Source organism: Hyalella azteca, unplaced genomic scaffold (assembly GCF_000764305.2).
Source record: "Hyalella azteca isolate HAZT.00-mixed unplaced genomic scaffold, Hazt_2.0.2 contig1316, whole genome shotgun sequence".
NCBI classification, from domain to species: domain Eukaryota; kingdom Metazoa; phylum Arthropoda; class Malacostraca; order Amphipoda; family Hyalellidae; genus Hyalella; species Hyalella azteca.
In genome coordinates, this window is record NW_025931637.1 from 144842 (window position 1) to 205971 (window position 61130).

The window sequence follows — 61130 nt, forward strand, 5'->3', positions numbered from 1 at the left end:
AAAATCGTTCTGAAATAGAAAAATGCTTGCGTCATGTATGACTGAATTTATGCGGTTCCGAATCGTAGCAAGCGCGCGTGTTTGATCACATTTTAAAAACAACACAATTTATGCTTAATTTACAGACACACTTTGTAAGCTCAAACGAATATATACATGCCGTGTGATTCTAATATTTTAATAACATATTTTTGGCTTATAACCTTCTTATTAATGAGCCCCATGTAGTACTACACAGATAGATGATTGAGTTAAATAACTAAAGGTTGTTTGCATGGATTCAGTTCAAACGTACATAAATGAAAGCAAAAGCAGGTACAAAATGCGCCTTATCATAACTTAATAAAATCCATGTTAATTCACACAGAAACCATCCAACAGCTTTCGTGTTTTAGCTAAGATCAATATATAGTAAAATAGTAGGTAAATTATTTACGTTAAATGTCGTAAACGAATGACTTATTCAATAATTACGGTGAATAATCATAAACTACATTTTTTATGTTTTGAGCATTTTTTAGCATCAAATTACGAATAAATTTTATTATCTCTGTGTCTCTCTGAAATAATTGCTTCAAATCATTGATTAGTTCCTATAATCTTGTTCCCCTGGAAATTCATAATTATTTGTAATTTAAAGAATGATTCCATATGCATATTCATGGCAAATTCGCAGAACAATTATCTCATTGATAGCCTAACATGACCCATTTAAACGATCGACAAGTTAAATATATCAATTCAGGTTAGTCTCTATGCACAAATTCCAAATAATGACTTGTAAATCACAAGGGAAAATGCCTCTTAACCCGGAATGGAATTAATAAATGCATATTTACACATTTTTGTCACGAGAACTGTGAGTAATTTACATTGAGTTAGGTTTTGCATTCGAGCGCGCAGGCCACTTCGCAGCCGAGTTCGCTGAAGTGTCTTACCAGTCAATTTACCGTGGACCCTCATGCTATATGCAAAGCACGAGTTTCTCAAGGCCAAGCTGCAGGTGTGTAATAGGTTACTCGTGATCAGCAGCGGCTAATTTCGATGCCTTGCATCATTAATAACGCTTAAACGGGTTATTTAATGTTATAATAAAATCTGCGTTTTTCAAAATGGCTATTACTTTTATTAAGTCCAATTAAAGTAGCGTTCTCGAGGTTAATGTAGGTAAATTTTTTTTCATTCAAAGAAGAATAACTCAAGAACCGCAAATAAAAGAAAATATTTCTTGTAATTTTCATCAGTTTAATCGGAAATCTGCAAACAATAATAAAAATTAGGTAACAATAAAAGGCTAGAAAAATTTAAAGAAAATGTATTGAATCACTGCATTGCAAAAATTCTTTTAGGCTGGAGTACAATTAACCCTGTATTCATCAATATTGACGCGAACTTCTACATATTATGAAAATGCGAGCTCCCAGGGGTTGTTAGATAACCCGTAGCGTACCCGTACTCAAGTAACACCGGCCAACCAGTTCCTGAAATTCGAAGAAACAAATAAATTTTTGCTGTGATTCATTTGCTTATTCGGCAGCTGATTTCAGGTATGCAGCGTTATACATTTTACCATGCTCATTATCCATCAAACTGCACAAACTTATAACATCAATCCATTAAAGCAGTGAATTCCCACCTATTTTGTGGTCATATTATCACTTCTTGATTCAGTCCAGTGACTGCACCTCACCACACTCGTCGCTTACCTACAAACATACATTAAAAAGCCGTGTGTGTTTTTTAATGCACTTTATTATGCCTAGAAAGCTAATAATGAGCAACTTGTGACTACCAGTTAAAAATTGTTGATTGTTATGCGTTTGGTAGTAAACTTTTCAACACCCGTAAGTATTGAAGGATACACCTCGAGAAACCCCTGTATACCGTTAGTGGCATGCGTGCAAAACTGTAACAGGTTAGGAAACACATGCCATATAAACCGGTTTCGTTGCGTGTAGCAGGCTAGCAGCTCCTTCCAGCTTCCCTTACAACAGTGGTTCCCAAACTTTTTCAGGCTGGCGCCCCCTTTGGTTCCCTAGTGAATTTCTAGCGCCCCCCACATACACATATAAAAACATACGCCTCTATCTTGAAATCTAGTACGCTGCAATTTTAAAAGATAAAGGTTCAACACAAATGTGTATTTCACAATTAGAACCCATTTAGAGAACCAATATGTTTTTCATTTGTTTTAACTGTTTCAGCACTAGAAACCAAGGACGTCACGGGCGAATTTACGGCCGTACTCGTGGCCGGTCTCACGACCAATCTCCAAATTCAATTATCAAGTAATATCTCCCAAACTAATGAACGCAGCTCTATGAAACTTGGAACACGTATTCATCAGGACCTAACGGTGTTGTTTAGCTGGTAATTTTTTTAGTTTTCACCTTCATTCGTGAGTTACGCGTATATTGCGAAACAGGCCAAAATTCGCAGTGATAAATTCGCCAAAAAAATTTCGAAACTATTGCACAGATTTGAACGAAATTTTGAATATACATTCCTAACTACCAAACGGTGACTTTTTAGCTTATAAATTTTTTTTCGAATTTACCTTCGTTTACGAGTTTTTTTGTTCATTTCACCGTCATTCTTGATTTAACACTTCCTAATATTCGGCTCGTATCGCCGGTTAATTTGTCACTTAAATTCGCTGCGATCAAGAAATTTCTTCTAAACTACAGAACAGATTTCAACGAAACTTTGTATATAAATACCTAACCTCCCAACGGTGATGTTTAGCTCGCGACAATTTTTTCTATTTTGCTTTCGTTCGCGAGTTATACAGATATAGGAGGAACGACCGGCTTTTCTATCGGCCGGTTTAACCAAGAGCCTCATACGTATAGCCGTATAACTCGCAAACGAAGGCAAAACGAAAAATTGTAAATATCACCGTTGCTGAGGTTAGGTATTTAAATACTAAGTTTCGTTCAAATCTGTTCAGTAGTTTGGAAAAATTTATTGATTATTGCGAATTTAAGCACGCATTGCTGTTTAAATCACGAATGAAGGTGAAATAAAAAAAAAACTTGAAAAAACGAAGGCACAATTGAACAAATTTTCACGAGCTAAACATTACCGTTCGGTAGTTAGGACAGTAAATTCAAATTTTCGTTCTAATCTGTTCGGTAGTTTGAAAGAAATTACTTGATCGCTGTGAATTTCGGCCCGTATTGCCACATAACTATAGCTAAAACAAACGATAGTAAAATTAACACTTTTTCACAAGCAAAACAATATCGTTAGGTCCTAATGAATACATGTACCAAGTTTCATCGAATTAAGTTCATTAGTTTGAGCGATATTCCTTGATCATGAATTTGAGAAATTGGCCCTGAGACCGGCCGCGAGTCCGGCCGTTAATTTGTCAGAGACGTAAACCCAGGAGAGGTTAAAAAAACAGATCTGGGTGAAAAAACCATCGCTGGGAGTCGTGTGCTGCACGTGTTGTGTACAAATCGTAAAAAAACGTTCGAACTTCTAACATTGACTTCGGACTACCGCCCCCCTTCAGCTCTCTTCTTCCTTACCTCCCCCCAAAATCTTTCCACCGTCCCTAGGGGGGCGATATCGCCCACTTTGGGAACCACTGCCTTACAAGAAGTCTGTGCCGAGGATACAAGACACAGGATACAGACTCATAGGTGTCAAGGTTACGATTTTTTGCAAGGATAATCTCCAAGATTAGTTGAATATAAACTGGTTCCATTCAAGCTATAAAGTGGAACAGCAAGATGGAGTTAAAATTTTAGAAACAATGTTTCAATATATTAATTTAAACTATAATTAATAATGTCAAATTGGCGGATTTAATTACTTCTTTCATTATAGACTAATGCGACCGGTTATAATTACTTCTATTGGTATTATGGACTAATCTCAGCCAATTTCGTCGAGACAAGAAGTATACTTAAAGCTTTAATAATTAATCAGCTTAGATGGAATATAGATTCATTTGAAAAACTGATTAAATTGAAAAATACATTGATGCCCAACATGGTTGAACTATATACTACTACTTCATCCATGGATGCCCAAAACCATCGACGACGTCAGACTCGGACTCGGGTCTCGGACTGTAGTCGGACTCGGACAACAGTTTCAGTTGAGTTAGCGCCTTCATACAGAGAGGTTAGGCTCGTGTTAGTCCCTCTCATTAGTCATTCCTGGTAGTATGTTAGGGGCACAGAAACGATCGAAGGTGCATCGTGCATGAAATGCTAATATCCCTTTATCGTCTATCGTGAAAGATACCACGGACTATTCCGTCTACATTCATTTTTACCCTAAAAATGATAAGCATGTTTATATTTTAAATGCAAGGTTATGCGTTTCTCTACTGTGATGAGTCCTGCTTCGAGGCAACGATATTTTTGGGAAGGATGTGCCGTGTTGCTGATCATTGCGACTATTGGCGTAGCTGCTCAAGGTGAGACTACGGTCTACGAGTAGGTACAATTCAGTGGAAGATCGCTGCACTCTGCATAAATTTCTTCCTTGTCGATAATATTATTTCTTCTTTACTTGTTTTAGTTGTTTGGAAGAATCTACTCTATCAAAATTCTTCACAAAATTAAATGTACGGAAAATCTATAAATATCATAGGCATATTATGGCGTTTCGTATTAGGCATATGAATACTGAGTAGGTAGTTATACTTCAAAATATTTCACCATGTTAAGTTTGCTTCATAACATTCCACCTTTAACCCAAATTTAGTCCCCATGTTGATGCGTTGATGATTATAAGCAGTAATAAATAAGTAGATCGAGCTTGACAATCTAGCATTCGAGTAGCGTCCACAACTCCAGTCTCCAGCAATAATCGAACTGAATCGATCACTTACCTTGCTTGCAAGTTGTTTTTCACGGCAAACAATAATCAAATTTATTGTCGTTGTTCTTTGCGTCACTGGGATGAAACATTATGACGTGAATTTAAGTTTAATTATTAAACTCCAGACACAAGACAGTAACCTAGATTTTGACATTCCATAGCTGAATTAATTTGTGGACTGCGAAACCCACTGAAACTTCTATACATCCAACAGTGAAGTGAATAGTTATATTAATTTCATAACTCAGAACCGGTAACGACCTAATGGAGTGGAGCACACAAAGTCCGCAGTGACGATTGTTAGAATATCCAATTCATACGTGATAATGATATAACTTTGATAGGGGAGGAAGTGATGATATAACAGCACTTCCTGATGATATAAAATCACTTCCTATAACATCACGAGGAAGTGATGATATAACATCACTTCCTCTCCAGTTCTCAAGGTCCACTTCTCAAATCGTCACACGACGATCTTGAGTTTATGTAAATCGTCTTTGATTTGTTTGAAGTGAATGTTGAATTTCCGTGCTAAGCATCATTGCCCTTTTGTATGGGGATGCCAAGTTCTCGACCATCGTAAATTATTTTCCCAAATCTGCTGTGGTTGGCTGACATGTTCTTGAGCTACCGCGTTGACATTTGACTGCTCGTCTCAGGTTCGTGCAGGATGGACGACGGCGGGCCGGGCGAGTGCATCGAGCTGCTGCAGTGCCAGCAACACGTTAGCGTCATCACTGTGAGACCCTTTATTAATTTGCAGCAATCTCATGGAAATGAAGACCATACTATCGCAAAGAAAATTATTACTTATTAATATTGTTAACTCATTAGCGACCTCAAAATTATTAAAGTTCTTTCGAATTTCATCATAACGAATAAATTGTAATAGATAAAGCTAATAATACAATTTGTTTACATTGATGTATCACTGTCTCAAATACTTTTTTTTTCTTTTCTTGTACTAGTATTATTCGTGTTATCAAAGAGCTCACTGTAAATGTGCTTCGAAATTCGGAAAACAAATGGGTGACTATGAAAAAACTTTCACATTATTTGAAAACTGTTGAATATAAAAAACCTTTCACTTTATTGGAAAACAAATGGTTGAACATAAAAAAACCTTTCACATTATTGTAAAACAAATGGTTGAATATAAAAAACCTTTCACATTATTGGAAAACAAATGGTTGAATATAAAAAACCTTTGAAATAATTGTAACATTTGGGTATGATACGGGCAGGCAATCAGGTCCGGCCGTGCCCCGACGTCAGAGTACGCGCGACTACGACGTCTGGTGTGCGCCATCAGAGCAGGCAATGTACTGCTGCTCTGCTGCCCTGCTGGTGGGTGGCCGCTCCTGCGCTCTCATGTGTTGTTTGTTTTGTCGGGGTTTCTTGCCTGTTTGCTGTGTGTTTGTTGTGTCTGATTGCATTTTCTGCATTTAGTAACTTTTTTAGCGTCCGTCCGTGACTTTACGCTTTCGTTGACGAGAAAATGCGCTCTCTGTCACTCACTGCAGTGAGTACTGAGTTATATTTTTTTTTATGTCTGTCGTGTGTTACGTCGAAAATGTATTACATTTTTAGCGCATTTCATTGAAAAAATATAACTAAGTACTCACTGCAGTGAGTGACAGAGAGCGCATTTTCTCGTCGACGAATAAGTGGTCACGGACGGACAGACGGATGGACATGACGAGCACAATAGCGCCTTTTTTCCAAAAATGAGAAAATGCGCTATTGTGCTCATGTCTGTCCGTGACTTCACGTCACGAACGGACGGGAAAATGCGCTCTCTCTCACTCACTGCAGTGAGTACTGGAGTTACATTTTTGTGTTCGTTAGTCGTGTTACATGAGGTCTATTGTACATTTTTGTACAATGGACAGGGATTTTTTGTCCCTGTTTTTCGCACTTGAGTAGTGTGTTAGTTTTCCGTGATTATGTTTTAAGTTGCTTTTTAATAAGTTAACTCCTTCAGTCATGTCTGCCGCTCCTGCTTCGTCTCTTGAATGTTTGATCTCGTCTCTGTGTTCGCCGTTACGTGGAATAACGGACATATGATTATTCACTCATCAACGCTCTTTTAAACGATTAATAATTTTGCAGTTCTTATAAATATCTGTTTCTTGACATTACTAATACAGGGTTTTAAAATGTATTTAAGTTTGCTTGGAATTTTCACGTGATTGAAGTGCAAGTTTGTACCACATCCCACACAAGGGTGACCCTTTTTAGATTAACGGTGTTTGTTGAAAACAAGAATAATGAATTAATGATGGACGGATTTCTATGGACTTTATATATGACATTAATTGATGAGTTTTCAACAAACTTTGATGATATTTCACTCCTTGTTTCTTCGTGTAGAGACCTTCACGAGTTCGGTGGGCGCCTCTATTTTTCAACCACCCACACTCGTGTTAGGGCGACAGCCGACATCCGCAGGTTAGCGTCTAAATATTCGTTCATTATTGAATAATATTATATAATATTATTCGTTCACTTCATTATATTATTATAAATATGTTCTTTCATCCAATATTGCTTTTTTCAGTACAAGTTGAACGCGTTGAGTATGGAAAAGTTAATGATCTTTAATAATAATAAAATTGTATGAAATGTATCATTGATAATAACATAATTGAAGACATGTAATCATAGTTAATTAAAAAATAAATTTCTCTAGTGTAGGGTTTGATTAGTATATAAAAATTAATAAATGTAATGTGTGAATATAACACAATATAATTTCAATGCCACCAGGGCATTATCTTAGACATTTGTGCATGCACTTTACAAATGAAGCTAAAACGTCTTGTTGATTTTAATCATTGGCGAAAGGGCTTATAATATACCCTACAGCTTCAACTATGCCCCATAGCATATTCCTTCTCTCAGACTCTCAGTCTTAACTTTGAAACCACTTGATGAAACCAACCTATGCTGCCGACGGTTAAAATTTTCGAAATTGCGCCAATAATATTTAATATTAAATAATAATATACAAAGATCAATATGTATTAATATTCAAAGATCAGCACGAGAAATAATTATTGCTACAGAATCTTTGCTGCCCAGCGACTGTGGGCTGACGGCGCAGCCTGACAGGATCGTGGGGGGCGAAGACGCCTACGTGGGTGGCTGGCCGTGGATTGCCATGCTCTACGGCAGCCCGAGTAAGTCAGTCAATCAGTCAGTCAAGTCAGTCAATCAGTCAAAAGTAAGTCAATCAGTGAAAAGTTAGTCAGAAGTCAGTTATTCAGTCAAAAGTCAGTCAATCAGTCAAAAGTCAGTCAGTTAGTCTCGCCTCTACACGGACGGTTGGCCGTGGATTGCGATGCTGTACGGCAGTCCCAGTCAGTCTCTACCGCCCAGTGAGCTCGCTAGTCTGGCCCTAGCAAAAAACTCCAACCTTGCATGATGCTAATTAAGAAAAGCTGCACCTTCATTCAGATTGTGAGCATTATAAAGAATCATCAAGAGAGCATTATAAAGATCATGAACATGGCACATACCTTAAACTTTTAGATTAAGAATAATCGTTGCATGGATCTCATAGCTTTGGCTTTGAGGCAGCCTAATTTTTAATTAGTCGGTGCAATGCGATTCCTATGGCTAAATTGCAGGCATTCATTTTCCCCTGGTTTCTATAAGACTGAACATTTTGTAGGCGTGCAAAGAATAATGATATGAACACGTACGAGAGAAAGTTTCAATGAGTCAAGTTTCTGCTTTAAATTTTTAATATTACTCGGTATGATTAAAAATTAACGATTCCACGACCTAAAAAAACGAGAATTACTCATATAAATACTTATAATTTGAGTACATTTGATTTAATAATAATGTTTTTTATTGCAAACGTGCAGCTCCATCGTCCGATAAATTGTTCTTCTGCGGCGGCTCCCTGATCACCAGCCGCTATGTGCTCACCGCCGCGCACTGCATCTACAGAGGCGACGTCTCGACCATGTGAGAGGCAGGCGATGTTATGTGAGTCATTATGACATACGCATACAATTGTGCGTGCATAATGACGCTAATATGCGAGCAGGTGGATGGAGTATAAGAAATAGTTCACGCTCCTGCGTGTAAATGCTAACCACCGTGTTATACATAAGCAGAAGAGATGCCGAGTCCGATCGAAGGGATGTAAACCAGTGTTTCATTAAGGAATAACTATAGTTCGTGAAATTATAATTATCGAACACTGGTTCGGTTGCATCGATTCTAACGTTCTCATTACGTACGGAAGTTTATTTTAATTTTCTTCTTATTTAACTCTATTGCAGTTAAAACTTGATTGGACTCCTTGACAGTCGAGTTCATATTTACCTTATATGTCAAGTATGAGTTAAGTGCATTTCAAATTAATAAATTCGTGTTCCTATTGAAAGTTTAGCACATCTAATTCAGAGTTTGACCATGATTTATTGATGACACAGAGACCTAGTCCGGCTGGGAGAGCACACGGTGTCGCGCGACATCGACTGTGAGAACAACGACTTCGGCCAGCAGCGGTGCGCTCCGCACCCACAAGACATCCGCCCTGAGAGCGCCGTGCTGCATCCTAACTACGACCGTCCTGGCTGCCTGCGCTGCAATGACATCGCCCTCATCAGGCTCTCGGCCAACGCTCGTCTCAACGGTCTGTCTTAATTGTCACCAGTAACTGTCACATGAGTTATTCAGGGTGAATTGCATAGAAATCCTTCTGAAGGATAATAAAATTCGATGAAATAGTCAAGGTTTGCATTTATGTCTTAATATGAACGCGTCTCTTTCTTATGCATGGAAACAAGCATCTAGTTTCTTGACATTGAACCAAAAGCCTACGGCTCTCGATTCGTTAGGGGACAGCAGAGGCGCTTAAAATTATGAATTACAAGCCATTCATGGATATTCTAAATTATTCACGTAAAGCTTTAAAATTTTTAACACAAGCTACTGATTTTGTTAAATGTCATTGAAGAATTGCTTACTTATTAAAATTCTTTCACTTTTCAATAGGATTAAAATTCTCAAGAATGTGGAAATTTTAGGTGTAAATACCCATGGACATCCACTGATTGGCTATAATTTCATTAACTAATTCTTGACATAAATTTCTCTCGCTGAGGCGAAGATGAAAAGTCTGTATTTTGCTCAGAGTTTGTGCGGCCAGTTTGTCTGCCTATCAACCCAGTGCAGCAGATGGGGTTCGCAGCGAGCGAGTTCATCGGCAAGTTTGGATGGGCAGCAGGCTGGGGAAGTGTCGGCAGATGTGAGTAATTTCAGAGACCGTTTTATGACTTACAAGAGTGAATGTTACGCTAATCTGTTAGTACTGAAACGTTACGTAAACTTTGTAAGAAAGATCATATATTTTAAGCTTGAGTGATAAATATGCCATAGTTTGTTTAATGTCACATACGGTAGCTAGCATAGAGCATAGCGCAGCATAATAGATTTTTGTTAGAAATTGATTTGAATCTAGAGTTGAAATGTGAGAAAAACGATAACTGGAGTATACCAACTATTTGATCTGAATTTTAATATGAATTTAGTAAAAAATATACTGAAATCATCAACCGAAATGGGCAGCCCTATTCGACACGCGCCAACCCGACGTGCTGCAGCAGGTGCAGCTTCAGGTGCTATCCTGCAGTAGCCCTGGCGTGCTGTGTGCGCTGGGGCCTGGCAAGGACACCTGCAGGGGAGATTCTGGGGGGCCCTTCGTCCTCTCCGACAGTCGGGGTCTGCGGGTTAGTGCTCTCTGATTATGCGTTCGAACAATTTCAGACGAACATTGTGTCGGTAAATTTGCTTAGTCCAGCAATTGAATTTTCCTGAATTTTCTTCCCGTTATTTTCAGTTCTTCCTGGTGGGGGTGACGTCGAGCGGGAACGTCGTGTGTGCTACGGAGGGCGTGAGCACGCGCTACACGGCCGTACACGAGCACATCCCTTGGATCACGCAGACCTTGCGACCGTAGCACAAGTCCTGCGAGACGACCGCGATACTACCGTGTTGAATCGATGAACTTTAGAAAAAATATATCTCAGTACTCACTGCAGTGAGTGACAGAGAGCGCATTTTCTCGTCGACGAAAACGTGAAGTCACGGACGGACAGACAGACGGACATGGCGAGCACAGTAGGTAATTTTTTTTTTATAAATGAGAAAATGCGCTAAAAAGGAGGTTAATTTATGGGAATCAAGTTTGAAACACTTTTCACAACTTTTGAATAGTGTTGATTGCTATTTCGGATGAAACTGAAAAAACATCATTACTTTAACATCGTTTCGATGTTACGAATCAAAATTGAATTGTTGTTCTTTTTGATGTCATTTCAACGTTCAAATAATTACTGTAAATTCTTGCTGATATGAAAGTTAGCACTGAAAATGGAAGCAATGTCACAACTTGCTGATGTTGCTGTGCGATGACTTTTCGATGTTTTGCTTATTCCTATGAAACAGCGTTAATTCCGTAGCTAAGAATGGTAATAAATTAATTCTCTGTTCGCTCTTAAGATTACGGCCGGTATGACTTGTTCTTCGTAATTATGCAGCATTGAAAAAACATCGGAAGTACGGTACGCCATTGTAAGAAGCAAATAAATTCACCCACATATAACCGCGGGAGTAAGGTCTCTTCTCCATACAGAGATTTTAATCATCGATCCGAAGTTCACAAATATGTTATCGTTCCTAACAATTGAGGAATAAGGCTGCATAATTTCTTAGACTCTCTCACGCTATGTGTTTCTCGACATTGATGCTCAATATTACTGTCTAAAACTCAAAGCAACGAGTATAAATAGTGCTCAATTTTGATGATTATGTGACCGACGTTGTAAAGGGTGATAACTTCAGTGCAACGTTCGACGTTGATGTTATTACGTTTGGTCCAGGATGTTTGATCAATGACGTTTGGTTAATGCGTGGGAGCAGGTGTTGATATACGATTTTTCGTTGCTCAAAAACACCGCTCCTCTCATTACAAGGATTTTTAATTTCGTTTTGATGCTGTCAGGCAACAGTTAGATTAAAAGAAAGTGAATAAAATCAACTTCCGATGAAATAAAACTGAAAATCGTTGAGACCTATTTTAATCACTAGTTCAACAATATCAAGCTTTTTGTGACGTTTCAATTATTCCGTGTCTTCCTATGCCAAACCGTTGGGACAGTCGAGTGCCAAAGTCTAACAGAAAATCAACACTTTAACACTTTCTCACTAAAGTGAATAACAGTGAGACTCGCGAAGCAAAGGTCGAAACTATTCGGAGATTTTCGATTTATCATATATTTAAATTTATTCTGATTAGTTAGTTTTTCCTACGAGGCTTCCCTGCTAGTTTAGAATATTAACTGTTTCCACTATACTGGACGCAACACGTTACTTCGACCTGAAAGAGCTATATTCATTTATTGACTATCCCACAACGGAAAAATAAATAGTTTCCTATTTTTCAAGCTCGCTTGAAGCACTGGCATTTACTATTACTTAAGAAGATTGATCACCTCAATTATTTTGTTCGAACCAGAGTGATTTTTGAACATCACATCATTTTGGCACTGATTAAACTGAGGCAACTATAGCATTACTGTAGATATTATTAAAAGGTTACGAAAAATCACTCAGAGGTTTGGCAAAATTACACAAGATGTTGCACGGAAGTGGCATAGATGGAACGTAGAACAGAGCCTTGCAGCAGTGAATATAGAACTTTATTTTCCCTGGCATTTTTGGTACATTTTATTAGTAACCTCAAGTACGATGTATTGTGGACTAAATATCACCTTCCGAAACCACTAGTATAAAGTGATGTTAGCATTGTTCAGGAGACTGGCTCAATATTCAGCTCTGTCCAGAACGTGAACGAACAATCGAGCTGAGCTACGTACTCTCTCTTTAGAAGTAAAGCTCAATCTGAAAAAGTTTAGTCGTAGTTGGGATGAAAGGCCATAGGACATAAATACTAAGGAAGAACAACAAATCTTTTACTAAATTTCTATGAGAAGCACGAAAATAGAATATCACAACATCAACAAAATAAACTCGATGGAGTACAATATCATTCAAGAGATTCACGTATAGAAAACAAGTCTGGTCTTCTATCAAGTCCCTGGTCTCACAGCTGACTCAGTGAACACCATCAATGAACAGCCGATAATGAACTGTTGGCACTGAAATGCCGCTTACAGCATTCAAAATGCAAGATTTCCATTCATTATTATCGACATTTAAACAAATTAAACGTAGTTGAGATTTCAGAAGTGAGGCTCTGTCATAAATAAAGTTTTTTTCTAATCTATAGCAGACACACGAAAGTCTATTTGACGAGACAAAATTCATTACGGTCTCCCAGGAAAATGCGTAATAGATATATTATATTCATTTGAAACTATTACTAATTCATGTTGGACTAGTTGAACACTGTGAATTGTGACATTGATTGTAAAGGTGTAAATCAGGATTGGCGAAGAGATAGGGAGTTTCAGCGATGTAGTTAACTATGGTAGGGTCTGGAGCCAGAACACAATTCAAACCCATGATGTTATTTCACTACCAAACGACAACACATTCCCCTCTTAAACAGCCATGCAAAAATTGCTTAGTTTTGCACTAAGTGTGCAATAAAGTTGGCACCATTCGTCGAGAATCTCATCAGAATACACGCGCATATTTCCCAACAATCTTGGTCCATTTCGCATGCGGATTGGACTGCTAAAAGCAAGCAAGATGGCCTCGAGCTCAATAGAAATGTTCTCATCGTCTTTAAATTTCTAATTTTTAAAAAATTTGACACATTTTGGCAAACATTTTATATTTTTGGTAGACTTTCATATTGCTCTCGAGCAACTTTTTTTCTCCGCGCACACAAATCACAGCTGCTAAAAATCTTAACTTTCACATCTCGCCTACAAAACTTTGTCTAAACTGTACGGAGCATGGGCGTAGTACAGCGATTCATCGAATTTCCGACTTCCAACAACCGAACAAACGCGCATTCCCAACTTAAACAAATACAAAGCAAATTAATTAAAAGATAGCTCTAGCTTGGCACAAACTGAAGGCATCACTAACACAGGATAAGCTTGTCACTCAAACGAACAATCAACACATTCAAGAAAAAGCGGGTTGGAATAAGCGTAATGCGTCTCAAGGACGAAATCATTCTTAAAAAAGATTATCAATCAAACACGCAGTCGTGATACGCACGATAGAGAGCATAATCGGACGCAATATTTATTTATGAGAACAAAAATTGTACAATGGCTACTGGTCACGTACCTACGCTAAATAATTAACTACACAATGGTCGGAGAAACGTCGTTTAGAAGCACGATAATCGCGCCCCACTAACACTCGTATGAGATTGTAAGACAACAAAGCTTTCGCATTCTTCAATCTATTACCTAATAACCGTTAAACTTAAGGTGAAAAAATCCTGCCGAGCGACACAATTGTAGAGCTGGATCAAAGCTTGATTTTTAATAATAAATTCAGACCATCTTATATGTTCAGAGGCAAGTGGGTCAACACTAGGCAAACAAAATGAAGAATGAATCTTATCCAAATCTCATTACCGTAACCAAAGCTTAAAATGTGGACTGACGCACACGTTGACCTGACATGAGAACACATGTCAGGAGGGCAAGGAGGAAAACATGAGCGTAATGTGTCGGAGCAACTCAATGCAAGCTGAGACGACTAAAGATCATAGAATAAAGATAGAAGAAACGACATAAAAACGCTGAAAATAGTCTAAGGAAGTTACATAGTATCATAGATCACTGAAAAATTCACCTCCCGAGTGATTCAGATGCGCTATAAGCAGAGTTGTGTGGTGGGTTGACTGTATGTTGACAGAGATTTATTGTCTGCCAAGATACAATAGGAACAAACAGAATATAAGAAACGGACGCTGTTGTCTGAAGAATCAAACGGTCATCTACAAAGTCAGTAACCCAGGGCCACCACGAAAATATCTTTGTGAATTTACATATTTATGGCTATGGGAAAATTTCTGGCATCGCTTGCTGCGTAATACTACACTATATTACTTGGCTGTTTTTTACAAACGTAAAAAACATCCCAGCAATTAAATAACAGCCTGGCGAGTAGGAAAAAACTATAGCAACGTGACGCTAAGAGCCATCAGGACTTGAGAGGCTCCACGTAGATCCACGTGAAGAGCCTGCGCAGCTGCACGTCCAGCACGCGATACTTAACAGAGTTGAGGCCGTCTGAGGAGAAGCGCTTCTTGCCCGAGTACAGCGCCTGGTACCTGCAGGATTCATCATGTTTATATTATTGCAGGTCTTGCAATAAAACTTTAGGCGGAGCTCAGTGTCTCGATGCCTTAATATTAAGTACGTAGCACACATTGAAAAGCGCGAAATAATTCAAGTTACAAATGTCAAGTTGACGTATCATATAATTTCTACCGAAGGCTCGAAATGAAGTTTGTGAAGCTATAAATTAATTGTTTGCGTACATGAACGTGATATTACCAGCAGTAATTAAAGTACTTTTCGATTCAACTAATTTTCGTCCTATTAAAACTTTGATTTTTAAACCTCGTGGAGACTTCACTTCAGAGAACAATAACGCCATTTGCAACCCTCACCTCTGAGGGTTGGGGTCCTGCTTCTTATGACTGAGCATCGTGTAGCGCGCGATGTTGGCGGGGTAGCGCGAGATGTAAAGCCCGTGGAACTTGATGCGGTTGGACATGTCATCGTCTTCTCCACCCCAGCCCCAGAATTTATTGCTGAAGCCGTTAACTTTACGCAAGTGTTCCACCGATAGCGCGCTCACGCCACCAAAGATGTCGTTATACGGCAGCCTTGAGCAAATGCAGGTTTAGGGGAAACTTCAAGAAAAAACGAGTTGTAGAACTTGTAGCAATCTAGGCTTTACTTTCTTATCCTAAGCGGACAATCGCGTAACGAAGAAAGGAACAAGTCCCATTTAGAAAGAAATAAGAGAAAAGATCAATTAAATTGTATTGATGGCATGGTAACGGGCTTTCGGTCATGAAACTAGTTAATAGAAAAGTCACCTGTATTGCATGGTGTCTATAGCGACGCTCATGTGGCGTGGCTGCTGGGGGCAGGTGTAAAGGTTGCGGGCGTCTTCAGGCAGCAGGTCGATGTCATGGAAGATGAAGCACTCGTAGGGGTACAGCTTCACACTCTCCAGCGCCCCGATGTTCAGGAGCATTGCACGGTTGAACTTTCCGTTACCTGCAGAAAAGATTTACATTTGGTGATGTGACAACTGAGTATATTGTCATGTGGCTAGTTTACGTTCAAGATGGCACCGTGAGTGCATGGAAAGTGTTTGTTCTGTCATAAAGCCGTTGAGTTCATTTCACAGCTCTGATGTACTAAAAAGAGATGTTACAATATTGCAGCTGCCACCAAATTTCTCAAAATCTCTAGACTAACGGGAATCCACGTCGAGTAGTTGGAATAGCTTTTGGTATCGAGCCGATATTGCTAGCTTCTCGTATTGCTTTTAGACACTAATTCTTACGAGAGACGCGCTGTTTGTTGTCTATCAGTACGCTCTACAGAATTCGTCCATTGTCTGCACATCTGAGAGACATTGTAAAGGCACTAAATAATCATCTTCATTAAAAAATGATATCTCACGGCTTTCATATATATATATATATATATCAAACGGACAGATAATCATATTGATTATGCGCACCCTCTGCCATCACAAGCCGGTGAAAAGTTATCAGGATAGAATCCTATACTACACCACTAATGTGACTCCATTTAGGCACTGCGCGACACGAGAAAGTAGAAACATTCACAGACTCCATCAAATTTGTTGTTGTTATCCGTTTTCAAATTCTATTGCCATCAATCTATTGACCAGCAGGGGCCAGGTTATATATTCCTGAAGAGAAAACTTGGAAAAAAACCGACAACGAAATAAAAGTTAACAAAACTGACGAAATTTCGTCTTACATCAAGAGTGAGCACTATGATACTGACTATGTCATACAGGATGTCGAGGGCTCAAAAGAGATCTCAAAAAATGCTGGACAATCTTGTTGAGGAGAATATTGAAAGTTCATTCGAAAGTTTATTTGTCGTAGTAAATTCTGTTGATGTCCAAAACGAGCCACGTACCTGCTTGCTCCACCACGAAGATGCTGTAGTCGAGCTGTTGTTTCTGCAAGAAGGGGTGCAGATGACGCAGGAGTATTGCAAGGTGCGCAGCCCGAGACCTGAAAATGATCTTCTGATAATTAATCCAGTTCTTGAAAGCAGGTTTAATTATGAGATAAAATTACTGTAATAGAAACCCTAAGGGTTTTGAAAACTACAAGAAAACAAGAACTGGACATTTAATTTCGATTTTATTTTTTATTTTTGCGAAATGTATTTTGATAACAAATGACACAAGAATTGCATAATTTCAGGTTGAAAGAATAATGAAGAAAGGGTGTACAATGCATTCAATTAACGCAATCCGTAGTAGCAAGTGATAGCTCTTGATGGCATTCAGTATTAGTAGGGCCAGAGTTCGAGCGTTTTTCGATTTATAAATTTGAAAGTAGAGTGCAAATAATGGTTTGTCTCACTACACTGTCGAGGGTTGAGGAGCGTTAATAACTTATTGAACAAGGGTTATATATTATAAGGGAGCTGAGCATTTCCCGCACCCACCTATACGGGATGATGATGGCCACTTTGTGCCGCGACTGGCATTCCAGCGGCCGCCACTTGCCCCCCAACAGGAGCTCGGGGTGTCGTCGCTCCTCCGTCAGCAGGTCCGCTGTAGAAGCATCCACAGCGACGGGTCCTCCTGGCAAGCAGTCCAGTTTTAATTCCCATCATAAACAAATTTTATCTCTTTTTTAACCTTATCAACAATATTTACATCTATTTCTTTTCCAAGCTATCTCTGGTTCTTTTCTGGACGTTATCATCAACAATATCAACATCTATTTCTTTTCCAAGCTATCTCTGGTTCTTTTCTGAACGTTATCATGAACAATATTTATATCTATTTTTTTCCAAGCTATGTCATCAATAATACCATACGACCAAGATATTAAAGGCATTTAAGGTACTACAATTAGTAAAAGAAACGTTAATAAGTTTTGTGATCATCTGAAGAGCAGCAGCAAGACTCACCAAGGAGCGGCGGTACGGGAGGACAAGCGGGCAGCTCGTCGCTCAGAAGGCTCATGTGTGGCACCTTGCCTGTCAAGTTATTCACGCCAGTCAAGTTATTCCCTTTCTTGTTTCTTAAATCGTTTTTGTCACGTCCATCTCCACGAACCGTACTGTGGTTGAGGCTGTGATCAATTACTTGGCTATCCATGTGGACGAGTTGGGCGGGAGGGCCATCGTCAACGCTGTTGTTGACGCCACCGAGACCGAGTAATTTGACATCGCGAAGATCGTTATGGTCGCTTGGTAGCGAGGGAGAAGTCTTCTCACTGCCACGCTCACCTTGTTGGCCCTGAGCACAAAATTGGTACATTTCAGAGATGGTAATTAATGATCCAAACAAACTATGGATTGACTAGCTATAATAGTTAACAAGTTTCATCGTTCCCTCGTATAGAGGAATTCGATTGGAGTGATGGCCCGAAATTTACCAATGCGCGAGTATTTGAGACTCATTCATCATCCACAAGGGAGAGAACTGTCTTAAATGACTGGACCTCAACTAAAGCTTACAAAAGCAGCATACCAGGACGGCAGAGAATACCAAGTATTCTGCAACTTAAACTGAAACCTTAAACTTGACCTTAACCTATAGACCTTAAACATGATCTTAACATAGAGACCTTAAACTTGATCTTAAAACTGAGACCAGCAGTCAGACGGCACGAGTTTTATATTGCGGCGTTCAGGTACAAAGGGAATAATATCACAAAATGCAATAGGAATCATACCTTGAAATGAGGAAGTCCTTCGGGATCCCAGACGACTGCAGGGGAGGAGAGGTTGACAGTAAAGAGCGGTGATGAGCGCCTGCTGGACGCGACGCTCGTGTAGAGCTGCACTCCCGTCAACACCAACAGCAACAACACCAGCACCTTCCACGGCTGTCTGCCACCTACGCTGCCTAAACACCTGAAATACAGAAAATATTCTATTTACACAGCTATAACTTTTTAGCGCATTTTCTCATTTATGGAAAAAATGCACTATTGTGCTCGCCATGTCCGTCCGTCCGTCCGTCCGTGACCTCAAGTTTTCGTCGACGAGCAAATGCGCTCTCTGTCACTCACTGCAGTGAGTACTGAGTTATATTTTTCCTGAATACGTGCGTAGAACAACAGCTAGATACTTGAGTTGTGTGCGAGCTAACTAGATCATTTAATGAAAACGAATAAGTTGAATAATATTGTTGACGAATGAGATATTTATGCACAAGAGTTGGACGCTGTCACTGCCGCAAAACGCGGGTGAAACGCTATTAGGATACATGCATCGCACTTACCATCCCAGATGTGCTCAGTGAACATAAATGTTGTTTGCATCTTAGTTGACCACAACACACTTGATACATTGTTAGTTATTGCATTGAACAATTTCTCACATAGTAAGACGAACATTGAGCATTTGATGAAGGAATACAATTATTTATATGTAAATTCAATACATAGTAAGATGAAGCAGAGGTGCAAGTGAGGACTTGACCATGTTTAATATACAGGGCTTGGAGACTGGCGGGCAAGCCGCTTATGCATCGCCTGGGATTCTTCATTATACTGTACATAACAGTCCAACAGTCTTAGCGGGGGAATTCCCTTTAATTTTTCTTTTGAATACTGCTCATTTATTACATGTCTATACATGTTTACTCATTTATTACATGTTTATTACACGAATAATTGACAGAAGAATCTATTAGTACAGTTTGATGGTGGTTAACAGAGTAAATACGAAGCATGGCAACGAGACCGCAAGTTATGCGAGACCTGCAGCAGGCGAAGGGCAGGGAGTAGCAGGCGGGGGAGCAGCAGGCGGGCGAGCAGCAGCCACAGAGCACAGCGCTGCACTCAGACCAGCCATATGACTGCACTTGCTGGTACGGGTCGTCTGTAACACATCAACACGAGTCGTCTGTAACACAGCAACATGAGTCGTCTGTAACACATCAACATGAGTCATCTGGAACACATCAACATGAGTCGTCTGGAACACATCAACATGGATCGTCTGTAACACTTTGATGTAACATTTCACTCGACTGTAGCAGTCGATGATTTTCAACTATCCTAGAATTATCGAGCATTAATCAAGATATACCTACAATTCAAGATGGAATGTTCAATTCCTGATAAAATGATGTAAATTCTCGTCTAGAAAAAGAATTAGAACAAATGTGCAGACAAAACTGAGGTAAGGCGGATTTTAGGGCACAGGATGAGTGGGTGATGGCAGAGTGCCCCACCTGCACCACAAGAGTGGGTGATGGCAGAGTGCCCCACCTGCACCACAAGAGTGGGTGATGGCAGAGTGCCCCACCTGCACCACAAGAGTGGGTGATGGCAGAGTGCCCCACCTGCACCACAAGAGTGGGTGATGGCAGAGTGCCCCACCTGCACCACAAGAGTGGGTGATGGCAGAGTGCCCCACCTGCACCACAAGAGTGGGTGATGGCAGAGTGCCCCACCTGCACCACAAGAGTGGGTGATGGCAGAGTGCCCCACCTGCACCACAAGAGTGGGTGATGGCAGAGTGCCCCACCTGCACCACAAGAGTGGGTGATGGCAGAGTGCCCCACCTGCACCACAAGAGTGGGTGATGGCAGAGTGCCCCACCTGCACCACAAGAGTGGGTGATGGCAGAGTGCCCCACCTGCACCACAAGAGTGGGTGATGGCAGAGTGCCCCACCTGCACCACAAGAGTGGGTGATGGCAGAGTGCCCCACCTGCACCACAAGAGTGGGTGATGGCAGAGTGCCCCACCTGCACCACAAGAGGGTGATGGCAGAGTGCCCCACCTGCACCACAAGAGTGGGTGATGGCAGAGGGCCCCACCTGCACCACAAGAGTGGGTGATGGCAGAGGGCAGCTGGCGGTGCAGGATGCGGTGGGGCTTGTCTGGTCCCCCAGTCCCCCGGCCCACAGACCGGTACGTATGTGTGCCCCGGGAGTACGAGGCGGGACCGTACATCACTGGGGGAATTAATGCCGGGTCGTTAGAAGCTCATAATTCAATTTTCCATCTAGATTCTAGGTCGTCTAGGTCAATTTCCCATCATACAGTCATCCTAAGCGCTCAATATCCAAGACCAAGAGGATCTTAAAGGTACCAAGTTGAACTCAAATGGAGCCAAGCCAAACAACTGTAGGAAATAAATGGGTAGAATTTCGGTGCAAAAACTTACTGGCTAGGGTAGCTTTTTATCGAGGCGCGACGCCACGAGGTTCTCAATCCTCCATCGGGTAACTTGGTGAGCGTCTTGCCAAAATAACGCAGAAATCCAGTATACAAGAAAATGCGACCAAGAGACGACTAGCAGACGCAATGCGATATCCTTGACTTCCCAAACGGGTGAGTTAATTGATAGCGTATATATATAAATATATATACAGCATCAGTGAGACGGTTGGCACCCAAAGACTCAAAGCACCGAGTGGAAGCGAAGAAAAATAAACCATCAATGGAACAACAACCACCTCATTTCAATACAAGTAAAAAAAACCTAACTTACAATATCGACATTATTAGAACAGTGAGCTACGTGCTAACACATGAATAATTATCATAATTCTATTATATGAATATAAGAGGCGATGGCACATGAACCTTAAGTGTACACAGTGGCTGACGTAGAAGACTTGGGTTGATGCGAAGCTGCTGCTAATCTTTAAAATTCTACATCTAAGCTATTGGTCTCTCAACTGTGCTTATACAATTAGTTTACAGTTGATTACATAATTTTAGTTGAGACAACTAAAGATATTAAAGGAAAATGAATACATTACTGTCACATATTCACTGGAAATTGCACGCATACAAAAATGGCGGAAAAGTTTTCGGGAATGTGAGGACTAACGAACGAACTTCTGTATGGGGAAGGAAGGAACGACCTAGAGGATGTATAAACCATACAAAACACATGTTGCACTACAAATAATGGACCTTCTTCACTAACAGGGATTTGTGATCAGTTTTGTGGAGAATGGTTACAAAATATATTAAATCTCGATGAAAGAAAGGACGGGTTAATAAATGAATATCACTTTAAAGCAACAATAAACATGGCGGCGAGTCTGATCTAACAACGGGCCTTCCCCTCACGCAAGTGTATTAGCCAAGCTATTCAAACAAAAAATTATAGCAATCTTTATGGTATAAAGGTCAGAAACTTAAGAGCTATATTGATTTGGCAGCTCACAAAGCAATCTAGACTGAGTAATTCTTGTTATTACATGCGCGGGAACAGAGAATTGGACGTTATATAAATATAAATTTGAGACACCAGCTTGGCTTATTTATACTCATTGAATCCGCAGCATCAAAAGAGAGCAACGATTAAAATTTCCACTTAACATAAGGACATGACACCTACTTGAATACATTGCATTTGGAAGAGAACAACCAAAGCCTCAACCATCGTTATTATGAGTACAGTAGTTAGTTCTGTAACACAGAGGGCATACTCCGATTGCTTCAAATATAATACACTTGATTTATAACCAAATATATAGAGCAAAGTTTTGAGAACGCAGATCTTCATTTGATTTAGAAGAGTAAAATAAAAAATTAAACAGGAGTGCTGATGCACAGTCGAGTATCGATGGAAGTGCATAACAAGCTTGTCTTTAAGTACACCAAACTGTAGTTGATATTAACCCTATAACATTGATTATAACGTTGCATGTGTGATAACATGGAAGCTTATATGTGTAAGTCAAGTTGTTTAATAGTTGAGATTCTGAAGCTCTTTGAAACGCAATTTCTGCTATATGCGTTGCACGAGTAAAACGATATAAAACAAAAATTGTTTTAGGGATTCAGATAACTAGTTGAAAAAAATAATCTATTATATAAACCAAAAAATTATCCAAGTAAAACGGTCAGAGAAATCCCACTTCTAAAAATATAAGAATAACCAAACCATCATCGTTTCAGAACTGCATACTAAGTAATAGTAGAGGCTTTCAAAATAGACACACAAACACAGGTCAAATACTAGTATTCATATTTTTCAACTCGAGTGGACTAGAAAATGGAAGTAAAACTAGTCTGTGTAAGTGTAGATCAATGATACCACTGGAAAGCCATGGCTGAGGGATATTAATTCTCTTAGCACGAGACCGACACCTACATAGGTTCAGAGCACAGCTGCCGTCTCGATGTTGTATTTGGCGTTGGCGGCGGTGTCCGAAAAGTTTTCAAGAAAATGTGCACAAGTGCGCAAAAATAGATTATGCTGAGTGGGCCCAAGTCAGTTAGATAATATTACACTGATATCACGATTATATTACTGTAAGCTAACGTTATCAGTGAGATTCTGGAAGTCATGGTAAAAAACTATGTTTATTGCACTAACACATACGTACACACGAACTACGCTATTCCGAGAATCAAATACGAGTGCTTTATTTCGAACCACTAATTTTAATTTGAACATATACTGAATATATATTGATGGTAGTAATGGTGCTACCTACAATAACGAGTACGTTCATGAGATTATTAATATCTGACACATCCGTAGAGGAAGACAAAGCCAAGATCAGTTGCCACTCCAAGACAAGGGACTGATAACCTATTAAATAACAAATGATATTAACGTAGGTGACCGTATTGAAATGTAATTAATATTAATATAAGTTAGCTTAATATACGCTCTTTTTTCGAGATTCCGAGTATTCCTTAACATTATAAGATTTTAAATTCGTTCATATTTTTAAAAGGCTGCGTAACTATTAAGATGTACTCCAGCATTCGGTGCAACATGAATTGACCTTACAAAAGCAAACGAAAGCTTGGAACACGAGAGCAACGTTGACATTTACAATTTTCTTAACATATTCATTACCATCCCGCGGTCAGTAGAGAAAAATTAAGAAAAATGGAACGGCCGCGTCAGTAATTTCCGGCTTACACTTAAAAGAAAAGAATGCACGAAACCACAAGCAACGCAAAGAATATTAGCCTAAATCTGAATAACTCTACGGTAAAATCAGGGAATGTAAGAATTACTTCTCTAAATGACACTACACATAAACGGAAAGTAAAAAAACCTGAGGAGCAAAAACCAAGTTATTTTGAGACCAAAGTAATGTGCTTGCTAATCATATGAGGCGCACAATAAAATTTACCATAGGAACTACAGTCTGAAAGAATACGAGATGATAACATTACAGACTGGAAGAAATTGAAGCAATCAGCCCGCTAGAACACTCCTGCAGCACAACAGATCATAGACTAGGCAGAACACAGCAGCAGAACACAGCAGCAGAACTAGAGACGCCGCGGGTAGTGATGACGTAGCGGGCAGAGAAGTTTACTCTACGTAGCACGTAGAGTAAACTAGAGACGTAGCATGAAGTGTAGGAGATGAGTGCAGATGTTTGTGCGCACAGCAGCAGCAGATGTGTAGTGCAGGGGCTGGACTATGAAGTTCAATACGTCGTGGCTGAAGCTCATCACATCGGCGTCAGGCAGCACACAACGACGGTCTCCTGTAAATAAAGAGATAAGTTACCATCGATGCCATTATAGAATAATTAAAAACAAGTTCATTAGTGTAAATTAGACTATTTTTGATCACGCGGTAGCACGACTTAAAAATGCATTACATGAATCGTACCTTCAATGTAAGATAACCACTAAATATAAAAAAAATCATTAAAACAATATCAGAATTACTTTGTAATGAGCAACGTGACGGGGCGTTCACGAAATATTTAGTAAATCTGTCACAGATTCTTTCTCATTGAATCAATTAGCAGTACGAGCGAGTCAGACCCAATTATTCATATAAGTATGATCACACGATGTCGATAAATATCATAACCTATTTGATTTCAGTATGCATTCTACTGGATCTGATGTGAAAACTATAGATTGAATTGTATTCTTTCAAATTATTTTATCTCTAATCTAATTTATCTAGCAATGAGCGTCCATTAAGAAACCGAACAGATGCGGCTATATATAAATTAGACATATGCTCTTTAACAACGTGATTTAAACAATAGATGAACGAGAACAAAAAATTACCATGGCCAAAGTCTAAGGCACACAAATGGGGATTGCAGACTTTAACTGCACACACTTTCATAGACGAAGATTATATAATACAGGAGCTAGGATTTGCGATACGATAGGAAACTTCCACGATGTTTAAATCAACACCAACAATATTACGATCTTGCTTCACGTGAACATCGTTAATCCAGCATAAAGGTGTGGTTCTAACCGTTTTATGAGGTTGCACACGTTCAACGTGCAAGCCCTACATAAATAAATGGAACAAGTTGCGCGCAAACATTTCGAAATTTATCCGTTTCATGGTGTGAGGATATTGAAAAGTTTGTTAGAAAGCTAATAAGTTTCCAGCAAGTATTGGTCGTGACACCGTCGAGTCTTGATAAGCAAGCAACACGACGCTACGGAGCAGCACAGTAGCATGGCTGCCTCAGGTGCGTGTATAGTTTTCCTACAAACATGAATGCCTCGATTACAAACATGCTCCGACAGTCACGAAAACATGCAGCCACTGTACTCCATAATGCACCTGTTCAACAATTTATTTTTCTTCTTTATTCTATTTTTTCAATTTATTTATTCTTTATTCATTCCGCCAACCATTTAGAAAGGCTGGCGTTAGTCGCCAATTCAGAATTAGCGACTAATAATACGTGAGACTATTTGCATCATTTGCAATATAATAATACAGGTACAATCGTTAGCTCCCAAGCGTCAGCACTAGGGACGTCACATGTACTGGCATCAGCAGAGTCATAAACAGGAAGATCAGCATGGCCATAAACAGGAACATAAACGTAGCCATAAATAATAACATAAACACAGCCATAAACAGGAACATAAACGCAGCCATAAACAAGAACATAAACGTAGCCATAAACAGGAACATAAACGCAGCCATAAACAAGAACATAAATACAGCCACAAACAAGAACATAAATGCAGCCATAAACAGGAACACAAACACAGCCATAAACAGGAACAGCAGCACAGCCATATACAGGAACAGCAGCACAGCTATAAACAGGAGGAGCGGGGCAGCCATAAATAGGAACAGCAACACAGTCATAAATAGAAACAACCACACAGCCATAAACATGAAAAGAAGCACACCCATAAACAAGCAAGGCAGCACACCCATAAACAAGCAAGGCAGCACAGCCATAAACATGAAAGGCAGTACAGCCATAAACATGAAAGGCAGCACAGCCATAAACATGAAAGGCAGTACAGCCATAAACATGAAAGGCAGCACAGCCATAAACAGGAAAAGCAGGACAGCCATAAACAAGACTCACCAAAAATATTGTTCTCATAACATGGCCTATGAAAGTACAGTAATTTTGTCTTCAGTCATCCCTTAAAAATGTCAATTTTGAGATAGTAAGAAATCATTCATTATTGTACCATAACTAGCAATTTTTTCTTGTCTTGGAAAACAAGCAACTATGATGTATCAATTCGAGCACACTAATGGAAAATAGAATCAAGTCAACATTCTTGAGAAACTTGGGTTTATTGAAGAAATATCAATCAATCACTGAAAACATAATTGTGATTAGTTGTAAGTAGGTTTGAAGTTCAAACAGATTAAAGATGTTTATAGATGACTGCAAAAGATGGGGCAACATCCAAAGTGAAAGATACGATTAAATTTGTTATAACTGTGATGAATCAATATTTTGGAGTAGGGTTAATCAGGGGCCATAGACCATATTGACAAATAAATTGTCAGCATCATGAGAGAAATTTTGGAGTTGGATCAATGTATATGCTTGCAAGTTTTATAAAAGATTCATGCATAGGTATAGAATTTTTTAAGGTAGGATTTAATGGAGCATGAGTACCTAGTGAATTTCCACATATTCACAACTCCTGTGGTAGGTAGAATTTGAAGCTTCAAGAGCTTGGGTCAGACCATTGCATCAGTAAGTCATCATTTGGGCAAATTAGATATTAGAAACTTAGTGAGTATGTAGTCAGTACAGTTTTATGACCAAAAGGTAAAAGTATTTGCATTGAAAGAGATGTATTTATTCTGATATCATAGGAGCCTAACACATCCTTTGGTTTAACATCATAGGAGACAAACATGTACCGTCAAATGGGGTAATAAGGGACAGTCCTCCAACATTTTGTAGAAATGTTGTAGCAGCTAAACTAATCAAAATATTGCAAAACTAAAAATGGTGGCGTAAAATTCAATATTTTTACTATCTATGCAGCATAAAGCAAGTTGAGAAATCATACATTTATTACCTCTAAAAAATCTTTGAAAAAAGTGAGAAAAGTGAGATTTTGGAAAAGTACCTTTGCTAAGGTCTGTAGCAGAAAAAATATTTGTCATATTGAAAAATTTTTACTTACATAAAAGTTGCACACTAGTGTTTGCTTAAAAACATGATTGGCAGAATTTGCATATTTCATTCCAAGAAAAAATGGTGGCCATTTCTGCTAAATGGGGTAATAAGGGACACCCCTAAAATTGCATTTATAGTAGAAACTTGTTTAGCAAAGGCTCCAGTTAATGATAAAATCAATTAACAACAAAGAATTTTGATTACATTAACTTTGCTCAGTGAAAAAATTTCACTTAACAAAAAATTACTGCAGCAGTCATCACAAAATTGTGCATAGAATGTCATAGATAGAATTGAGCACTGGGCAACAAAGAATTTTTTTATTCTACATTTACATCAACTACAAAGGAAGAGGAGGACTTCAGAGTACTGTTAGTCATAGTGACAAACCAGAGATTTTTTAGAATCAGTTTAGTTCATATTAAACTTCCTCATCTACTCAAGATTTAATACAATTTCTTAAGTAGATAATTCTGATATTGATTATACTTTACTGGTCTACTCATAGGATTCAAAAATGACCTCGAGAGAGTTTCTGTCTTAAACATGTTGGTGTTAGTAATAGACGAGTACACTCTGCATGCTTCAAACATTTTAAAATTGAGTTTTATTTCAAGTATCACTTATTACCCCGTTTCCAGATTAATTCAGGAGCTTTTTATATTGCATCTAGCACCTTACAAATAGCATATGGAATTTTTTTGGAGATGCCATATGAAAGCCCTTGCAAAGACCTTTAAAATGAAACCAAATTTGTTTATGAAATGTTTCATGGTAAGAAGTTACCTATTAAAAAAAAAATGCTCAAAACTGTCCCTTATTACCCCGTTTGACGGTATATCCTTTCTAAAGGATAAATATTTTCTAGGATGTGCTTTGTCTATTACAAATCTTTTGGCTCCAAAAATGGCAGAAAATCTCTAGTCACAGCTAAAAAAGTAGATAAATTTCATGCTTGTCTGGAATATTATCACAGCACAAATTTTAGTAACTCAGCCAGTGAAAGTTAGGCTACTTTTTTTTAAATCACATATGACAAGACAAGGCAGATTAAAAAAACATGGTAATTGCAAGAATAATGAACAGCAAGATTACAGTATGAGAAGACATGGTTGCAATGACAGAGTGATGATGTCAAAGTCAACAATGGAAAGATTTAGGAGTTAATGTCAACATTGAGATGAAAATTTTCTAAACATATTGAAGCTCATGTTAATAAAGCCAATAAACAACTTGGACTGATCAGACACTCTTATGAGTACATAAATAGTGAAGCAATGAAACAGTTGTTTGTTGCTGTCATCATTTCATGCATCTGAACCTAGAGTTTGGAAATGCCATGTGGTCAACAAAACTAGAAAAGGTAAAAAATTTAGTAGAGTCTTCAAAAATGTGCAACAAGGATAATTCTAGGATTAAAAGGCAAGCCTTATGAAGAAAGGTTAAAGATTATGAAGCTTCCAAGCCTCTGTTATTGACATCTGTGTGGCTTTAAACTAAAAAAACTGTGTTGTAACACATCCATGTGACATTTCTTTCAGCTTTGAGTCACTGACATGTGGAACTGCCTCCATGATAGCATCATTGATGCTCCTATTATGAACGCCTTCAACTTTCAGGAACAGAATAGACAAAGCTATTCAGGAATATATGTTCAGTCTTGAAATGTCTAGCACCTTACAGGCCTTGCAATACGTCCAGCAAGTATCTCAATCAATTGTCAGTTATGGAAAGATCAGGTTCCAAAAACCGGATCCCTTGTGAATCAAGTCACAAAAAGAATAAGAATCGGCCACAGGCCATGGGCCTACCTATTTCTTTAGTGCTGACACTTCTATTCTATTCTTAAGTTGTTCAACACTTTGACTCTGATTGCTTCATCTTGTACTACTATTATTATTTCATTTTTGTACTGTTTTTAAACAAGGTTGCCAGACGGTCATTTTTTCTGGACAAATTCCGTGATTTAGTTTTTCTCAATTGAGTTGGCCAGCTAAAATTTTATTATAGGGGTACTTCCAAATTAAATTTTAAATACTGCAAAAAGAAAATAAATGGAATTTTAATAGCGGAACCTTTAAATAAACTATTATATATTGAGTTATTGGCCTTTTTTGGCCTTTTTCAGATTTGGCTGATTTTAGGTAACCTGAATTACGTACCACCAGTCCACCACAACCTGGAGAAATACATTTTGTGGTATGCAACTATGCATATGTACCACTTCGGAGTCAACGTTTAAAAAAACTGCAGCAAAAATTTGTTGCTTTTATTTTTAAATTTATCCATGCATAATGAATTATAACTTTATAAGTATAGCCTAAACCAATTTGAAACTTTGGCATTTGGTAGAATTTTCATAAAATTCCAAGAAAATATCGTAGTACATATTTCACAGGTATTTTTTATAATTTTTCTACCTACAAATTTTGTGTAAACCTAGGCTATTTTAGTGATTTTTTAATGTAGGATTAGAGGAAAAGCTATAGAAACTAGTGAAATTTGACAGATTCATCATTCAAGGGCATATTTATCTGATTCATGCATTTCATGGGAGGTTTCTGCCAAATTTTCTACTTTGGTCTTAAATCAATTAATAATGGCCTATGGCTAGCAGGCTAGCATCCCAGCTATGGGGAAAATCAACCAAATTACCTACCGTCAATGCCACATAAGTCGCCACTTTCGGAAAACGCAATAGAATATATTGCATTTAGAAACACCAATCAGCTAAAAATTAAATGTAACACTTGTACAGGGTTGACTAATGTTTAGACTTTCGAGAAAAAAAGTCACGAGGTTTTTTTTATTGCTCGATCATATAATAAAATGGAAGTTTTAGAGACTCGTCGGGAGTGGCGAGGTATATAGTACCTGCTTTAAAGTCGCCAGCGATACTGACGAAGGGTACACTAAAGTCGCCATAGCCTGGCGAGGTTATTGCAGTCTTTTCGTGAATAGCGCCTGCGTGAGGTACAGTAGAGAAAGCCTCAAATTTAGGCGAAACCAACCCTTGAACTTCGGTCTTTGTTTAAAAAATTAATAAATAAATGCTTTAGATATTGTTTTTGTACGAAAATAAATGTAACCTCAATGAATAAATTTTTTTCCTGGCTATAATAATTAAGAGGATTCAGTACGTTCCATATCCGACAAGCAGAACGCGGAAGAGTCAGAAGTAACCCGGACATGTCTTACATTTTATTATTGTCAGTTCGACTCGCGTAGTCAATATACTCGCGTATATTGTCGACTTTCTAAAGTACGGCGCACGGCGCATTTTTTTACCAGCATTCTACGGCGCACCGCGCAGGTCGTTAAAATGACAAAAAAAATTCCCACGCACCTGGCACATCTTCCTGACCATGGCCTCTGTTTACTGCGTTTCACCTCGGTATGACCCAAGGTTCGATACCGTTTGAAGGGAAAATATTTTTGCGGAAATAAAGTATCGCCCAAACGCAGTTCATCAAGCAGAATGAAAAAATTCGTTTCGCTCAACAAATGTTTATCATGTTGATTTGAAATCTCAAAACTAATAACAAATCAATTGTCGAAAATGCATTCTACTATCTTTAGGCAATATTAATAAATGTTCTAGTATTTTCCTATCTAGTCTGGAAAAGTCCTATTTTTGTCTGAAATATCGCGGCTCTAATATCATATAATTTCAGTAGGTATGAAATCTCGCGGCTCGAATGTCATAAATTTTTGTTTGATTAAAAAATCGCGGTTTGCACTTCGCAAACATGTCATTTTATAAAATTTTCAACTTCCGCAATCCGCATTGCTTTACCGTTTCTGCCAAAAATATATTGCAGAAAAAACATAAACATCGTAATGTAAACAAATAAACAAAACGTTTGTTGAAGATCGCGCATAGTTGCGGTCATGTCAAAGCGGTCAGACTGTATATTAACACGTGCTGAACTTACAGTAGAGACAAATTTTATTGTTGCCGTTTGACTGTTTAAGGGTAAAATTAGAGATTTGGGGTAACACGTGCATAAACTTTGTAAATAAATTCGCATTCGCACCTCGTAAATGGCTTTTAATGGCCGAGATATGGAATTCATGGCTCGGTGAAATAGAATCACGGCTCGTAGAAATGGAATCACGACTGGCAAATCCATAAAACCACGGCTCGCAAAATTCAGTCGCGGCTCGCCAATTAGATATATTCCATACTAGTTCCTATGATAACGAAATGTTCGTATTGGGTCAATTTTAATAAATATTTCCTTTTCCCTGCAGCGTGGCGACTTTAGTGAGGTGGCGACTTTAGTAGTGGCATTGACGGTAGGTCAAATTATCAGCTTTAATAACACATACACATTTATGATTGAGAGTTGAGACTGTCATAAAGCACAGCCAACTGAGCCAAACATTGGCTTTGAATTTTGAAATAATATGAGATACTCTACTCAATACTCATTTTAGTCAAACATTGAACATTTTAGCTAGATTTTTAAAGAATTATTCAGAAAAAGGTAACTAATTGATAAATACGCATCTCTACTTCTGCACTTGTCTTGTGCGAGTTGTTTCAAAAAAATTTTGCTCGTGCAAGACTTACGATAGTTATGACGCAGAAAAAAATGTCGAGATTGGCTTGAACGTTAAAGTAGATAACGCCGCTGCCGGACCGCTGGTTAGTGACAATGAACGGTAAGCATGTCACTTCGACAGGATACGTTATCAAACGTTGAGGGCTGAGTCTTGAGGTACACTGGTACAGTCCAGTTGTCAGTCACTCAGTCCTTTGATCCCTACAGCCATCAGCTGATCTAATCCGAAAGAAAGTTCTCCCGTTCCAGGTTCTAGGTAGTTTGAGGATTCTTTCAAATGATGCAGGAAGTAGTTCCAATTTTAGTAAATGTTATGGATAATATGCTGATCTAATAAAACTCTTACGAAATGAAACCTCATAAAGGAATACTGAATACTAGCTTAATGTGTGTATTTACAATATATTTAGTTTTATCTCTTATAAATCCAACCAATAAAGTAAAAATATCCCGAAATTTTGAGCATGATCTTCTAATAAATGACTCAGCAAATATTTATATTATATCACCAATCCTCGGACCTAATCTCAAATATTTTTATTGGAATAAAGTAGAAGTGTCGGCATTGAAGAAATAGGCCCATGGCCTGTTGCCGATTCTTGAACTTTTCGTGACTTGATTCACAAGGGATCCGGCCTTTGGAACCTGATTTTTTCATAACTGATGATTGATTGAGATAGCTACTGGACTTATAGTCCGTAATTTGCTAGGCATTTTAAGACTGAACATATATGCTCCTGCATTGCTTCGTCTGGACTTATTGCCTGGTCCGTAATTTGCTAGGCATTTTAAGACTGAACATATGCTCCTGCATAGCTTGGGCCTTGGTCTACTCTGTTTTTGAAGGTGTTCATACTCGGAGCGTCAACGATGCTAATTCAGGGAGGCTGTTAATATCCACTAATATTTTTAATATAAATAATCTTATAAATAATCCCCTAATATTTTTAGCGGTTATCGCGTTTATTAGGCCGTAGGCCTGTCGCAGATTCTTTACATCGCAGAACATCCACAGCACGTTACGGGCTCGAACTCACTGTTTTAAATTTTCTTTGCTTAACCGCCTGGCCTCCTTGTCGATTCTGACCAGAAACTGGCGCACAGAGGTGGGACCGAACCCGCACCTCTGCACCAATCTTGGTACTCTGAACTTTAACCTCTGGTTAATTACATATCTCACATGAAAAAAATTAAGTTGAATACTGGAATAATTTAATACTGGAATAAGCCATGTGCAAACTCATTATTGGTAGATGAAATCAAACTAGATAAGGCTAGTGAAATTCATAAGAATTGATTGCATTCAGCCAACAACATAACCTCAAGCGGTAATAGACTCGCATATTAAGAACTCTATCTAATTTAAAAATAATTGTTTGTAAAGAACGCGTTGGCGTGCCACAAGCAAGCGTTCTTGGGCCTGTTATGTTCGTTGCTTTTATAAACGATCTGCTAAGAGTAGTTTCAAGCGTGTGCTCCATGCATGCCGACGACACAAAAGTTTATAATACAATTAAGAATGCGTCAAATAAAGTGCCATTGCAAAATGATCTTAAGGCTTGTAGTAGCGAAGTCTGAGAGCGAGGTTTTCGCGACCATCGTGTAAAATCCTTGATCTGCCCAAAGCTTGGCCAGTCGCTACCCTCGAGCTTGTACTCTTTGTAATATGATATCCTAGCCAGACCCTTCTTTGCGGTAACTGGTCGCTTTCAGGTGGCCGAGGAATGGCCAACGGTCGGCAATAACTAATTGGATACGCCGACCACTGGCCACGTATTATTCTTCGCCCCTCATTGACTTCGCCTTTAACATGCCACCCGTTGTGAACTGACAGTTGGAGTAATTTACGATGTCTCTTTCCCCTCAAACATTGCACAACGTCTCCATTTGAGCAGCTAGTATGCGGGATTTTCCCTCCGCGTATCAGCAGACTCGATCATAAATATTTTTTGGTGGAAAATATCTATAACAAGGAAGCTGATCAAGGAATGCCGATTATACCATTCAATTGAATAAAAATTACAACCCGTTTATATCTCGAAAAAAGTGTAAAATTCGCAGACTTGATGAACAATAATATTCAAAGTTTCTTGAAATTTCCTCTCATTAAAACTCTTTTAATACAAAGTTTACATATTTTTTTTACTGGTCGACGCTTATAAATAAATAGCTGGGTAGGTATGGAAAAATCCATATCGCCATCTCATTTGCGAGTGGAGTAAAGTCTATCCTAATTAGTGAAGAAACGCTTAGGGAAGAGCCGAGCCTGTTCGAAGCCTCTCGGCTTTCAATCAGGGCCTTAATAGTTTAGTTAACTCTGCTGATATGTGGCAGCTGCGTTTTAATGCTGACAAGAGTTAAGTAATTCACCTCAAGGAGAACCATTAACAGCACGATTTCAGTATGAGAAGTCATGGTTACATGAATGAATAATGATCAAAAGGTCTAGTGTGGAAAAAGATTTGAGAGTTTATGTCGACAAGGAGTTGAAGTTTCTAGGCAAATGAAACGCAAGCTAATAAATCCAATAAACTTCTTGGACTGATCCGACGCTCCTAAGAGTTCATAGATGCAGAAGCGATGATACTGTTCATCTCTAGAACAGACTAGATAAAGCTATGGAGAAATATATATTCAGACTTGAAATGTTTAGCACCATATCGAACCCAGTGCAAGTCTAGTAGCTATTTCAAACTATCGTCGACAGTTTGGAAAAGATCCGGTCAAATGAAATGTTTTTAGATCTCCTGTGGACAAGTCACGAGAAGTACAAGAATCGGCGACAGGCCACATCAGGCCTATTCTTCAGCGCCTACATCACTATGTTTTGATATGATATGATATGATATGATATGATATGATATGATATGATATGATATGATATGATATGATATGATATGATATGATATGATATGATATGATATGATATGATATGATATGATATGATATGATATGATATGATATGATATGATATGATATGATATGATATGATATTTGTCGAAATAGCGAAGCTCTTCTTGCCATGGGTGGAGACAAACCGAGTTTGCCTATTGCAACAGGACGTTTCAGTGATACTTACGGAGAGTGAGTCACTACTTGGACAACATGACCATTTATTCTTCTGAGTGTGTAATTTTTATAAAGCCTATCATGACATGTCACCTCAATTAACACTGGAAAAGCTTTTTTAGCCACAAAACAATTGTATCAATGTACTAGTGACGTTCGCATAGAATCTAAACTTATTTTACTATTGCCATTCTCCTGCACATTACTATAAAAACAGAGCATCTTCAGCATGACGCAAAATTATATTCATTTAGCCCCGGAAGAAACCGTACATTATTTATACATATAGACAGTGCAGGTCTTTTCCATGTATTTTAAGCGCATTTTCTGATTTATGGAAAAAATGCACGATTGTGCTCGCCATATCCTGTCTTTCAGTCCGTCTGTCCGTCCGTGACTTCAAGTTTTCGTCGACGAGAAAATGCGCTCTCTGTCACTCACTGCAGTGAGTACTGAGTTATTTTTTTTTATCTTGGCGTCATATAATAAGGATGAGGCAGCCCCTGGTGGCCGTATGGGTAGAAGGCTTGGCCTCCTTGTCCTCCTGCAGCGCTCTGGCCACCGTGGCCACCGCTGCTGCTGCTGCTCGCTCCAAGCATGTGATTCTGATGGAAAATTACACTATCTTGATCTTGAGCGTTTATATTTAAATCGTATAATGGGATATTGTGCCTCAAGTTTATAATATTCATGATGGAAAATTACACTATCTTCACCCTGAGCGTTAATATTTAAATCGTATAAAGGGTTATTGTGTTACAATTTTATAATATTGATATTACCGTAAACGCTGGCCTTTTGTAATAGCGCTAACATGAGCCGAGATCAATCAGCGTGAAAAGTTACATATAAATGATATAAAAAAATTACGCTGGGAAATGGAGTGCGTCTTTGTTTAGAAGAATCCGTATTCAATCGACAAACCTATGCATATTTTTTCATTGTGGGAATTAGATTTATCGTTAGCTTAAATATTACTTGCAACTCGGCATTCTTTGTCTCTCTGATATGAAGTTATCCTACTGACTCTGCTAACCTAACTCAAGTTTACCGCCCTGCCATGTTTACTAAAGTAACTTTTCCAACAGTCTGTTTTCATTTGATCAAATTCTATTCCGTCTCCGTGTTCCGTAGATCAGTTTTTAATTCGGACTCTGTCTCTCACAAATAGAATATAGTTTGACCATGGATAGAGTAAACTTGTGCCTGCGTATGATACAGAACAATATTTTAATCACACTATTCGATTTAATTCAAAATAGAAATTCTCAACAAATCAACATGGTTTAGCAACATGCTTTATCATATCAACATGGTTTACCAACAAGCTTTATCATATCAACATGGTTTAGCGCCATGCTTTATCATATCAACATGGTTTACCAACATGCTTTATCATATCAACATGGTTTAGCGCCATGCTTTATCATATCAACATGGTTTACCAACATGCTTTATCATATCAAGATGGTTTACCTGAAAGAAGTCCTGGCTGAAGGAAGGAGGCCTCATGATGGCAGTGCTCATGTTTGCAGGGTCAGTAGAGTCCCTGAAGAATGGGGAGGTGGTGGTGGGGGCGGAGAAACAAGGAGGGTGGAACGCTGCACTGTTGGTCGATGCGTTACTGAAAAAAGCAAATATTTATACAAATATGTTTGTATACTACGACGGCAATGTTTGGGAGAAAATTGTTATCGTGATTATGTGTGATCAAATTATATCGACTTATATATCGGGCCTGAAATATTTCTTAATTCTGTAATATGCTTTATACCCACCCAGTGTGGAGGATAACTTATGCCCAGAGCTCGGCAGCGCTACTTTGAAATGTAGCGGCCGCTACCGCTACTGAAAATGTAGCGGCCACTACTAGACTAACTAGTAACGGCCACTACCTGTAGCGCGTTGCTGCCCACCCCTGCTTATGCCTAGCTCACCTGGTGAGCAGGTGGTGATGATGTTGGTGGTGGTGAGCGCGGGCCGACTCCTCCAGTCCCGAGTGATGCCCCAACACATGCCCGAGTCCCGCAGTGTTCGACGGACCGAAGAGAGGGGAGGTTATCGTGTTGGTCAGGCTGCTATTTCTTGTCACGCTGTCCGGTTTATAAGAACAATCAGCGCGGGGATTGCTGTTGTTATTACCTCTGCTGCAGGCGCTGCTTGCAGCTGCATGATGAGCTGCCCCGACGCTGGCTGAGCTGGAGGCAGCTTGAGCTGCAATAGAGCCACGTCCGCTGAAAAATAAACGAAAATTATTCAATCTTCCGCCCTCTGTTTTAATTATTTCACTTTGTCTTATAGAATTGAATAGAATAGAATAGAAGTATCGGCACTGAAGAAATAGGCCCATGGCCTATTTAGGTTAGGTTAGGTTAGGTTAGGCTAGCCGCTAGGTAGTCGATAAACCTTATGCCTCTTTTAGTTTCTATTAGAAAAGTCTGGCTTTCCAATTATAATTTTATAATTGTAATAAATCTAAAATAAGATTGTAACAAAATCCCTGCAATGAATTTAGCAATTATCCCGCCATTACCCAGCAAGGAGCGGGTTCTGTGGTGTCCTGGGTGGTGTGGGTGGTGCGGTGTGGTGGTGCAGCGCTGCAGGAGTGTGCAGCTGCACCGCACTGCTGCTCACGCTGCCGCTGCTGCACGTGTAGCTGCTGCTGCTGCTGCCCAGCAAGCTGATCACAAGGCGACAAAAAGTACTAAAAATTATTCACAAGTATTATTTTCTTTTGTATAATATAATATTTATTATTATATTCATAAGAATAATATTAGATTATTCACAACTATAATTTTTATTCTATCGAAGACTTTTTTATTGTTGCATTGTGGATTTTATTCACGCTTTGAATATAATATGATGGGTGACACATTTGGGGCCTTATCCATCAGGACGCATGGATCATAGGGAATCTTTCATGTGGTATTTTCTGCTGATAACAGACAATGTTGCATGCGAATGTTGGCTGCTCGACGGTTCTGATGTAAAATTTTTGCATTGGGGTCGGCAAAGTACAGTACGAATTTTTCAAAACAAGTAGCAAAACTGCCTCTTTACACGACATGCACGGCTTACACGACATGCACGGCTTACACGACATGCACGGCTTACATGACATGCACGGCTTACACGACTGCTCGACATACATGACATCCAATTTTTGCACGACAATCAAGGTTTGTAACTCATTCAGAGAAAAATTCCGACCCATCAAACAACACAAACAATAAGACAACACAACGGGGAACACGATATCTGAGTAACAGCAATAGTTTAAACATTAATATAGATACATTTTCCTAAATCATTCAAGCAATAACAAAAGCAAGTTAATCAGCAGCAATAAAATAACGTTCTCTCAAAATAATCAATTATGGAATAATACCAAATATTGAAACTAATACCTAAGAATATTAACAAGCAAGAAATATCATCATAAAAGCACTTTCGCAATATCAATAACTATATATCTTAGTCAAACAAATTTATCCAAAACTAATAAGAACTGTATCCAAACAATGAAACTTTGTAAAACTAATGTAACTCCTATTTAATTACTTGTAATCAGGCAATAGTTACATAACAATAAAGTTCCAGCAACAATAAAATAACAATTATTAATGACGCTCGCGCAAATTTACTAGACATTGAAAAGAAAAAAAAATCCAATGAAATTTATTATATCATCAGAGAAGACGTTCCGGAGTCCAGCTCTATCGTTCTTGAATACAGATACATCGTTCTAGTAAATTCTAGAATGCAGATACAATCAGTTAATAGTACAGATGAAAGTAGAAAAACTGAAAGTAATACGAAAATTAATAAATTAATAACAACAATACTGAGTAGAGAACAAACCTTGTAGTCGGGATGGTCGCGCTTGTGCTGCGTGCGCAGCCTCTCTGCCTCCTCTATGAACGGCTGCTTCTCTTCGTCACTCAGCACCCTGGTGGAGTGGCAGGGGTGAGTGGCAGCGGTGAGTGGCAGAGGTGAGTGGCAGTGGTGAGTGGCAGCGGTGAGTGGCAGAGGTGAGTGGCAGTGGTGAGTGGCAGAGGTGAGTGGCAGAGAAACAGAGTCAAAAGAATGGCGAAGTCGAGTGAGTGGCAGTGGTAACAAAGCGGTAGAGAAAAGTCGGTAAAAATTTAAGACAGATGAGTGACCGACTCTTGTGACAGAGGCTAGTGACAGAGACGAGCGAATGAAAACGTTACGTAGGCTACAGCGAAGACGAAGTGACAAGATGGGTGGTGAGTCTCAGAGATGAATGATGGACAGAAATGAGTCAACTAAGGGAACGAAACGTTTTTGTTATCTTACAAAACAATTTACATTCATATAATATTTTTTGTTTCATTCATACAAAAATCGTCAATTAGTTGTGATGAAAAATGATTGACAGCAATCGAGAAGAGAACCATTTTTATTAATAGATAAGATATATTTTTCACACAGATGAAGTAATAACAGGTATGAGTAAATGAAATAACGGATGAGTGAATGATGTACATTTTCCCAGGTAGACAAGAAAAAGACAATTTCAAATAAAGACAAAGATAAAGTAATAGTTTAACAGAGACAGTAGACTTTCGACCGCTTCAGAGAGATAGAACATCAGTGTCATGCATAGACATGGAATACACTCATCACCTAATACGATGATCATTGTTTAATTTAGTGCACTGCGTACATTTAAATAAATTTATTTAGCAAGGAGTATTCCGGATTAATCGCTAATATCGAGACCGTCATTAAGAGGCAAAAAATTTCATTAGAAATGAATTTAATTTTATCAAAATTCGTTCATTATGTAGATGTACATGTTTCTGAGTATTGTGAATGATAAATTCAAGATTTTATGCTCATTTGTATGGAGTATTAAACCCAAAAAATATCATTCCGAATTAAAGACGTGGTAACAAAATTTTTCATCTCGTAAACTCTTTAAGCTTGTTCTTCGTCATTGTCCTTATCAGCTCCCGTCATGACGATGGTTCTTCTAATAAACTGTCAAACTGATATAACCAATTTTTTAAGATTGCAATTATATTAATACTGATATTATGAATAAAATTATATTAAATTGCACGTTATTAGTTTGGCTACTTCCGCACTAGCCTAACTTTATAGAGCAAGTTACAAGTTCAGCTTGAGAGTTATGTCACCTCCTAAATAATATGCTATTATACTGTTGATTACTTATTTAACTTGAGAATTGGGTTAATATTAAATAACCCAATATCATACAGCAGGTCATAAGTTTAACCCGAGATTAAGACTACCTCCAGAGTTTGCCGAGCGTCTTGGAGAGCTCAGCGTTGTGCAGCTGTGGGTGTTGGTCGGAGAGCTTCCGTCGCGCAGCCTGCGCCCACACCATGAAGGCGTTCATGGGGCGCTTGATGTGCGCACGACTGCGCGACGTCGACTTCTGAGTCACGGGCAGGCTGGCCCAGTCGTACCCTGTAGGAGCTCAGGCGTTAGTTTTTGAGAATTTACAGACTGAGCTTCAATGGGAGACAGACTGCTGAATGCAATTTCTCGGCGATATTTACTTTAAAACTCAAAACATTTTTAAACACATCAGTAAGAGTTACTGCAATGCAGTGACATTGAGTTGCTTCGTAGGCCCAGATAAAAGTATGCACAAACCTAACGTTTTGAATACCTACTTATATTAGTACAACATATTTCTTTTTCAGCGGTTGCAAGAGCACAATGTTTCCAATATCATCAATGACGGTAGGATCGCATATCCTGATATAATAATTTAATATTAAGCTACACAACTTTGATGACTCCTACACTGCAACAATGGAGAAATTATTATAGTAAGAAATATTATAGTAAATAAATAAGTATTATATTAAAAGGATTTTGAAACTCAAGACATGCTCAGCTAAAGTGAAGCAACAAAATAGCTAGGAACGACAACGCACCGTTCCATCAGCAAAAACACGCCGCACGAGTGCGTTTGTTTGTCCATTTTTCTATTTTTAATTTTTATTTGGCTGATCTCAGGAGCGTTTATGAGAGCGTCAAGCTGACTGTCAAGCGACCAATTCTTGCTGACATTCGCACTCATGACAGACGTGGTTGAGGAGACAGGATTGATTGGCAGCCAAGGAGTGAATGTCAGACTCAAGCTCTTTGATCAGTTGAACTCCCGGTGGTCTGATGATATTTTCACTATAGATGCTGTCACAATATTTACGTTCAATGTTCATATCTATGCTCGATAATAAAATTTCTTCATGACAAGGAAAAAATAGTTTCATTTCCCGTAAGTGGCGGAAGAACCGGACTTGACAAGTCACAACAGATGATTGCTATGTTGTACTTTACTTTAGATCAGAAAAGTGTGACTGAACAATGGGCATCAATTTCTATTATGACTGCCTGAATAACTCAAATACTGTAAAATGTATTACAATTATTTTGTTAATTTAGTGTTGTACAAAGAATTTTGAAAGGATGTTGCTAAGCGTCTTGTTACGACGGACGTGAATGACCTGGGTTACCTGCAGCTGAGTCCCAGAGCAGCGAGGCAGGTACGGACGAAACGTTTCTTTATTATATTAACTATGCCATAGTGATCAGACTCCTTGGGATTAAAACTTGATACATGTGATAGTATCATATTTTGCTGTCATTTATAATCGAATCAAAATAGTATTAATAGACAGCGCCGTTTGACTTAGAATTTTTAGTGATGTTCGAAAAACCGAGTGATTTTTCACAAAACCGGTGTTCTTCGGTATTTAAATTAGCCCCAAGGATATAAGTGTAACTATTAGTTAAATTGCGAATTCTAGCGTGCCAGAATTAACAAAAATATATCTCAGTACTCACTGCAGTGAGTGACAGAGAGCGCATTTTCTCGAAACGTGAAGTCACGGACGGACAGACGGACAGACGAACAGACGGACGGACGGACATGGCGAGCACAATAGTGTATTTTTTCTATGTATGAGAAAATGCGCTAAAAAGAATTTAAGGGTATGATTATAAATGAGTGTTCGCTAATTATTGAAGCAACTGAATATCATGATTATACAATAAAATAATATTATGATTACCTACAACGTACTAGCTGTTGCTATAGGGAAATCTGCAGGTTCTCGGATATGGAATAATAATTTCTATTTTGTTGATGTGGTCCTGGTTACACAAGCACTGACAGCGACGTTTGATAGATTGAAAGTAAAAAATGAAATACAATATTTTTCTACTATAGCATGAATGCCAAAACTCCAACTTTATCCGTTCTATAGAAATAAAGACGAATAAAGTTTATTCGCGTTTTTTTCCAGGTTTCTCATCTCAAGAAAAAGCTTAATAAATTAAAACAATACTATATAATTCTTACTGTATGTGCTGCAAGATTAATTAAATATTATTTATAAGATGATCAAATCTTCCCGTCCAGTCAAAATTATATATCAGTTCCGTCTGGAGACAATTTACCTGGTATACAAGTTGACTTCATGTGAACACAAAAATTGACGGAAACGGCCTGAAATTCGAAAAATTTGATGATTTCATGCGGAAGTACTATATGATCGGATAAGTAAGTATAGAAATTATTATGCTTTAAATTAGAAAAATTACATTACAAATGGTTTTTCACTACCTACAGCGAAAGGCAAAGTGATCTTCGTTATTCAAATTTTGAGGATCGAGTAAGTTAAATCTTTGTTCAACTACCGTGGATTTTTGTCTCGATGAAATGCAACTTTGGAATCAAGTTGAGACCATCTACAATTTATAATACAGTCACGTTAATCTAAAATTTAGAATTTAGTCGCAACCATCTACAATTTAAAACCCTGCCACGGCTATCTGGGACTTGTAATTTAATCGCAGCCATGTACAAGTTATAATTTTACCTCAAAATATAAATGACTGGCAACTTGGAAAATTTTAGATATTCAACCTATTAGGTAATTTTCATATTATAATGCCTCACAAGCGCATGCAAGTCACTAAACATCTATGCAGGCATCAGAAACATTCGTTATTTTATCATAACAGTCACCATGACACATGATTGTGACCATTACACAAGATGTCATCGTACATAACCATGCTTGGTCATGACCATCGCGTGTGACCATCAACTGACCATCAAGGAGTCTAGTGACGGCGTCGTCGAGGCCAGCCTCCTTCATGTCCTCCGCCGTGGCCATCTCGCTGCTCTGCGAGGCCAGGGAAGGTCGCGTGCCACTTTGTGCCATCGCAATAGAAAATTTACGAGCTTTGTGCACTGCTAATATTTTTCAAAGATTTTCGAGGCTGCAAATTTCAATTTACAGTTTTTGTTTTGATTCTGATAATCCGCAAGAATTTTCGTAAGATTTACTCATTTAAGACTAACTTGAATCTAGTTATCAAATTATAATAATAATATGAAGATTGTTATGAAAAATTCGAAGTTCAACTGAAAATGCTGGAATTTAATGCAGAATGTAAACAGGAAAAGCAAAATAAGACAAGAAAACAAAAGTTTCATCTAATTAATGGACGGTTCTGAAACAATGAAAGATAGGTTTAGCGTACAAAATTTCCGTTAATTTCGCTAAATTAGAAAATTGTAACCTAAAGCTATTAGAATAGTCCGAAACTGATGCTACTGGAATTAAAATTATTAAGAAATATGGGACACAAGAAAGCTTTGGAAGATACATAGCTGCACAACACATAATATTGCGTGTCTTCTGGCCCACGCAGCGACCAACATCTCCTCAGTCAAGAGGTCAGTGGTGAAAACATGGCACTGCTTGCATGTGCATGTTCTATAATTTTAGCAGTAAACGCTCAGTAATTAGATGTGTTTAATTGAAGCTTATGGGTGTAAAAATGATGATGTTAGACATAAATTATTGCATTTGAATGAATTGGTCATGAAAAAACGCCTTAAAGCACGACTTATTGTAGCGGGGTTTGACATCTTGCTTGCATTTACACTCAGTAAACCGAATTCGATACACAGTAATATACATATGTTACATTATGATATCCCAACTGACCATCAGTAAGCCAGTCTAAGTTTGTCTACACATAACCGTTTTATTGAGGAAAGTCATGACAGGTCTCTATTATGAAGAGAAATTAGGCATGGCGATAATTATATTCACGAGCTTCGTCCAAGGGGCTTGAGATGAACACAATGGCTTGGCGTGAGAACAAGCTGCAGTGTCTGTCAGTTCGAGTGTTAGACGCGAGTCTCTTAGACAAAACATCTCGTTGTTGATAGCTTAGTTTTGGTCTTTGGAGACAAGAGCAGCGTTTGCACACCTGGCCAGAGGCACAGAATACAGCGTTGTGGCGGCAGAAGGTTGCACTGTTCACGGAACACTGAGGCGTCTCTTTGGGACACTCAACCTGTGACCGAGAAGTGCGGTGCGCCTGACGACCAGCAACCGTGGCGAATCCCAACACATCGTTGTTGTTCTCTGGCTCAGAAAGCATAATGGTAGCTCTGCAACATTTAACTTTAGAAGATCAGAACACGGCAGATTGTTCACAGATCAGAGATCAGATCAATTAGAACGGTTTTGCATGTAAAAATAAGTTGATATGTGATTTTAATTGCGACAATAGGAGGAGCTGGAGAGGCGGGGCGAAGCAAGTGGGCGGGGACTTGGTTAGAGGGCACCCGCGAGGCGAAATATGCGACGGTGTGCTTGTCTACCGGTTTAATCGATGCTCAAGGAAAAACATTACTGCTATCGTGAGCATTTCAGCGAGTCAGGCAAGATTTGAACTGAGCGTAAAATCTTGAAACATTGTCTCTGGGAAACCTTTTGATGATTTTGGTGGGCACGTCTACATAGGAGTTTAAGACAAGTAAAATATATAATAATCCTCCTAGTCTAAATATTCATTCACATGTGGCAGCCTGAAGTAACGAAGTAGAAGTTTTTAATTATTCCTTACTCTTGATCGACAAAGAGGGAAATTTTTCTAAACTTTCCCTATGACACGAACTGAACAGAATCTTCTGTACGTCAGTTCTTCCTTCCTTTTTAAACCTATTGATATTTGAGATTTTTTCTCTCTGATTGTAAGTAAACCTTTTGAACTTAGTTGTTTTTCTCATTTTTCAATATTGTTGTAAGAATTTTACGGAACATACTTCTCTCGTGTACATAAGGTTGGGACCTTTTAGGTAGGACCAGAGTTGATGAGCTCAGGCTAAATTCAATTTTAACCAAACTTGCCCTAGATTGTTCAGCAATTTGGTACGTGAGCATTTACTTATGTTATGATCATTTTATTGCTTGTTGACCTCGATTATTTTCTCTATATTGTTTACAATTTCGAATAACCTCAACTTTGTGTTCAAATTGTTCATTCTTTATTTTCAGAAACCGTTACAATCCACAACGAGTTTTCATTCTGAACAGTTCCCGAACAAAGAGCCATTCTTTATAATTGTTATCAACATTATAGGACTGTCGTTTTTGTTAGAAAATAGGAATATTTCATGTTGACTTTATGAATAGATTTCAGCCAAAATTGAAGCCCTGTGCACTTAAGCTGTTATATGCATTATTCAACAGAATTATAATTTTTGCAGATTAATTATTTCGTGGTTTTATTTGCTCGATAAGGTGGTTAGTATGAATAAAAAATGTATCTCAATGAAAATTTAATTAAAAAAATTAAATTCAATACTAAAGTAGATTTCGATTTCATTATTTCAACGTAGATCAAACGGAATAATGGAAACACATTTTCTACCTTGAAAAATATATATGGGAAGATTTAACGTCAGGCTCCTAGTTCCGTACTATCTATAAAATCTTATGGTTCCAGCGAGTAAAATTTTGGTAATGAAGAAGTATTTAACTTTTTATAAACAGGACGTACGTTATGAGAAAACTACAATCGCTATGAAGCGTTTTGCAGCCGCCCAAAAATTACGTCGATACCCCAAAATACGATAAACACATGTGCGTTGAATGTACGAATGTGCTCGAATTATTTTCCTTGTGCGTTCTATAGCTAACTTCCAACTTAGAATAGAATGAGTGCCTGTTGATGATTAAATCCTATATCGTTCCGTTCACACAAATATTGTGCGGGTGTATAAATTTCTTTTCATCGCTCAAGAATGATGAATGAGTTTGGTGCCACGAATGTGAGTTGTGCTGGGACCAGATTCACTGGGAACAGAATTACCGGGAACAGTTTCACTGGGAGCAGATTTACCGGGAACAGTTTCACTGGGAACAGATTTAACGGGAGCAGTTTCACTGGGAGCAGATTTACCGGGAACAGTTTCACTGGGAACAAATTTAACGGGAACAGTTTCACTGGGAACCGATTTACCGGGAACATTTTCACTGGGAACAGATTTATCGGGAACAGATTTACCGGGAACAGATTTCGTTTCACTGAGAACAGATTTACCTGGAACAGTTTCACTGGGAATAGTTTTACGGGGAACAGTTTTATGAGCACCGCATGTGATCGGTCTTAATAGGACAGATGAGTTCGGTCCCACGGCGGCGTCCACAAAAATGCTCGCCGCAATCAAACGACGCGAGCGGCGACGGCAAAAATCGCGGCAGCGGCGGCGTGACCTGGCGCGCGTGTCGGCGTAATGAGACGCGCGTGGCTTCCCCGCCGAACAATTGTATATGATGTATGGTATATGGTATATGGTATATGGTATATGGCATATGGTATACGATATATGGTAGTGGTCAGTTGGGTGCGGAGGTGCAATCAAATGTAATGTAATATTTATGTACGAATGAATTTACTGCAAAGGCTCTTTTTCGGGATTGTGCACTAATCTGCACAATTGCACACTAATATACGCATCATTGCCCACATCGCCCTTTGACTGGCTGCGTCGAGTTTTGGATGCTCCTGGAATAATTGTCTTGACACACCTAGGCAACGGAGCATACCAATGTATTATCTAAAATACTTTTAAATCATTCATCATTGACGAGCTAGCTTTTAAAGTTGTCCTTACAAGCTGATTTGGTTCACTTGCCAGTTCAAGCAAGGCAGGCGCGGGCGACCTCTATAAACATGTATATCTGTACTGCAGCTGGGATGTCTTCGATGAGTACGACAGGGAAAAGCACAAAACCTCACTGCTTTGAAATGATTTTATTTAAACCTATTACATTAACGCGCGACAATAAAAACCAAAGTAATACGATTTGAATATCAAAATGCAATCAGCAGTCTGAGCGAATTAAAAGAACATTTTTCAAAATGAGTTTGTACAATAAAATTAAAGGAGTTATTTTGACTTTAGAGTGCGTTACTTAGGACAGTACGAGTTTCCTTAGTACTTAATATTATAGTAATGGTAAATAAAGAAAAATCGACTCTCTAAAATTATTGGAAAAAGGCCTGCTAATCGCAGCTATGAATTGCTGAAAGGCGATAGTCCTTAAAATAGGGATCGCCTGTCACATATATTTTTCGATTTACTTTCTAATGTTTAATAAAAGACATGATTCATGTCAACACAATTACAATTTTTCAGAAAAAATATTAGAATTGTTTCATAAGTATAATATAAAAGTTGAATGGATAATTTTTCGACAGATTTAATTTATCATTCACTTTAATTTATTTTCTTTTTATTGAAATTTCAATCGAAGACGAATTGTTCAATCGAAATTTGTCAATCTACCCCTTACAGTGTATCGGTGTTTTTAATTGTTCTAGTGTCTAAGTTTGTACCATACCATATACCATGCAGTGCATCGGTGTATTTCCTCTAGAGTCTAAGTTTGAACCATACCATGCAGTTTATCGGTGTATTTCTTCTAGAGTCTAAGTTTGAACCATACCATGCAGTGCATCGGTGTATTTCTTCTAGAGTCTAAGTTTGAACCATACCATGCAGTGCATCGGTGTATTTCTTCTAGAGTCTAAGTTTAAACCATACCATGCAGTGCATCGGTGTATTTCTTCTAGAGTCTAAGTTTGTACCATACCATGCAGTGTATCGATCGGCGTTTATCTTCTGAATTGCAAGAGGCAAATCGTTGCCGATGGGAAAGCTTGTTTGAAAAATGCTCTTAGTTATGCATTCGCAAATGTGATATTAGAATAAAATCGTTTACAACATAGAAATACATTTATTATTATCAATAATACAATAATAGACTAGAAGTCATGCGCAGCTCTGTCGGATTTTATCCCACGTACGCGTTGCTCCAACGGCCCATAGCTACGGGAAATTTCCGTACGTGCTTGAAAAAATTTGATGTACGTTAGGTATTTAATTAATTTCTACTGTAATAATTTGCATCCAGTGAAATGCTTTTTAGCCACGCAATGAATAACTATTATGAATAAGTTAAACAAAAGAATAATAATACGAGGAAACAGTTGAATTTAAATAATTATATAAATTGAATATTTGTGTAATTAACGGTAAACCAATGAAGCAAGCCGTGAACAGCAGTAATCTGTTTTAAATAGATTCAATCAATCGTTTATGATTCTAGTCAATTGTAAATTGGAGTAATCAACCGCCTAGTAGAGTATTCATTAGAAAACTTTAACGGCAAACCTGTTGAACATTGTTCGTAAGAATGCCCACAAATAAATGGATACGTGAACCATGCAAAAGAAACCGATTGAAAAGTTCCAGCTCATATTAATCAGCTCATAAAAAGACCTCCCGATAAAGTAATTTATACTCGTATCTTCCACCGAGAGGAGTGGTGATCTCTACCGAACACACCTTACCGAGCGCATGCGGTCGCAGGACGGCTTGCAGAAGCGGCCGTGTCGCGGGCTGCGGGTCATTTATAAAGCTCATGGCGCAGTGACGTCGCTATTAATACGAGAGACAATGGATTATGTCCATGACGGATGACGCTTTCGTCTGGATGAGCGGCTAACACGGCCGGGACTTGTCAGGCCGGACCCGCACGAGCTACCCTGCAGGGGATCCAACCTCCGTTCAATGGGTCAACTGGGGTGGTATCTTTAAGTAGGGACTGCTTGAGTCTATAGGAAAGTTGTGTATAATCTACTGTAAACTGGTGAAGTAATTGGTTATTCACTGTAGTCAAGTGCAAATGCAATAGTTAAAAATAGGCTGGTATAATCATAAATTGCTGTAGTCAGATAAAATCTAGAGTTATCTGTTTGCGGCGCAACTGTGAACTAGCGTTGCAAACTGTAAGCTTCCAAAGTAAACTTTAAACTGCAGTATTCAAATGTAAGCAGGTGTACAAAAATCAAATAGCAAATAGTTCAAGTATATACTGAAATATTCATAAGTATTTCGCTGAAGTCAACAATTAATTTTCATTGTAAAATGTTAACAGGCTTAACAACTCGGAACTATTAGAGTTACCTCAGAACTGCGTCAGCTAACATGGAGCTATTTTCCTTCAAGAAATCGCTTTCATCCCTCAAAACAGGTTTGCTGTCACACCCTGGAAAGTGAAGGTACTACCTTAATATTTTTTAAAAGCTTTTGTATACTTCGCCTTTCTTTGCATTTTAGTCACAAATATGAACCCTAAAATTTGATTGTTTGTCTGCATTTCAAAAATATTTTTTGCCTGGTTTCTACATTTTACTGTCAAAACAAGCTCGAACATACGAGCGCATGACGATACGTCTCGTTGTTTGTTCCCTCAATCGCAGAGTTTCATTAAATGCCTCGCTCATGCCGGCTCATGCCTCGCGAGACAAACGTATGCATAATGCCTCGCGAGACAAACGTATGCCTCACGCCTCTCGAGGCCCTCGCGCCTCAGCCCCGAAGGCTCTGAGTTAGTGAGGCCAGATGCGCCGTCAGCGAGACAATGGGCGTCTCTTCGCGGCCCGCGGAGCGAGACTCGCGAACACGCGAGACATTCTCGTGCGCCTTCGAGACATTCTGCGCATGTGGCTGCTGCACGTGAGACATAGTACACTAGAGACGTGCTGCACGTGAGACATGGTTCACTAGAGACGTGCTGCACGTGAGACATAGTTCACTAGAGACGTGCTGCACGTGAGACATAGTTCACTAGAGACGTGCTGCACGTGAGACATAGTTCACTAGAGACGTGCTGCACATGAGACATAGTTCACTAGAGACGTGCTGCACATGAGACATAGTTCACTAGAGACGTGCTGCACATGAGACATAGTTCACTAGAGACGTGCTGCACATGAGACATAGTTCACTAGAGACGTGCTGCACATGAGACATAGTTCACTAGAGACGTGCTGCACATGAGACATAGTTCACTNCAGTGTTACGTCATAGAAGTGTGCAGTGTTACGGCATAGAAGTGTGCAGTGTTACGGCATAGAAGTGTGCAGTGTTACGTCATAGAAGTGTGAGGTGTAACGGCATAGAAGTGTGCGGTGTTACGTCATAGAAGTGTGCGGTGTTACGTCATTTGCTGTTTGTTTGCAAGAGCCTGAACCCAATAACATTGTGATCGTGCCAGACACTGTCACTAAGGATATTTTTGATAATGAGGATGCTAAGGATACTATAATGTCATTCTCCTATTGAAGGGATACCGTCCGACCGCTATTCTCAGTAGGGTGTAAATGGGAGGCGGGGGCAGTGGCTTCGTTGGTTCAGCCCCCCTCTTAATGGTCCCCCCTCTTAATGATCCTCTTCTTGGCAATTACTTCACTAAATGTTGGCCTACCGCGGGCACGAGACGCCGGGTTTTTCACACAGAGCCTTTGATCGAGGGAATGCCGGTGATGCTGCTGCTGTTGCTGCTGCTGCCGTATGCTGCTGCTGCTGTCGATGCTGCTGCTGCTGCTGACGTATGCTGCTGCTGTCGATGCTGCTGCTACCTCTGCTTCTGCTGCTGTCGATGCTGCTGCTGCTGCCTCTGCTGTTGGTGCTGCTGCTAATGCGATGCTGTTGCTGCTCTGGTTCCTGCTGGTGATGGGAAAATTATGCTATATACTGCTTGACCTGCGGCTGCTGCAGCAGATACAACGTACTGCTGAAGTGATGTCCGTTGAATCAGATGCAGTTGTGGTATGTATATAATCTTCTCTCCATCTGCTCTGTACCCTCTGTGGCCTGCGAATCTTCAATATTTGCAATCAATTAGTTACAAAAGGCCTGATACGAGGCAATGGGTGAACGGAGAGTGCCACGAGGCAACATGAGAGGGCCACGACATCGCGACAGTGCCACGGCTGCGGTGCCTGTGAAGCCTGCGAGGCACAGCGCCCTACGTTGTCCTGCTGATATACGACGCACGGCAAGAAGAAGAAGTGGGCGCACAAAACACTGCGTTACGAATTGACTTCCGCAGCGTGCGTGCTGCGATGAGATGCTTGCGCGCTGCCTCTTCATCGCACCGCAGAGACTCCTCCGCGTAGCTTCTTCATCGCCACGTTGAGTTTCATCGATGTAATGCAAATTATTTATTTATTCGTGTATTTTTAGTATTTTTTGTTTTATATCGTGCGTGAAATTTAATAATATTCTCCGTGGTCGTCATCGGTATCCGTTATTGTCTACAACGCTGCCGCTAAACCTGAGGAGCAGACTATTTAGCTACTAATGTCCCATGCTCTCAATGCCTGATAAAGACATAATAACGTGCAAGTGTTGCAACAGGAGTACGGTGTATTCAAAAAAGGATCCTATTTTAAAAATTTTAAATCTCGTCATGCGCCATTATCCCTATTCGAATAGTGTGAGCAAAAAATATAAAAATTTAGAAGTGGAAATACCTGCCTGGTCCTATAACTGCTCTCTTCTAGGCGTTACAAATCCCGCGATACTCATTGCTAAAATGATTGGAGAGTCTAAATACCTTTTTTGAAATCTATAAAGTCGATGTCTGCCACATATTGACTTAGTTTCAAGCTGAATTTGATTTTGGTGACCACTGGTTGGCATCTATCTTCAATGCTTAGAGGATATAAATTCAATCTTTAGCCTTATTTTTTTCAAGGGAATATCAGTATTAATGTTACTGGGATTTCCTTTAGAACTTCACCAGTTCTGTTTATGCTGCAATTGAGAAGAGAGAGGGAGAGTAATTTGCTTCATAAGCGCTTTCCTGAATTTTTTATCGATCATATGTGTACAGGGAATTGATTTAGTCCTAGATGGGCAAAATAGGTACCTAAATATCTAGAGTATGAAAGAATCTCAGGATAAAGTTATCGTATGTTGCTTCGCAGCGTGAAATACCCCCACAAACATCGCTAAAAAATTTCAATGCCCGGACTCTAATGGTGTCATTTATCAAAGCTATCATATTTCTTAGAATTGTTACTTATATGTATTCTAGTGTGATGCGGACTTGCAAAAAAGCCATGCTATTACAATGACTTTTAGATCTAGGCATCTTAGATACTCGGTGATGTCATGCATGATGTGGCGTGTGATTATATCATATAGTGTCTTCTATACCGTGCGGATAGTCACTTTATTTTGCTATTATTTATATATAAATTATTCTGTTATTTATATAGGTCGACATTACGTTATGTCACAACCTACCCCTGTACTGTTAACACCTACCCTTGCATTGTTAACACCTACCCCTGTACTGTTAACACCTACCCCTGTACTGTTAACACCCACCCCTGTACTGTTAACAACTACCCCTGTACTGTTAACACCTACCCCTGTATTGTTAACACCTACCCCTGTATTGTTAACACCTACCCATGTACTGTTAACACCTACCCCTGTATGGTTAACATACACTCCTGTATAGCAACACCTACCCTTGTATAGCCAACATTTACCTCTATAGTGTTTACACCCATCCCTGTATTGCATACAGCCATCCCTTTATTGTATACAGCCATCCCTGTATTGTATAAAGCCATCCCTGTTTTGTATACACCCATCCCTGTATTGTACACACCCACCTCATGTCTAACACATGACATGTGTTAATAATTTCCATGACGCAGTTCCCCACGAGCAGCCCCTGGCCTAGCGCGAGTCCCCATCGCAGCCCCGGAGTTTCTGCTCAGCCGAGCAGGCATCCTGAGGGCGAGAGGTCCTGTGAGGCGGGGAGGCATGTCGAGAAGATCTCTGGTTCTTGCTCTTCTCCAAAATCAATCATCGTCATTTGAAGTAACCTCTCATAGCTGATAATCGCTCGTAAACTTTCTCGAGAGACATTCTAATCGATTCTATGAAGTCTCATAACCGCTAATCGCTCGTAAACTTTCCCGTAATCTATCATCGTAGTTGTTCCTCGTATGACTAATCGTCCGTTCTTTCACTTTATAATAAAATCTATCATCGTCGCTGTAGATCATTTCATTTCTGATGATCGTTTTTAACTTTATAAAACCTAGCATCGCCATTATTCTTCTTTTGCTCTTAATTGTCTGTCCCATTCTTCCTATAAATGCACCTTACCTTACATATGATATTTGTTTGGTTTGCATATGTGTTTATACATACCTATAGCAGTTATCAAAGTTTGAATCTCTTTATACTCTATTTCAAAATGAACTTACAGATGTTGAACGAGCAATTATAGCTGTGTTAAATGTTATTTGCTTACTTTCACGTTATTGTTTAGTTTTAGTTTCATTCGGTAATTTAGCTTAATTCTCTAACTGCACATTCTCCGTTTCATCAAACTCGAACGCTACGTTTAATTAATAGAATCGACATAATTTTGCATATTTATGCTTCACTACCTATAGCACGACCCAGAAAGTATTAGTCAACTCAGGCCACACTTTCAAAACTCGTTTAAGTACACGTAACAGCCTTTTTACACGTAGCGGCCGATTTCTCTTCTGTGATTAGTACGTTTATCTTGAAAAGTCGTCAATGATTGGCTGACAGAGTTACGAAGTCGTAACTATTTTTGATAATACGGCCTCAATTAGAGCATTGCTGGAAGCAATGGCTAATACCTCACCTATCCGTGCAATACGTAAAGTTGAGAAAACATTGGTGCTTTAATCGTTCATTGATTACAGTGAGTAATTGAACTTGATTGCTGAAAGATTATTTCTACTGATGAGTCTCCTCGCAAATAAGTAAATTCTGCGAGGATATTGGTTGTTAATATGTTTGTGTAGAAAATATTTTATGGACTATTGCAAGTGGTATTCTAATTGGATTTTCAATGTAGCATGAATATTAAAAAATCAGCCACAATCAAACTATTTGTATTTGTACGCAATAATTAATAAAAAACCTATGAATTTGATCAAAAGTCAATTAATATTTTATGAAACCAAGTTTCGACTTACTTTCTCCCATTGTTGCGTTATTCCACATTTCAGATTCATTCATTATAGATGTAAAGAAAAACATTATATATGATGTAAATATAATAGTACAATTTGAGACAATTTTCGGTAAGAATAACACCAAAAATAAGTAAACTACTTCGCCCACAGACGCTGTGCTAGGTAGAGGGTTTTATGGTGGATAAACAGCCAGTTAAAAATATGTAGTAATTGCTCGGTTCCGACTTGCTTTCATTGAAGATGGAAGAAGTCATCATAAGTCACGCAAGCTCTGCTATCCACCCGACAATCGGCGTGAAGAAAGACTCAAGTTTTTGCGAGTGTTCACACTTTAGCGTCAGGAGTGAGTACAGAGCTCGCTAACGGCGCCTAACATGTGTTAGGAAGTGCCTCAATTTGTTCAGAAGGCGTCACGCTTCGTCATGCCCTCGCGAGACATACCCTCGGTTGCTGTACCTTGTAGGTAAACCCTCGGCGCACAGCAGCAATGTTTGCCTGATGCAAACGGCAGAACATTAATGTTTTAATGTTGAAGAAGTTGCAGAATGTTAATGTTTTGATATTAACCATAGGCCGGAATGTTAATTTTATGATGTAAAAGAAATGGCACAATGTTAATGTTTTTGATGTTAACTAGGTGACAGAGATTAATGTTTTGATGCTAACACAATGGCTTTATTTTAATATTTTGATTTTAAATAAATTGCTGAATGTTAATGTTGTGGTGTTAATGCAATGGCTGAATGTTTATGTTGTGGTGTTAATGCAATGGCTGAATGTTAATGTTGTGGTGTTAACGCAATGGCTGAATATTAATGTTGTGGTGTTAACACATCTGTTGAATGCTTATGTTGTGGTGTTAATGCAATGCCTGAATGTCAATGTTTTTATGTTAATGATTTTGGAAAAAAAGAAGCCTGATGAAATATGGTTATGGTAATAATAATTTAAAACAATTATATGAGATTAACTGATGATGTGAACACACACACTAGTATCATATATTCACGTGGAACAAAATTTTCCGATATATCAACACAAGAGTTTGCTAGCTCTAGAGTTTGGCACTATATTTCACACACGCATGGAAGAGGCAGGCAGACTCGCTGTATCGTGACTATCTCCTAACAATATGTTGCTTCACAAAGTATGAACACGATGAATTTAATTTAACAAAATCATTTTAAAATCTTTTCAAATGGGTAATTGGGCAATAATACGTCAACAAACGTATTAATCAAATACCTGGCAATACCTACTAATGCGAAGTTTTTAAATTTTGTTGTTCAAATTGAAGATAGTGAGAAATATCATTGTAGTTTATCACCTGCAGTCGGGGCTAATTAAAATCAATAAATTTAAGTTATGTAGACAAGTTCACCCAATTACCTGTCGATATCCTGTGATCGACTTTCAAGTGACGAATTTTCCAATTTCGCGATTGATTGCAGCTATGGATTAAAATGAAAATCTGTTAGCCATATTATACCGAGTTGAAAGCAGAATATAAGTACTGCACAATAAATGTAAAGCGTACACTCACTCAACTTCGTGATAGGCAAAATCTGGACCCCACCTGCCTTCCAACTGACGTTTGTCAACCGTACCCTGCCTAATCAACTTTATCCGAGAAGGCACGACAACACTAGAAATTGACTAATTTCATTCGTCGTCTTGGAAGAAATTACCACTTTCGAATGCATTGCTGTCTTCATTTGCTGCCAGGAAATGAGGTAACGCGCCTGAGATTTGTGCCGCGGCAGCCGACCTACCAACATCTCAACACTTTAGCTGTGCCCTGTCGCTGGGCCTACGCATTTTCAGCGAATAAAGGCTCGTAATCCTTGCTGAGACTAATATTCTACTGTCTTATTATTTTGTGTGAATGTGGTTCTAGCAGGATTAATTCAATGTATTATTTCCCGTGTATAAACTAGGTAGGATTTATGAGGCTCACTATAGTTATAGTTTAACTTTGGGGATATCCTCCATTTGGGACGTTAAAAGTTCATGTAAATTAACTTGGGATTTGCTTAGGGTCTAGTATAGGAAGATGGACGTTTAGCATTTTATTCCTTTTATAACTTTTCCCTTGCATATGAACCTCCAACTGTCCTGCCTGTCTTCTCTATAGTGAGCCTTCCTGCTACTTTATACTCCTCTTCTGTTAGGGTTTCATTCCTTGCATTATAGCCTAGCAGTTGTGACCTCGGTTACACACTCCAAATTGATTCAGGTGTGTGCCAAATATTTACATGCATTGCCTTATACTCGTTTATACTGCCTTTATTATTGAATTAATCGAGACTGTAATCGCTGCTCTGCATGTGCTTAAATCACAATTTATATTTTCAACAGGATGAACTGATAAACTACAACCGTTGCTGCACCGCCTGCTGCTGTCCCGACCCTTCCTTGAACATGTCCATCCTGACCAAACTATTGATTATCATTTCGTAGGAAGATTTATACATTGGATGCCCTTGGCCTGTGATCCTTGAAGGCTGGACCAAGGCCTGTCAACATTATTCAATAATCGAGTTGCTATAATCCGCAAAGAAGCCTGAACCTTGACCTACCCTCGACGTTACGGAGAGTCAAGAAGCGGACACGAAAATTAAATGTAATAAATTTTCCTTTTCTGATTATTAATCTTTACGTCTTAACCTAACATGAAGCGAATTGAAAAGTTCCTTATGCAATCTCTGGCGGTATGTTGATTGTAGTCTACGGTAGAATTGTCCACTATTTCAAATCAAAGTCGAATTGGTTCACTATGTCTGTAGGTGATTCGTCCCAGGTTCTCAGGTGATAAATACTCCAGGATAATAACGTGTGGATCTCCTTCATACGTATAGCTTATTTACTATTGCTCGAACTTGAGTCACCATCCAGACTCCTGACATGAAATAACAAAACTAAAATGAATAAAAGATAATATGAATAGGAACACTAAAATATGTACAAATACGAACGAATCGATATATTTACAAGATTGTAATATATATATTTATGCAGAGTAAATGACGCAAAGGACAAAATATAAATAGATGTTAACTACCACTATACCAGCATACAGTGGAGAAAATACGAATTTAGTCCGTCACCAATTGTGCAAGTTTTTCCACTTAGAATGATGAGAGAGACCTGTAATTGACATCGTAGGTAGACCTCAACTTTGAGAGACAAAATGTGAAAAAAATTTTGAGAAAATAATTTTGTCGGACTTATAATGATGTTATTTGCAGATAATGGTGGGTGTGTTGCTGACGGTAGCATTTGTAACGTTGGTCTCAGCTTTCTGTAGGTCATTCACTAGATCCCCTTTGTGGTTCTGGGATTTTTCCTCACCGTTCTTGTGATCGTTTTGACCCCTCGGGCTGAGATCTTGCGTGGATACCCGGATCGAGGGAGAATAATAGTGGTCTTGTAGCTCTTCCATTTTCTGATTATTGCTCCCACAGCAGATTTCTTCACACCAATCCGCTTGCCTCTTGCAGATTTAGTCTTTCCAGCCTGGTGTAGGTCTATAATTAGGTTTCTGGTGCCCTCCGACAGCTCTTTCGTCTTCACCATAATGAAGTTTCGAGTGTGACTGTTTGAGGTTGTGGGCAGGTGTCTTTTATACAGTTAACGACTTCAAACAGGTTCCATTAATACAGGTACATACAAATGAATGGGGGAAAGTGAAGTCTCTTAAAAAATAAAAGTTACAGGTCTGTGACAGCCAGAAATCTTGATTGTTTGTAGGTGACCAAATACTTATTTCTAACCATCATTTGCAAATAACATCTTTAAAAGTCCACCAAAATGATTTTCTCAATTATTTTTTTTCACATTTTGTCTCTTATAGCTGAGGTCTACCTATGATGTCAATTGCAGGCCTCTCTCATCATTTTAAGTGGGAGAACTTGCACAATTGGTGCCGGACTAAATACTTATTTTCCTCACTGTAAACATGGAAAAACCCACACCTTGCGAGTGTGGGTTTTCGGGCAGTAATGGACATTAATAAAACCTATTCTCAGGATCTAACCTACGAATTTCCATAAAAAATATCATATATACATGGATACACAAATACACAACAGAATCACTAAAAAAAATAATAATGGACGAATGCTTACCACTACAACATAAGCGAGGGTTTGATGCAGTGTCGAGGACTTGGCCCCCGTACAGTGTTTTCGTTTCTTTCGCTTTTATTGTCCACGTATTTATCTAATGTTTAGTCTTAGACATACAAATGAACTGTGTCAATTAATGATCAATTAATGAATCGATAGAGGCCAAAAAATGTTTTTATTTACATCATGATTTTTAGCACTAATCAGCCAAAACTAATGAAGCCATTAAGGGTGTACGACAATTGAACACAATGGCGCTCGTTAGTTTGTATGACCCGGAACATTAAAATATAATGATATTAATGGAGACAAATAAGTTTTTTATTTAAACATTGGTGGACTTAGCATGGTCACATTGGTTAATTGCTCCAATTCGAATAAATGGTAGGACGCACAATTATTAAACTGGCGACCATAAATAACTTTTTATCACGAGTACATTGATGAATATACCTGCCATTCTAAGGATGGGTTGAAGGAGCGGAGGGCGAGCGGAAAGATGGGTTGAAGGAGCGGAGGGCGAGCGGAAGGATGGGTTGAAGGAGCGGAGGGCGAGCGGAAGGATGGGGTGAAGGAGCGAAGGGTGAGCGGAAGGATGGGTTGAATGTTGACAACGGTCGCCGTGGCTAGGGATGTTGAATAGCTCTTAACACATTTATCTCACTAGAGTTATACATGTTTTGGTATTCCTAATAAAAATATACTAGTGTAAGAAGTACAAAATTATAATGATACTCACGGCTCCGTAATAGAAATGATGGATTGTTCATTCATTTATATGCCAACCTCTTAGAAATTTAAGGAGATATGCTCGGTCTAGTTTTTCACGTTCACTCATGATCCCAACGGCAACCGGCGACTAGAGTTCTCGAAATAAAATTTCACATTATTGAAGTTTTAGTATGCTCACTCAGCTTGTCCAACTTATAAATCAATTTACTTTATTTTCTACGTGTAAACTACGTGAAACGTGCACCAGTGCTACATTACGTCCATACGGGCGATACGCCCTGAAAACGGTGAAAGAGTCGACCCCAGTGAAAGCATACCCGTACTTGTGGCTGTAGCCTCTGCCCTGTAGCCTCGGCAATCTGAGTATTATGCTGTGTTTTTCATAATCCTAATGACTTTTATTAACCGCACCTTTTATATCTGGCACCTGATTGGCCACCAAATTTTGGTCACCCTTTAATCTGTCACCACCAAATATGAGTCACCACATAATTTCAAGCACTGCGTTCAAGTGAAAAATTTTTATTGGTAAGGAAATTGAATAAAAATTGTATAGAAATATTTAAATAGTTCATAATTATATATGCACCTCTTAAAAACACAGGTAAATTTATTTCTGGCAAGCATTCAATAGCGTGTATTGGAGGATGTAAGTGCAATGGCATGTTGCCTCAAAAGAAACAAATCATGACAATGCATCGACAATAATACCTGAATAATTTCATAATTAATTACATAGCATTTTTTGTTGATATTATTTTCAATCGGGAATTGAGTTTGAAATTCTGTTACAGCAAATAAAACACTTCGAGTCCTCAATTTATACGATCCAGTTTAGAATGCCCTGAAATAAATAGAAAGGGAAGAAAATAGAAAACGTATATGAATGTTATTCTTTGGTAAACAATATTATTTTCTAAACTTTGCTCATTTCTCACGGTTACACTCGTAGCCTCGTAGGCGTTCCTAATTGTCACCTAAAGTTAGAGATTCTCTCGCAAGTGACAAAACTTAATTGTTCGCAATGGCAACAATAGCAATGCTTCTTCCTATGATAAACACTTATTCTATTAATGTTTGTGCTGTATTCAGCAGCATTTGATGCCGATCACTACTATTTCGTTGAATAATAATATTTTATCACAAAAATTTTGCTTCTATAACAACTACATCCATTTGATGTAAAGCTTAACTGTTAATTTAACGATAACTTCTTAGATGTCGAGTCGCATTTGTCGGGTTGTAGCGGATCTCGCTACATAGCACTAATGTTATGCATAACATATCACTAATTCTTATATTTTTCATACTAACATAATATAACTAATTTTTATGTTTCTTATACTAACATTAATATTAACACTCACAATACACATTAAAGTCGTACATTTTAAATCATATTAAATAATTATAACATCATCACGAGACTGAGCTAATAAATAACCTAACAATTTATTGTGTGTTCATTTCTCCCAACCAAATTCGTCCTGCCGATATCTATGTTTCTGTCCGTGCATTGGTAAACAATTCAGGTCAACTAGCCAGGCCATTCAGTTCTCTGATAGGAGTTAAATAATTTAATGTGGAGTGGTAAAAGAAAACCCCCACAGGGTCACAACAGACATACCCATAAAATAAAAAGATTGATTTCATTCCAATATTAAAGGAAAAATTTCATATACCTACTAAACCTCAACGCTGCTAGCAATATATTCTATGATATATCTCTAGGCTCGTCATTCGGGCTTAATTTTACGGCAAGTTTTCTGTCACTATTCGATTTTACTTAAAAAAATATATAACTCAGTACTCACTGCAGTGAGCACTGCAGTGAGTGACAGAGAGCGCATTTTCTCGTCGACGAAAACTTGAGGTCACGGACGGACTGACAGACAGACAGACAGACAGACGGACATGGCGAGCACAATAGTGCATTTTTTCCATAAATGAGAAAATGCGCTAAAAACAGCTGGTGACTACTCATTCCCAATGTTAATCCA

General features: G+C 38.7%; 3 protein-coding genes across 3 annotated transcripts; 1 reads left to right on the forward strand and 2 right to left on the reverse strand.

Moving 5' to 3' along the window:
- Positions 1–4126: 4126 nt before the first annotated feature.
- LOC108682834 (phenoloxidase-activating factor 3) lies at positions 4127–10918 on the forward strand. The gene is made up of 10 exons (XM_018172075.2): positions 4127–4435; positions 5505–5584; positions 6090–6192; positions 7219–7296; positions 7914–8027; positions 8721–8823; positions 9297–9499; positions 10001–10114; positions 10435–10595; positions 10706–10918. Exons 1-10 carry the CDS (start codon positions 4333–4335, stop codon positions 10823–10825), a joined length of 1179 nt encoding a protein of 392 aa, XP_018027564.1. The 5' UTR covers positions 4127–4332; the 3' UTR covers positions 10826–10918.
- A 1907-nt stretch (positions 10919–12825) lies between these two features.
- LOC108682847 (beta-1,4-N-acetylgalactosaminyltransferase bre-4) lies at positions 12826–32294 on the reverse strand. Its single transcript, XM_018172091.2, has 11 exons — positions 31999–32294; positions 21224–24533; positions 20874–21011; positions 19808–19928; positions 18776–18956; positions 18006–18336; positions 17535–17673; positions 16995–17092; positions 15908–16091; positions 15473–15691; positions 12826–15130 (listed from the first exon to the last, which is right to left on the reverse strand). Coding segments are annotated over exons 2-11 (1542 nt in total). The 5' UTR covers positions 21225–24533; positions 31999–32294; the 3' UTR covers positions 12826–15000.
- Positions 32295–35498: 3204 nt separating this feature from the next.
- Positions 35499–43405, reverse strand: LOC108682827 (transcription factor Sox-8). The gene is made up of 8 exons (XM_018172067.2): positions 43185–43405; positions 40345–40522; positions 38924–39011; positions 38316–38320; positions 37593–37739; positions 36997–37293; positions 36536–36683; positions 35499–35664 (listed from the first exon to the last, which is right to left on the reverse strand). Exons 1-8 carry the CDS (start codon positions 43294–43296, stop codon positions 35527–35529), a joined length of 1113 nt encoding a protein of 370 aa, XP_018027556.1. The 5' UTR covers positions 43297–43405; the 3' UTR covers positions 35499–35526.
- Between the last annotated feature and the right edge of the window lie 17725 nt (positions 43406–61130).

Coding starts and splice junctions, on each gene's coding strand:
- LOC108682847 (XM_018172091.2), bottom strand. Junction 18,957..19,807: donor CTGCCCTTCGCCTGCTGCAG/GTCTCGCATAAC, acceptor TCTGTATTTCAG/GTGTTTAGGCAGCGTAGGTG. Junction 15,692..15,907: donor ATAGACACCATGCAATACAG/GTGACTTTTCTA, acceptor CATTTGCTCAAG/GCTGCCGTATAACGACATCT.
- LOC108682827 (XM_018172067.2), bottom strand. CDS start 43,296: ATGGCACAAAGTGGCACGCGACCTTCCCTGGCCTCGCAGAGCAGCGAG. Junction 37,294..37,592: donor CAGAACCCGCTCCTTGCTGG/GTAATGGCGGGA, acceptor TTTATTTTTCAG/CGGACGTGGCTCTATTGCAG. Junction 35,665..36,535: donor TCAGCCAGGACTTCTTTCAG/GTAAACCATCTT, acceptor ATTTTCCATCAG/AATCACATGCTTGGAGCGAG.
- LOC108682834 (XM_018172075.2), top strand. CDS start 4,333: ATGCGTTTCTCTACTGTGATGAGTCCTGCTTCGAGGCAACGATATTTT. Junction 4,436..5,504: donor TATTGGCGTAGCTGCTCAAG/GTGAGACTACGG, acceptor TGCTCGTCTCAG/GTTCGTGCAGGATGGACGAC. Junction 10,596..10,705: donor CCGACAGTCGGGGTCTGCGG/GTTAGTGCTCTC, acceptor CGTTATTTTCAG/TTCTTCCTGGTGGGGGTGAC.